The 54,156-nt window shown below is 34.9% G+C and overlaps 4 protein-coding genes across 5 annotated transcripts; 1 reads left to right on the forward strand and 3 right to left on the reverse strand.

The window, feature by feature from the left end:
* The first annotated feature begins 3,643 nt into the window (after positions 1–3,643).
* LOC128242504 (protein PIF-like) lies at positions 3,644–7,100 on the forward strand. Its single transcript, XM_052959673.1, is given in 2 exon segments — positions 3,644–3,866; positions 4,110–7,100. A coding segment is annotated over 1 exon segment (1,263 nt). The 5' UTR covers positions 3,644–3,866; positions 4,110–4,124; the 3' UTR covers positions 5,388–7,100.
* Positions 7,101–10,732: 3,632 nt separating this feature from the next.
* LOC128242493 (protein PIF-like) lies at positions 10,733–13,898 on the reverse strand. The gene is made up of 2 exons (XM_052959655.1): positions 13,738–13,898; positions 10,733–13,457 (listed from the first exon to the last, which is right to left on the reverse strand). The coding sequence occupies exon 2, from the start codon at positions 13,445–13,447 to the stop codon at positions 11,987–11,989; it is 1,461 nt and encodes a 486-aa protein (XP_052815615.1). The 5' UTR covers positions 13,448–13,457; positions 13,738–13,898; the 3' UTR covers positions 10,733–11,986.
* Positions 13,899–22,416: 8,518 nt separating this feature from the next.
* LOC128242725 (protein PIF-like) lies at positions 22,417–25,655 on the reverse strand. Its single transcript, XM_052959990.1, has 2 exons — positions 25,425–25,655; positions 22,417–25,145 (listed from the first exon to the last, which is right to left on the reverse strand). The coding sequence occupies exon 2, from the start codon at positions 25,133–25,135 to the stop codon at positions 23,675–23,677; it is 1,461 nt and encodes a 486-aa protein (XP_052815950.1). The 5' UTR covers positions 25,136–25,145; positions 25,425–25,655; the 3' UTR covers positions 22,417–23,674.
* A 9,146-nt stretch (positions 25,656–34,801) lies between these two features.
* Positions 34,802–36,894, reverse strand: LOC128242727 (protein PIF-like). 2 transcript variants are annotated; one of them, XM_052959993.1, is made up of 2 exons: positions 36,779–36,894; positions 34,802–36,330 (listed from the first exon to the last, which is right to left on the reverse strand). In XM_052959993.1, exon 2 carries the CDS (start codon positions 36,318–36,320, stop codon positions 35,058–35,060), a length of 1,263 nt encoding a protein of 420 aa, XP_052815953.1. In that variant the 5' UTR covers positions 36,321–36,330; positions 36,779–36,894; the 3' UTR covers positions 34,802–35,057. The 2 variants fall into 2 exon arrangements, with proteins under 2 accessions (XP_052815953.1, XP_052815952.1); XM_052959992.1 differs by lacking the exon at positions 36,779–36,894 and adding an exon at positions 36,578–36,772.
* Positions 36,895–54,156: the final 17,262 nt, after the last annotated feature.

A 54,156-nucleotide genomic window follows, 5' to 3' on the forward strand; every position in this document is an offset into this window, starting at 1 on the left:
TTAGTAAGTAGTTTGAGGTGTATCAGTCAAAATGTATGTTTGTTATATATGTGTATGTATTGATTTTGAATAAGAGGGCACTTCAACTGCAAATAGTCCTTAGAGTCAAAAATATAGAATAAAGATCGCATGAGAGGCCAACATTCATAAAGTTAAATAAATTGAACGCGTACTATAACACAATTAACCTATTTTTGAACGTATTTATTCATAATTAACCTTTTTGCATTGCATGGGGAATAGAGATAAAACGTTTGTACGAACATAATTGGGTTACTTGAAACACCTAACGGCCATGTACTAAACTTGTGACTAATTTTGATATGGAATGTGTTTCTTGCACTATGTTATATCAGAAGTGAACGAGTGCGAGTCAGTACCTAAAGGTTTTAACATGTGCGGATGTAATGAAATGTTTGCTGTGCATAGCGTGATAATAATTGTTTGTGCAAGGAATTTGATTCGATGGTGATCATAAAATTTACGATATGTCATCGGCGACTGTTTAATGGCGAACATGAACTAGGTCGTGAATAATATTATTTAGATTTCTAAAAACACACGCAATAACAGGCAGAAAAACCTAATAATAAGTATACATTTCGTAAATACGAGTTCATAGGGTGTAAAAACAAAACATTGTTTTCACGTATGAACGTATAATTTAAGTGCAATAGCGTATTAAAATGTGTGATATAAGGTCAAATGTTAGAATTGTGATGGGAAATATTTTCTATACATTTTTCTGAAATGCATTACTTTCAAGACAACCGGGCCACTCGTGAACTACAATAACATCTTAAACTGAAATCAACAAAACCTTTATATCTTTTTATTCTGTCACTGTATTATATTTCACTGTTTGTAAAACAAATGATGAGATAAAAAAATACTGATTGACTTTTCAGCGCGTCATACTCTGATGCAAATAGTGTACTTTGTTAAAAGCTATGCTTACGTGCAAATCCTTACGTAAGTAATTTGATAAATGAACAGAAAATAAGATTTGAGCGTGCATCAGTCAACAATACAAGGAACACCAGAATTAGAAATACAAAGCTCCAATGAAATAAACCCTGTCTCGACATTTCATATCCGGAATGCCAAATTCTTAGGAAAACGAGGGACGTTTTTAAAACTTTTATCAATTTTCTGAGTAACAACGCCTCTTAACTGTTGCTAATCGGCCAACTTTACATAATACCGAATCTAAGTCCAGGTCTGTGATTTGAATGCGTTGACTTGTCTGATCGGATACAGAAAGTGGCCGTTTTATATGTGTTTCATGCATTGTGGTTGACCTTGAAGGCTGGCATGGTCATCTATCCTGTTCCGAAATAGTATTGCTATGCAGAGGTAAGTGCGATGACTAGTACTTAAATGCTGGAACAATTTAGATTCAGTCGGATTACCATCTGGCAAGTGAGGATGGAAGAAATAGGCGGTGTTTATCTTTGTCAACGGTGGACGCCACATCAGGAGGACTACAATAACCAGCACTTGCATCTTTCGGAGGAAGTGCAGATGGGCCTAAGCAGAGCAGGCCAGTACCCTGATTATAGTCAAAGGGAAAGGATATTTTGAAAAAAGAAAAGCTGTTCTAGAGAGTAGTAAAAGATGACAAGACATGCTTAAATAAAGTTGGAAAGTTGGCTTTGGTAGAAAAATGCCAATGTTTAGACCCTGCCAGGCCTTTACCGCATCGCGCCACTTTGCCTTTATTTGGCCAATCAGGCCAAATTTGCAAGGCTGCATTAAGCATGTCGCATTGAACAGCAGACAGTGCAAAACCATGTCTCGACTTACAAAGAACTCGGACGCATCCGGTGACATATATGGTGCATGAGCGTTAACAAAAAAAATCTCAGGACGCTGTAAAGCTTGCTGGGTAAGATATTCGTCAAAGTGGATCGAAAACACTGAAGTAGTTAAGTATCCATCCAGCCATTTAAAGAATGACCAAAAATGCCCAAGGAAAGCCATCAAGGACAATCTCTCGGAATAACTGTCAATACAGTGATTTGTGTCTTATAATCCGACATGACCTGATAGAGGTGTTTAGCCCCTAACGGGAGATTACTGGTCTTCACTTATATATCTGAAATTCTTTGAGAACGCCAGTGCAGCCAGTTAAAATGCTATATTATATTTCACTATTACCCTGTGACATCTCGTAATTAATGAGATGATTTTTATCATTCAAGTTTAGGTTACTGATTTTGTGTAAATGGTTCATTTTAAGAAACATTTGTTTGACTAAAGCAATGTTGACTATGGGATGCCATTCCGAAAAAAATGCATACAGTTGGTACATCCATAGCTCCCTAACATTGTGCAAACTACCGCTGACGAGCAAATGCAGACGAACGACCCTCTAAAAATATAATCCCAGGTTCATACTCATAAAAGGTTGCCCTGGTTTATTGTTTTGAATGTTGATGCACGTCTTTCAAAGTATGAATCCTTTTGTTTCTACATTCGGAAACTCGTCGTGCGTCAATGGGTATCCTGCGAACATAAACACAATTGCATAGCACGCTAAAATCAATACCTCGTATAAGGGATCTGACACATGTTTTTGCTTGTCAACCCCATGCTATTTTGGTATCATTTGAAAGAGTTTCATGAGTAGAGACAACATATGATATAATGACACAAATATTGCTAACAATCATGTTCAGCCTTTAACTATTGCAAAAACGACAATTAGCGCCCAGTTTAGTTTAAATAAAAAACAAAATGGAAATTGTTATAACTTGATTTTAACTGGATATCATCTCAGTGTTCATTCAACTTTTGTCAAATTGGAATTTGTTTTTATAAATTGTCTCTTAATAAGGTATGGATCGAGCTTTTGCAATTTTTTAAAATTTATGTTCGACAAATTTCTTGACGAAAACAACGGCGCCGTTCATGTTCCTTTGAATGGCGCCTGTCGTTTAAGTACACAACAATGATTTAATGTTGATGAATACCGAAGTTTATATATACTCGAACTCGGGTGTTCCGATTAGATTGTCAGTCATACTTTGTTTATGGAACATATTGCACAGAAATTATGTAACCCTGGTTCTTTAGCGATCACCTGTCTGCGAGACCTCCATTAAACGTCCCTGCCGGAAGACGAACAGCAGTTTGTTGAATGGTGCGAGAAGGAAGCCAACCGACGACCTCTGGATTGACAGTCAAGTATATTACCACTAGACCACGAATCCGCCATTAGTATGGAAACATGAGGGTGAATTAAACGAAATAACAACACATGCGTGTAGCGTTTTAAATTAATCCATAAAATTGATTAAACACGCAAATAAAAACGTTTTATTTTATGACAGGTACTGTATATATATTGTTTGTGATCTGCAGTATATTGCACATTTAGTGTTCTTTTCGAGAAAAACATACGATCGATAACGTGGAAACGTTTCCAGGTATACGGAGTGTCTATCCTACTTACTTGATATGTGGTATCTTCTAACATCGATCACGTTTTTATTAATGACAAGCATTGGCGATTAAATAATGTAAACAAGCTAATGCACAATGCAATAAACATTTATTAAACACATCGCATTTGTATTATTCTCCGAAGTTATTAATCTGTTCGCTGAAGGTGTGTTGAAATGGTGTAAAACCAGTAGGCTAAATTGTCTTTACATTATGTTGTTGTTTTGATTAGATTTTAACGCCGAGGGCGTGTTATGTTTAAGGAACATTTACGCAATGTTTCGGACTATCTTCTAAAACTCCCCGTTTTTTTGTATATATAAGCCCTTGTATATATAAGCCCTTGATAAAGTATATCTATAAACAATCGAAACAGACGAGTTAACAAAGTAGAGCCATAAAGGACGACTCGAGATAAGGTACACTGACTTCTTTGTTCCATTATTGTCTTTTTTGTTTATTGGATGTACAATTTTAGCAACATTCACCCAAAACATTTAATGTTCATTTACACTTTAAAGATATACGTTTATGTACAGACAAGTGCAGTTGCTTTTTCCTACCCTTTTTGGTTGGAGTGCAAAGAGTTCATGCTACTCAGGTTTGAAAATCGTCTTTGTCATACGTGATATTAAACTAGTTTATCATTCGTTGTATTTCAGAATTGGGCAGCAAAAATGATAATAAACACGCTTTTGGTAATATGTTTGGCTGTATCAACGACGATTGGACAGGATGAATTTAACTATCTCTGTGGCGAGCGACAATTAGACAACGGTGCAGGGTTTAACAACCACCCGTACGATTGTACAAAGTATATACAATGTGAAAAAGACATTCACCACAATGTTATTGCTAGGGTGAGACCGTGTAGTTTTGGAACATTCTTTAGCAAGAGTATACTTAACTGTGCTAGTGCCGAACAAACAGTTTGCGAAAATGATCTTTGTGCTACAGATATGAATGGTAAACAAAGAAAAGCCGAGGGAAACTGCAGGGGATATTATGTATGTCTGAATGGAAAGTCTGTTGCGAAGTGCTGCCCCTCAGGTCAAAAGTATGATTCAATAAAAGGATGCGTTGCTAATGAAGACAAAGAGTGTACGGATGTTTGTTATAACAGCAAATATGTTACAGAAGCCCCTCTGCCAAGTAACGAAACAGAATCTAACTCTGATTCCGATGTAATAACCACGACAGAGGCTGCCCCTGCGGTTGAATGTGATAAGAGGCCAGTGTTCGGTCACCCAGAGATGTTTCACTGGATCCTGTATGGTGGAGCAATCGTTCAAACCATGAACTGCTCAGCTGGGACCGTCTTCCTGCCTCAGACCTGTAACTGTGGTCATATGGAGGGAACAAGCAATATTAAGGCACCGGAAGTGCTTCTCACATTTACCTAAGACCACAAAGACGTATCTGTCCACCATAATCATGTTGAAAATTACGGTGTTGTAGTCGAAAACGGTGTTGCTAAGTTCAATGGAAACAGCAGCCGTCTTATTATTCCGAGGTTTACCAACATGGATATCGCTAAAACCTTCATTATCAAAATGAAATACAAATCCAACCACCGTGTTATCCCAGCTGGCATGCAGCGAGCTTTGTTCTCAAATTTCGACTGTAAGGTTGAACCATCTTTAATTTCAACGGAGGACCGTCTATATGTACACGCAGCGGTTGGTACGAACGATAATTTTCGGCAAGCAACAAAGCTATACCAAGCGCCATTGAACGCCCGGCTGGAGAAAGAGTTAGTGTACAAGTTCCACAATGAAAAATTGCGCGTAAGTCTTGGAAAAGCTACGACAGAAATCCCAGCAAACGGTCATCTTAGAAACATCCAGTGCGCGCTCCATATCGGGTACGCTGACGGAAGCCTTAATTTTGAGGGTGAAATCAACGAACTTGCCATCTACCTTTGTAACCCTGATATTTAAACCTAACACTATCGTAATTTATTATTGAATTAATTTATTTATTTTTTTTGTTTTTCATTTTTATCAAACGGATTTATTTTAAGCTTAAAAGAGTTCGACTTGTGGAATATAAATACATGTATGTAATTGGTTTTATGCTGCATTGATATAAAAAAGGAAATATGTTTTGTACCTTAAGGTAAGTACATGTAGTATACTACAAAGTTGTTTAAAATGAATGTCTCCATTAAAGTTTCCTTCGTCACGGCATATTGTCTATGCATTACTGTTGGTATATAAAGAAACACATACACACGGCCTTAAAAGTAGAATATATATTTAATATTTTATTTTTAGAGCCATATGACTTTACTGCATTGCGAAGCAAAGTGTAAGAAATGACAAATTAATCATGCTGAAACGAATAAGAGGACTTTAATCTATATCTTGACTTTACAATATATCTGATAGCTAATTTCTCCACATTCTTACAGCTATACACTGAAATATGACTAGAAAAACATTTTTTCTGCGTTTTTAAAGTATCTCAGTGTATAATCACAGTATATTTAGCTACTGCAACCCTGTAAAATGATACTGCGAATGCGTCTTTGCTATCACCGACTTAAGGTTGACCATTGATTTAAAAGGATAAGAAAATACTTCTGCGCATGCGTACAATTTTAGTAACAATGGAAGCTCTAAGTCGATGTAGAAATGTTTCATGTTATCAATATTGAGGTGTTTCACATGTTTGTGGGTACAATTCTGTTTACACTGAAGGCTATACATGTGTTGAATGTTGCTGTATAAGGTATTGTATTAGATTTACAAATTGATTGTCAATTGAAATTGTTTGATAAATCTGTTGCAGAAATTGTGTAACTTGGTTGTGAAGTTTGGGGATTTGGAGAACATAGCACAATTGAAAACAAAACAAAACTGATATTATGAAAATAAGGCACACATCATGTTATGCTGTATGGCGACTTAGGTAGATTTCGACTTAGTACTACTTTTTAGAAACTTATTATAGGATTCAGGTATGAGCTTACTCACAACAACTTCAATTTATCGTCGGTATTGAATAAACTACTTTATAGTGAGTCAATTAGAAATTGTAGGCATTATCTGTGGTTAGTGATGTTAAGCATATTTTTATGAAAGTGGACTAAGTTTTATTTGTCAAAACCAAAAGATTTGTTTGTTATATCTTGTTGAAAATTCGCTAAAGGATCAATATAAGATCTCCTGGAATAGTACTGTAAATGAAGTCTCCAAAATGTTACCATTAAAGGATTTACAAAACAAATAATAAGATTGGATATTTTTATAATTTAATTCTGGAAATGTTCATCAGGCCGCTCATAAATTTAAGGCTTTGTAATAGTTATTCGCCCGCTGGTCGCTGGCATGGTATCTAAAGAAAATGTACTTGAATGACATTGGCGATGAATTGCACTATTTTTGAAATGCACCCACTTTGCAAATGAAAGAAGGAAAAAATTACCAGCTTTTCATAAAAATAATGTTACTATTATATACTACCAAATGATAACGTGTGAGAATGACTGTCAAAAGCTAATCGAAACAAGCAAATTCATAGCTGTTGTATTTAAAACACCAGGTTCATTAGTTGCTGTTTTGGTATTATAATTATATCCTATTATAATATGTAATGTCTACCTCTTTTCGCATGTACAATGTGTTGAGTGTAATAACAGAATGGAAGAATATATTTGTAATATCGTGTTAAATTACTTTTCTATCGCAAATGCGTTTTCTATAATTGAATGCGAATGTGTCAATTAATTTTGTCAATGCACCAAGTTGGAGAATCAAAGTTATTTTTAACACTAATACTAATGTGAAAAATAACAGAAACAAGCTCGATCAGTAGCAACAAGTTTAAACATTAACCCGGTTTAATGGCACTGGGTACACGCCAAAGACATAGAACATAAAAACAAAAAAAATCACAAACAAGAAACATGGATGAACAGCACAAAATACACAAACAGCACTATGCATACATACTATATATACAAAAATAAGTATGTTTATCAAGGATTGTTAGGTACCGCCTTGGCACGGTATAAGTGTATACCAACAGATGAAAAACGTTGTGTTTTCTCTTGTTCTCTTTGACTAGTAAGACTCTTCAAAAATCTTTATTTCTTCTACATCAACCCTTCTTAATCTGATGCACTCTTCTTGTTCTTCGTTAAGTTATGTTTTTATTTCAGTTTCCTTTACTTGAATTCATGTTTGTTGAATTGATGCTTGATTTTTACAAACGATTAAAATTTCCAATATAAGTCATCATTGTCGTCACTTAATAGTTTGTGAAATGTTCCGTTCATCATGAAATCAAAATCTTAATTAAATCAATTAAATGAACGTTGCTCATTTTTCTGATTAATTGCAGTTTTCATCATTTACATTATATTGTAAGATTGCCAAGAATGTCATTGAAAAAAGAGATCCGTAGTTATTATGTCCCACCCATTAAAATGATTGCAACCAATGACAACACTTGAATATTGAAGAAAAGTTCACGATTTCGATAATGAAATGCCATTGCACTTTATACAGAAATTGTTTGAAATTGATAAACAACAGCCATCGTTATAGAGTAAAGTGTTAATTGTAATATCAGGAAAATAGTGATTCCCGTTTTTCAAATATTTATTTTTGAAGCATAATTTTCGTACAAAATCAAAACATACGTAAACACATGCTCGAACATAAATAAGATGATATATCATCTGTTGAATTTAAATTAAACCAAATTAAACGTTCTAACTTTTTTATCCGAACTTCCCGTTCAATCTCTGAGAGTGCAGCTTTAACCCGGGTTTATGTTTAAACTTTTTGCTACTGAGCTTGTTTCTGTAGCGTTTCGCATAAATTTAGATGCCAAAACCCTTCAGCGTCTACAAGCCAATCATACTGATCTCTGACATTTGGAGGGATGAAATACCATGAAGATATTGAAAACTAATTTGGCCAACCCTTTTTAATTGACTATAAATCAAAATTTGTTTATTTACACTTTTGAATTATTGAATATTTTATTAAGTAAATGACGAATAATATAATTTGGTCACATCTATTTATATAAATTGGTGCGCTGTTTAATTTAGTTTGTTTTGTACATTGAATTTTATTATTTGGAAAATAAATGTGTTCATCAAAGCTTATGGGACAACAACACATATTTGATAATCTGGCGTAAGAACGACTGTCTACGTCATCGACGATCACAAATGTGTGTGAGGGGCATCGACGATCACAAGTGTGTGTGTGAGGGGCATCGACGATCACAAGTGTGTGTGAGGGGCATCGACGATCACAAGTGTGTGTGAGGGGCATCGACGATCACAAATGTGTGTGAGGGGCATCGACGATCACAAGTGTGTGTGAGGGGCATCGACGATCACAAATGTGTGTGAGGGGCATCGAACTGGAGCCGGTAGCAAAGAAGAAAGCAAAAAGGGTGTATTAATTAAAAGGTTCGTTATCTTAATTCATCTTAATTTATTTCACTCATCATAAATTTAAACCTGTGTTTTGGTCAAGGTAACCCCCACCCCTCTCCGAAACAAACAATTATAAAAGATGAAAAGTTTTTGGAATACCCTATTACTAACAATTTCCTTAATAAACTGATATATGACAGTCGCATAGAAGCTTTTGCCGAAAGATCCGCAGGTGACAATGCTCTTTCCTATATGAAAAACTCAAGTCAGGGTATCGAACTACCATAGCAACGTGTCCCGATCGTTTCATAATTAATACAACACAGGGTCCACCTAGTTCTCTGTCATCTTACTCTCGCTTGCGTTAGTGTACGAACGTAAATATTAAAAACATGAAAGTATGGACACTAAGAAGGTGACAAAACCATTTCAGAAATAATTTGATGCATGAAGAATGTCGAACACATGTGCGATTAAGTGATGATAATTATATTTGCTCGTAAAAATGCATCGAACGATTGCACGCACATGTACATAAACAATTTTACTCCTTTTTAAAGTAGAGTTTGAATTGGATACACACATACAAATATTTATTTTGGGTATGTTGAGCTGTGCTTTTTCATTAACCACTACAATGTTGTCATATTTTGTATCAGTAACGGAATTGCTTGTGATGCTATGTCGTGTCACGATTTTTGTATCTGTATATAAATAAACGCAGTAAAGGTGTTGAATTTTTGTTGGAATTGGTGTCTATCAGATTCAAGTTCAAGCAATATTTTCTATTTATCGTTTTCTCTTAGGCCTAGAATTTTTTTTGTTTGGTTAGGGTAATATCCTTTTCAAAAATAGGTAGGGTAGGTAGGCTTATATTTTTTTATCAGGTTTATATAAGAATGTCCTTTTTTATCCTAGCGAGATGTTGTTAAGGTTATCTTCTGTACAAGCATTTAAGGTTATACTTCATATTAAAAAATAAGTTATTTTTTTCTTTAGTTTAAAAAAAAAAAAATTCAAACTGACTATAAAAACGGTAGGGTCGGCGCCTATGCCGTAGGTAGGGTCGAGTTACCCGAACCAAATGTTTTTTTTATTGGGCCTTACTGAAAGAAGTACGTTGGACGTCGTCTATATGACTCTCAAATTGCATTGAAATGGAAAACCGTGTAACGTTGCCTTTACTATATAAATATTCACCTTTCATTCATCATCAAAGAATCACAGGTCTTAAACATTTTATTTGATTTAATTACAAACCTTTAATATATATTGTACGCCCCTTTCGTCAATGTGAACCGTGTTTAACAATCGTCATCTGTCAAACAGATACTTGCCAAATCATGCCTTGTATTCCCCCTTCAATATGCACGCGGCCACTGATGACGTCAATTAAATGGAAAAAAGTTAACCAGTTAACGAGCATTTATTTTGCGCTTCATTCATTCTGGTGTTTCATATATTAAACGTGTCTTTGCCTGCGGCACTTAATGTTTTGAAATCATTGCACAAAACAATATGTTAACCAACTCCTAATAAAACGCACTCTTCAGTAAGCAATAAATACCACAAGTACATATTTGGTTTGAATGTTGTCATTCGTGGTTAGAACAATGTTAAATACTTAACGGTTCACGGACCGCAAACGTTGATTTGTGGGCTGACAAATAAAATACAAATACTCTTAATGTCTAGCAGTTAATTGTTTGCTCGTTCTTGTTGTCACTTGTACAGGTCTGATTTGTCTACTTGTATATCCCGCAGTTAACTGTGTTAGTATTAATTATATCACCTCTGTTGTTGGAGGAGGAAATCGAGTCAATGTTATGGCCTTAGCGGAGTTGTCACCGGCTCAGTCAGCGTGTACAATCTTTACGCAAAAAGTCAGATATTCAAACGATTTATTTTTTTCAAAATATAATATGCACATATATAGCAATGCACAGAACACTGGCTTTTATAGTTTTGAAATTTGCCCCTTTTTACCTGAACAAACAAAAGAGCGCTAGTGTCTGTAGCGCTCGTGCTAGCACATCCATGCCAATAATCGGACTTGATGATACCGTCTAAGCTAGGTGTGGATTTGCAATTTTTAAAAATATCATACCTGCAAATCAGAGATAATGATGTAGGTGTCCGACTTAACTCAAGAGGCCGTGGGTTCGATCCAAACCAGTAGCACTTCTTCATGGCCTCCCAAAAAAGACAATAGTAAGTGGTTTCATCCGAGAAACGGACTCGAGGGAGATTCATATCAACTTTCAGACGTCCTTACAATTGAACTTACATGTAAATACATTAATTGAAACTAGCAGTGTACTTCAAAAGAAATCTGGAGGAGAGATTAAGTACACATACAGCAAACATGTGAAAACAGTAAGACTGACACGTGCAACACTCTCAAAGCGAAATGACGATACAGTATTATTCAATTTACTGCGATTATATACATTCAGAGAATCCAAAGGAACAAGAAATAAACAACACTAGGTCAGTGTGTACCATGTGATAAATTTCGTCATAAATGCTACGTCGGAAGGCACAATTTTGCTTGGAATGAAGACTTTAAACAAAGATAACTTCACTATTTCTTCACCATTTTAAATGAAACATAGCACAGTCTGCGCCGCCAACGGAAACTCCCCCGGGTCTTAAACCAGAGTTTGATTGAGAGATTAGTTTCTTAAAACACTTCAACAAACCTTTTCAAAATACGGCTGTCTGACGGAGCACTGTCACACATTATTTTGGAAACAGGTTTGTCGACGTGTTTGATGAAACTAAGCACCTTATCAAACTTCGGTAATAAAACGAAGGCGGTGTAGTAAAAGAAATGTTACCTTTGATTTAAGTCTTTATTTAAAGCTAAATGCTGCCTTCCGACATAACACATATGACGTAATTTATCACATGGTTTACACACACTGTAGGCTATTGGTTCACTCAGTCGGAAGATTAGATTTAAGATAAATTCAGAATTATCATTGGGGTTATTTTTAAAATTTTGGAAGTGACTGTCAAACATGAAACAAATATTTCTTCCACAAAAACGGCACAATCTATGTCCATGTACATAAACAGTTGCCGAGAAACTAGATCTAACGTCAAACAATCAATTTAGTCCACACTTAAAACGTTTTAGCACACATAAACAGTAAATTCGTCGATTTCTCCTTTAAACGGCGTTATATTTGCGCCATGACCAATTTTGAGTGGGCATGCTATCTTGTTGAAATTTCCTTCAGCAGGGACAGAATTGGATGTATCTCCATTCTTAAGAGTGAATTTCCTATCATGGAACATGTAAAAAACCTCTTTTGTGGATGTTTTCCCGCCTGGTGGAGGAGGACGTTGACGAACATGTGTGTATTTTGACTTGTTTGCATCTGTTTGTAAACCAACACCACTGAAAATGTATTGTACATTTTCGTACATGTAAATGCTTGGCGCTTCGTTGCATCCATAATTCGAGAATATTGACATCAACTGATTCTTGGGGATCGACTCATGGTCCGAACTGTAAATTACCTTTATCACTAAACTCGTTGTTATATCCACGCTTGAAAAGTTTGAAATAGTAAGAAAGTTTTCGTATCCGTGGAAAATGGCCTTACCATTTCGTACTGTTACATTGTGATTGATAATTTCATACGCGTTACCGGACTGATCTTTGTGGTCTAGCGTAAACGGTAGGTGGATTATCGGCGAACACATCGTTGTTTGGGTCTTATTGTTAACACTCCGAGTTAGTGCAAGTATTTCAGTTAAATCCACGATGTTAAGGCAATTGCAGACAGCTTGTACAAACATTGTTCCTGCCGGACAACTTCGTTCCATAATCCAGTCTCCGCCATAAAGCGTTTGTTTATATATGCCAGGGTTATTAGGTACGGCGCTTTTATCACAGACCGATCCTGCAGCTTGACTAGGGTTAACTCTGCTTACAATAGGCTTTACTTTGAGGCCGCCTGTATCTGAATTGACATCGCCTTTTACTAGTTGGTCTGCAGGTGTTTTTTGATTAATATCCGAAATAACTGAAACACCTGTAAGCATTGTTTCCGTTTGGCTATGAAACGGTAGACTCACTGAATCTCCCACAAAATCATCAATTTGTTCATTTGTTTGATTGAACACAATGGTGTCCATACAACGTTGATTACATTTGATGTCAACCGTAGTATTCACACATTCAAGACTTTCATGAAAATACTGCCCAAAAGGACAACACATTGGTATGGACGAACTTCCTCGGCACTCATAGAAACCTCTACAATTTCCAAGTCCATTTCTTCTCTTTCCATCTGGTTGTTGATAACACAAATCATGTTTGCAGACAGTGTCTGTTGCTAAGATACAGGTCAGAACAGTTGGGTTCCAATATGTTCCATAACCACAATCTCTCACAAAGCCAACATACTGACCCTCTTTGTTTTGCATGCACTGGATATATTTGCTACAGTCTGTCGGGTGTTCCTTATACCCTACTCGAAGTTTCATGGTCTCTTCGTCACATACAGCGGTGTACTCTTGACCGGGAGTCACTCTTGCCATCCAAAGTACACACAGGATGTGCACAACAAATGATGGAGCCATCATCTTATAGAAACTAAAAAAAATTATATATAAGTTTTACAAAAATGATTGTTCGGTTTCTTCGAGTATTAACTGGTATTGTAAACGGTTTGATTTACATAAATTCAATATTGGTATACAAGAATGCAGAATTAAAAAATACATACATTAAAAAAATAAAAAAAAATATATTGATTACTTCAAAAGGAATACATCTGTGCTAGGGTCAACAATAAAGTATATGATTTGTTAAATTAGAAACTAGGATACGATATCATTGAATAATAATTACTTTAAAAACTAAAGTTACTTACTCGAATATCGATGTTCCAATGATTTTCGAAAATAACTCACGTTTATATGAGTATTGTTTACTATGTTTAAAAATGAAAATATATAGTTTCTTTAGTTGCAAAGTTTCACTCCTTCTTATGAAGTGTCTAGATACCGCCCATTTCAATGATCATATGTGTTGTTTTTTTAAATATATTTTTCTTCAACCAAAATCATTTAAATCCTTAAATAAACATTCATTTTTTTATGTAAACCTCATATGTAAGTGAAATAATTCGTTTAAAATCAAATCAGCAATTTCATCACACATCTAATTAATCTCAATACAAAAATGGTTAATGTTGAAATGCATGCGTTAATGCGTGGTATTTACAATGATTGATATCTATATTTTTGAATTGTTTCGATGAAATTATTTTCTTAAATATGTTTTTTTAATTGTATAGAACTCGATAACTATTGATAAAAATGTCAAGATTAAGACACATTGTCATCGAATTTATGGAGTTGAATGTATGTTTGTCTAATTCAGTCATAAAACCATTCTTGTGGTTAATGTATTTACCATCGCCAAAACCAACTTACACCACATGCAAAGAGATTGAATAGATGTGATCAGCGATCATTAATTCGACATTCAAGCATCAAATTGGAAAAAAGAAAAATTGTTTGAAGTCTGAATGCATAAATAAACTCCCAAACTAAAAAGCATCTATCAAAATTATGTCGTCAACCATCAGTTGTGTTTCTGAAGACCTTAGATGATTAGTTCGTTAATTTCCGAAATATATTCCAAGCTCATTAAATGTAACAACACAAAACTATAGTATGCAGGTGCTGTGCTACTTGTTAAATTGTTAGGGCTTTTAAATCAATATTCTAAACGCAAAATTCGTTTAATCTTCATTCATAGTCAAATACAAAATAATAAAAGTTTTCAGCTCTGCGTTTTAATGATCTAAAGAAGTAGCAGCAGTAACGAGATCATTTAAGTTCTTCATGCTGATTTTGATGATGGGAAAAAATTTTAGGCTTGAGTTTTGTGGTGTTTCAAGTTTCTTGTTTGTGATTTTTGTTTTTGTGTTCTATGTCCTTGGCGTTTACACTGTGCCATTAAACGGTGTTTATGTTTAAACTTTTGGCTACTGAGCTTGTTTCTGTAGTTTTTCAAATACGGTTTGGGAAAATCAATTCATTCTGGATGGTCTCTGGGAGTGGGGTGTCAAGTTTTCAATATATAACACATGTAGTCGTTTTTCATACGTTTGTTGTTAATTACACTCGTAATAATAAAATCGCACGTTATAATGCATTGTAATGGATAATGAAGGGTCATTGTTCTGTGAAACGTATGAAACCGTCTTTGCTCAACAAATCATGCGATCCTTAACAAAGAGTTAAAAACCATAAGTTTACAAAAGTTACTTCCATGTTCTTCAATAAGCATAATGATTTGATTCATTAATATAAATGAAATTTTTAATCCCTGATATCTAAAGGTATTTCCCAATATGTTTTTATGGTCCAAAAATGGTAAAAAGAAGAAAAAAAGTGGATACTAACGAGTGGAGTTCTTGACCTTGTAACTATTTTGGTATTTGTGTCACTTGTTTTCTGGTAGTTTGGCGCTCATGATCCGAATTCCGTCTGATGCTGGACTTTAAAGCTTAAATATTTAATGTGTATATTTCAATAGATGTAGGTGAACGTTTGACAATGAATCCTCGTGAAAATTGAATTTCTATGTTATTTAATTTGCCGGTCCTAAGCGGTACCTCAATTGTGCATAGACGTGTTTTTTCATTAGTTTTCCATTGATTTTTTCCCCTGATCTGCCAAGGCGGTTAGCTCGACGTTTAATTACAACGATGAGTTGGTATTGATGTAAAACACCCGACCCTTTCTCGTGTCCTTAGAAGTGTGGTTGTACAAAATGTGTGTGCTGTGGGGTAGGGGGGGTGGGGGTGCGTGTGCGTGTGCGTGTGTGTGTGTGTGTAATATGTACGCTTAAGGGCATTCCATAGTACAAAAGTGGGTGGGGAAGGCAACAAATTAAAATGTTTAAAAGTTTATATTTTATTTATTTTTGAGGATCATTTTTTTTTGTAGTAAAACATACATTCTTCGCGACATGTTTTGCGTTAAGAAGATGTTGACCGACTTTAACGAAAAATATTTAATCAGATTTTGGATCAAAAAGCATTTGCATAATTTCGACAATAAAGGTTTATTTTTGTCAAAAATGCTCCAGTCTACCCAATAAACAAAGTCGTAGGGTATCTTGATGATATATTTTCAAATTAGAAAGAAAATCAATAAAATATTGAAAAACAGGGAATAAAAAATCATTTCCAGGTTATAAACATGAACATGTCTTTCTTAAATTACCTGTTATCACCACAAAGCTACAAGCATTTTTAAAGTTAGTGTTGACTATTTTTAAACGAAAAAACTTTTGCAAATGCTTTTTATTGGAACTCTGATAAAAACTTTTTTTCGTAAAATTTGATTAACTCCTTATTACACCTACACATGTAAGAAGGGATTTATGTTTTATGCTTGCTTAATATTGATTAAAACTAAATAAAAATGATTTGTTTTTATATTTTGGTCCTTCAAACAACTTTTGCACAGAGGAAGGCCCTAAGTTAAAAAAAACAACACTTTTTCATTCCAACGCACTCAAATATCAAAGATATAAACCTGTTTTGAAACCTCATTTGAAATAAAGCATGTCAATAATAATGATCTCTCCTGCCACTAGCCACTGATGTGTGTTTAATTTAATATTGATTTAACTGTCAGTAAACTAATTGTGCATACACTTTTAACTGGCATATTGGCAAGTCCGTTCCTGCTCATTGGCAGCGAATTAGTTTCGGTCAAAACTAAATTTGAATGATATATCTCGGTATAAAATATTACAGAATTACGACGGTTACATCAGGTGTAAGTTAATTCGTTTTAAGTTAATGCATACTTTGATAAGATTTACCTTTTGCGTTTTATCTTTATTAAGAATTGTTGGGATAAGAGTGAGGTTTGTGCACATAAACTGGTTTAAACCCACAGTAAATTTACATTTTACTGACCGTTCCAAGGCGGTACCTAACAATTCTTGATAAACATACCAATTATTTATTAACGCTTGCGTTAGTGTACGAACGTAAATATTAAAAACATGAAAGTATGGACACTAAGAAGGTGACAAAACCATTTTAGAAATAATTTGATGTATGAAGAATGTCGAACACATGTGCGATTAAGTGGTGATAATTATATTTGCTCGTAAAAATGTATCGAACGATTGCACGCACATGTACATAAACTATTTTACTCCTTTTTAAAGTAGAGTTTGAATTGGATACACACATACAAATATTTATTTTGGGTTTGTTGAGCTGTGCTTTTTCATTAACCACTACAATGTTGTCATATTTTGTATCAATAACGGAATTGCTTGTAATGCTATTTCGTGTCACGATTTTTGTATCTGTATATAAATAAACGCAGTAAAGGTGTTGAATTTTTGTTGGAATTGGTGTCTATCAGATTCAAGTTCAAGCAATATTTTCTATTTATCGTTTTCTCTTAGGCCTAGAATTTTTTTTGTTTGGTTAGGGTAACATCCTTTTCAAAAATAGGTAGGGTAGGTAGGCTTATATTTTTTTATTAGGTTTATATAAGAATGCCCTATTTTATCCTAGCGAGATGTTGTTAAGGTTATCTTCTGTACAAGCATTTAAGGTTATACTTCATATTAAAAAAGAATTATTTTTTTCTTTAGTTTTTCAAAAAAAAATTCAAACTGACTATAAAAACGGTAGGGTCGGCGCCTATACCGTAGGTAGGGTCGGGTTACCCGAACCAAATGTTTTTTTTATTAGGCCTTACTGAAAGAAGTACGTTGGACGTCGTCTATATGACTCTCAAATTGCATTAAAATGGAAAAACGAAATGAGCATGACGATGGTAAAACACTATCAAATAACTCCGATACAGAATGCTAACTATTCGATTTTAAATACAGTAAGGATGGTAACATGCTACTATTATTTATTTTCTATATTTTGGGGGCCTCAAAATTGCATTGTCTTAACTACATACATTAACATTCAAATATTGTACATTAATTCGATAGAAAAACCGTGTAACGTTGCCTTTACTATATAAATATTCACCTTTCATTCATCATCAAAGAATCACAGGTCTTAAACATTTTATTTGATTTAATTACAAACCTTTAATATATTGTACGCCCCTTTCGTCAATGTGAACAGTGTTTAACAATCGTCATCTGTCAAACAGATACTTGCCAAATCATGCCTTGTATTCCCCCTTCAATATGCACGCGGCCACTGATGACGTCAATTAAATGGAAAAAAGTTAACCAGTTAACGAGCATTTATTTTGCGCTTCATTTATTCTGGTGTTTCAGATATTAAACGTGTTTTTGCTTGCGGCACTTAATGTTTTGAAATCATTGCACAAAACAATATGTTAACCAACTCCTAATAAAACCTATTCTGCAGTAAACAATAAATACCACAAGTACATATTTGGTTTGAATGTTGTCATTCGTGGTTAGAACAATGTTAAGTACTGAACGGTTCACGGACCGCAAACGTTGATTTGTGGGCTGACAAATAAAATACAAATACTCTTAATGTCTAGCAGTTAATTGTTTGCTCGTTCTTGTTGTCACTTGTACAGGTCTGATTTGTCTACTTGTATATCCCGCAGTTAAAGCGACAGTCCGCAAATCGGGCAAATTAGCCATGAAAAAAAAATAAAATTCATCTATGTGTTGATAAGCATTCCTGACTGACGAATCCAAAATTTTTTTGGTTCAAATCGACCTAGAAATGAGTTTTTCGTGTCATTTTCAATATCTCTTCTTAACTATCGGCCCCCGAGAGTTAACGGTTATATAAATAGAAAAAACAGTGGGATTCCAAAGTTCTTGCGCATGCGCAGGGCGATACTATTTCCCGGTCTCTCCTCGTAAAATCCGGTCTCATCCGGTCTCATAATTCCCGGTTCATAACTTATGGCCCCAGGCAACGGATTGTGTTGCTGATGTTTATAACACGATTTTGACAATCTTATTTGTTTTTATATGTAACAAAATGGTATAAAATATATAAACATTCTGTCTTAATTTATGCAATTTGTTATAGGTATACACTATTTATGCAATTCGTGTTAAAGGTGTAGAGAAAGATGCGATGCAGTACAAATGCTCATGTGTTTTGCATAAAAGATTGAGGACGGCTAGAGTATGAAGTAACTTAGAATTGCACCTTTTAAATTATGTTATGTTATGTTATTGTTCTTCCTTTTATGTTTACCCCCCCCCCCCCGACATAAAAATTTTTAAGCATAAATGATTACAATTGAAAAATTCCATGTTTGCATATCCGACTCATATCGATACGATACGATATGTTTATTGCGTAAAACATTATACAATGTTCATCGCATGTAAACAAGTAAATCAATGAATGGAGAAAAAGTACACAAACACATTTTCTGGAGCTAAAAGTTGCAATGTTATAACATCCTATTATAGTAATTATGCGTGTGCTTAGACATTAAAGCTACTAGATGAAGAGTGTTTCTTTGAAGTTGCGCCATTCTGAAGTAATCAACACATTATGTCTCCATTTTTCGTTTATAATTTTGTGCTATTCGCTAATGCTAGGTTTATATTAGGCCACGATTACCACGATGTCCCCGATTCCAGAGCATCGTGGCGAACGTAACAGAGCGTGGAGTCGAATCGGGGTGATCGTGGGGGAGCGTAACGGAACGTGGTTGAATCGGGGACATCTTGGGCATCGGGACAGATTTTAAATCAAACTTAAATTTCACCACGATTGCCCCGATTCATTTTCTAATCGTGACATAGCGTGGCCTTCGTAACAAAACGTAACGGAACGTAACGAAGCGTAACAGAACGTGGAGTACAATCGCAACAGATCGGGACCAGCGTGGACACATTTTTTCATCCCGCTTCGCTGCGACGTCTCACGATAGCTCCACGCTCTGCTACGATCTACCACGATCTGTTACGATATACACTTTTCTACCATTTATTGCTCCACGTTGCGTCACGCTCTCCTACGGTATCCCCGATTGTCGTTCACGTTCTGATACGCTCTGACACGCTCCAACACGTTTCCTCACGATAGCCACGATTTCCACGCAAGCTGCATATACATAACAGCTTTATCTACTGGTACTCTATCGTTTAATCATGCCAGCGAAACGAAAAGGTTCCAAAACTTCAAGAACTGTTGTGGTTGATGTTCATCCGCCACCACCCCCTCCCCCACCTCCACAACCGGAAGAAATTGAAGATGCTCCGACATCCCGACACCGGAGTTCGGCGTTTAATAGTTGTGTGTAATGTCCATATTGAAGCCTACTTTCAACACTTAACCATGGCTTAACCCAGCATGACCTAGGCTTTCTATTTCTTCTTCTGACTTCTAATCCGATATTTATATCACGTGTATGCTGTGACCTTTTCTTTCGTTCAACAATATATGCGTAAATTAAAACAGCCAATTCAGGATCGTCTATATCCAGCTGGTTCATTGTTGCGAATAATAAGCCTAAAGTGAATTATTTCTTGCTTAAATTTCAAATCGTGACGTAAAACGTGGGCATTTGTCTCAAATCGTAGGTCAAATCGCAGGAGATCGCAACAAAGCGGCTTTGTCGTGGGAGATCTTAACAGGACGTAACGGAACGTGGTGGAGCGTGGAAGCCAATCGTGTTGATCGCAACAAAGCGTAACAGAACGTGATGCAAATCGTGGGCTCGATCGTAGCAAAGCGCAGCAGAGTGCAACAAAACGTGCTGATTTCGTAAGGAAGCGTAACTGAACGTGGAGTAGACCATTTAATCGTAGAGCTCCCCGATTTTTTTAGCCTCTGGATAATCGGGGAGATCGTGGCCAGATGTAAACCTAGCATAACATTGAATACATTTGAATACCTTCGTCATTATTACACAACTTTAGCCGAATATATTTTATTTGTCAACTTGAAGTTTGCAATAAAACTCTAGCTGTTTAAGAAATCTGATGCTGATTATTTTATTTATTTTTGAATTTGGTTATATGTTATCATCGTATTATTTCTAATTAAGATTATTAGAGCCTTTGCATAACAATCATTTATTCTATAAAATTGCCTTTATAATAAACAACAATATTTTTAGGGTATGAACCGAACAGTAGCCGTGCGTGTGTTATAAAAAACACTAATCCGTTTATCATGCCCTTATCGAGGGACATTCGCTAATCTCTGACACGCGTTGCATAACGCATTTACACCTTTCATGATATGACATTATTGTGTATTGTCATAAACCTGTTATGAAGAGTTCCTTGACAAAATAAAATGATAATAAATAAACTTCTGAAATATTCGGAAGGCTATTTTACAAATGAAATATAACTTACAACATACAAGAATCTTTATTTAAAGTCGTCATGATCGGTGGAACTACGATGCTCCTAATTTATAAAAAGTAACAAATCTCAGCTTATAAAAGTTCCACGACTTCTATAACAACCAAATGTACATGCCTGTGGTGTCTTTGCAACTGCTAATGCTGTGGATTTTTGTTTTAAGAATGGCTATGTAAATACAAACGTCAATTTCGTTGTAAGTGAAATGAGGGAACATCTAGTCAGCTGTCTAGAAAATAAAAAAAAAATCCGTTTTATAGAGAAAATGAAAAGTCGCGATCCCTATGAATTTCAAATTAAAAACATTCTGTTCATGTGAAATGCCAGAATTCGTCGATAGTTTAGTTATTTGCGAAAATAGAACATGCAGGAAAAGATTCCACATGAAATGCGTCGGCATAAAAATTAAAATTAGACGATCAGTTGGCAGAAATACATAAGGCAACTGGTCGTGGAAGCGCATCTGCTGCAACAAAATCAATAGTTAAACAAAAGAAGGATAATAGAATTCCTGAAGTACTGAGATAACTTACAAATTTGATTTACATGTAGTCAAGCATTGTTATTTTTTGTATTACTATTATCAATAGTATACTTATAACTGGATTTAATATGAAAAAAACACACACTCAATGTGTTTGTTATTCATGACATTAATTTCAGTACATGTGCATATTTCATGTTTTTATCTTTGCCTAAATTTATTTTATGTTTTATTGATATAAAATTTGAAATAAATAGTGACATAATTATCATCAAATATCTAATGTTTTAATCAACTGTAATCTTTTGTAATCCTATTACCCCCCGCGGTCATTAACACCTTTTTGATAACGCCCGATAGCTACTATAAAACAGAGACCGGAGGAGACCGGGACCGGGAAATAGTATCGCCCCCAAGAGTAGTCGGAAAAACCGTAGACCTACTTTCTCTTTTGCCGTCTAAAAATAGCAACTTTCGGCAATTTTCAATTTGTTAAATCTAAGTTATTAAAGCGATTTTTTAAAAAATAATTGCGGTTCAGTCGGTCTGAAACAATGTGGAACTTATTAAAAACTTTTGAAATACGGTTACTTTTCCGGACTGTCGCTTTAACTGTGTTAGTATTAATTATATCACCTCTGTTGTTGGAGGAGGAAATCGAGTCAATGTTATGGCCTTAGCGGAGTTGTCACCGGCTCAATCAGCGTGTACAATCTTTACGCAAAGAAGTCAGATATTCAAACGATTTATTTTTTTCAAAATATGATATGCACATATATAGCAATCACAGAACACTGGCTTTTATAGTTTTGAAATTTGCCCCTTTTCAACTGAACAAACAAAAGAGCGCTAGTGTCTGTAGCGCTCGTGCTAGCACATCCATGCCAATAAACGGACTTGATGATACCATCTAAGCTAAGTGTGGATTTGCAATTTTTAAAAATATCATACCTGCAAATCAGAGATAATGATGTAGGTGTCCGACTTAACTCAAGAGGCCTTGGGTTCGATCCAAACCAGTAGCACTTCTTCATGGCCTCCCAAAAAAGACAATAGTAAGTGGTTTCATCCGAGAAACGGACACGAGGGAGATTCATATCAACTTTCAGACGTCCTTACGATTGAACTTACATGTAAATACATTATTTGAAACTAGCAGTGTACTTCAAAAGAAATCTGGAGAAGAGATTAAGTACACATACAACAAACATGTGAAAACAGTTTCAGTAAGATTGACACGTGCAACACTCTCAAAGCGAAATGACGATACAGTATTATTCAATTTACTACGATTATATACATTCAGAGAATCCAAAGGAACAAGAAATAAACAACACTAGGTCAGTGTGTACCATGTGATAAATTTCGTCATAGATGCTACGTCGGAAGGCACAATTTTACTTGGAATGAAGACTTTAAACAAAGATAACTTCACTATTTCTTCACCATTTTAAATGAAACATAGCACAGTCTGCGCCGCCAACGGAAACTCCCCCGGGTCTTAAACCAGAGTTTGATTGAGAGATTAGTTTCTTAAAACACTTCAACAAACCTTTTCACAATACGGCTGTCTGACGGAGCACTGTCACAACATTATTTTGGAAACAGGTTTGTCGACGTGTTTGATGAAACTAAGCACCTTATCAAACTTCGGTAATAAAACGAAGGCTGTGTAGTAAAAGAAATGTTACCTTTGATTTAAGTCTTTATTTAAAGCTAAATGCTGCCTTCCGACGTAACACATATGACGTAATTTATCACGTGGTTTACACACACTGTAGGCTATTGGTTCACTCAATCGGAAGATTAGATTTAAGATAATTTCAGAATTATCCTTGGGGTTATTTTTACAATTTTGGAAGTGACTGTCAAACATGAAACATAACTATTTCTTCCACAAAACGGCACAATCTATGTCCATGTACATAAACAGTTGCCGAGAAACTAGATCTAACGTCAAACAATCAATTTAGTCCACACTCAAAACGTTTTAGCACACATAAACAGTAAATTCGTCGATTTCTCCTTTAAACGGCGTTATATTTGCGCCATGACCAATTTTGAGTGGGCATGCTATCTTGTTGAAATTTCCTTCAGCAGGGACAGAATTGGATGTATCTCCATTCTTAAGAGTGAATTTCCTATCATTGAACATGTAAAAAACCTCTTTTGTGGGTGTTTGCCCGCCTGGTGGAGGAGGACGTTGACGAACATATGTGTATTTTAACTTGTTTGCATCTGTTTGTAAACCAACACCACTGAAAATGTATTGTACATTTTCGTACATGTAAATGCTTGACGCTTCGTTGCATCCATAATTCGAGAATATTGACATCAACTGATTCTTGGGGATCGACTCATGGTCCGAACTGTAAATTACCTTTATCACTAAACTCGTTGTTATATTCACGCTTGAAAAGTTTGAAATTGTAAGAAAGTTTTCGTATCCGTGGAAAATGGCCTTACCATTTCGTACTGTTACATTGTGATTGATAATTTCATACGCGTTACCGGACTGATCTTTGTGGTCTAGCGTAAACGGTAGATGGATTATCGGCGAACACATCGTTGTTTGGGTCTTATTGTTAACACTCCGAGTTAGTGCAAGTATTTCAGTTTGATCCACGATGTTAATGCAATTGCAGACAGCTTGTACAAACATTGTTCCTGCCGGACAACTTCGTTCCATAATCCAGTCTCCGCCATAAAGCGTTTGTTTATATAAGTCAGGGTTATTAGGTACGGCGCTTTTATCACAGACCGATCCTGCAGCTTGACTAGGGTTAACTCTGCTTACAATAGGCTTTACTTTGAGGCCGCCTGTATCTGAATTGACATCGCCTTTTACTAGTTGGTCTGCAGGTGTTTTTTGATTAATATCCGAAATCACTGAAACACCTGTAAGCATTGTTTCCATTTGGCTATGAAACGGTAGACTCACCGAATCTCCCACAAAATCATTAATTTGTTCATTTGTTTGATTGAACACAATGGTGTCCATACAACGTTGATTACATTTGATGTCAACCGTAGTATTCACACATTCAAGACTTTCATGAAAATACTGCCCAAAAGGACAACACATTGGTATGGACGAACTTCCTCGGCACTCATAGAAACCTCTACAATTTCCAAGTCCATTTCTTCTCTTTCCATCTGGTTGTTGATAACACAAATCATGTTTGCAGACAGTGTCTGTTGCTAAGATACAGGTCAGAACAGTTGGGTTCCAATATGTTCCATAACCACAATCTCTCACAAAGCCAACATACTGACCCTCTTTGTTTTGCATGCACTGGATATATTTGCTACAGTCTGTCGGGTGTTCCTTATACCCTACTCGAAGTTTCATGGTCTCTTCGTCACATACAGCGGTGTACTCTTGACCGGGAGTCACTCTTGCCATCCAAAGTACACACAGGATGTGCACAACAAATGATGGAGCCATCATCTTATAGAAACTGAAAAATTATATATAAGTTTTACGAAAATGATTGTTCGGTTTCTTCGACTATTAACTGGTATTGTAAACGGTTTGATTTACATAAATTCAATATTGGTATACAAGAATGCAGAATTAAAAAAATACATACATTAAAAAAATAAAAAAAAATATATTTATTACTTCAAAAGGAATACATCTGTGCTAGGGTCAACAATAAAGTATATGATTTGTTAAATTAGAAACTAGGATACGATATCATTGAATAATAATTACTTTAAAAACTAAAGTTACTTACTCAAATATCGATGTTCCAATGATTTTCGAAAATAATCCACGCTTATATGAGTATTGTTTACTATGTTTAAAAATGAAAATATATAGTTTCTTTAGTTGCAAAGTTTCACTCCTTCTTATGAAGTGTCTAGATACCGCCCATTTCAATGATCATATGTGTTGTTGTTTTAAATATATTTTCCTTCAACGAAAATCATTTAAATCCTTAAATAAACATTCATTTTTTTATGTAAACCTCATATGTAAGTAAAATAATTCGTTTAAAATCAAATCAGCAATTTCATCACACATCTTATTAATTTTATACAAAAATTGTTAATGTTGAAATGCATGCGTTAATGCGTGGTATTTACAATGATTGATATCTATATTTTTGAATTGTTTCGATGAAATTATTTTCTTAAATATGTTTTTTTTAATTGTATAGAACTCGATAACTATTTATAAAAATGTCAAGATTAAGACACATTGTCATCGAATTTATGGAGTTGAATGTATGTTTGTCTAATTCAGTCATAAAACCATTCTTGTGGTTAATGTATTTACCATCGCCAAAACCAACTTACACCACATGCAAAGAGATTGAATAGATGTGATCAGCGATCATTAATTCGACATTCAAGCATCAAATTGGAAAAAAAAAATTGAAGTCTGAATGCATAAATAAACTCACAAACTAAAAAGCATCTATCAAAATTAAGCTGATTAAATGTAACAACACAAAACTATAGTATGCAGGTGCTGTGCTACTTAAAATTGTTAGGGCTTTTAAATCAATATTCTTAACGCAAAATTCGTTTAATCTTCATTCATAGTCAAATACAAAATAATAAAAGTTTTCAGCTCTGCGTTTTAATGATCTAAAGAAGTAGCAGCAGTAACGAGATCATTTAAGTTCTTCATGCTGATTTTGATGATGGGAAAGAAATTTAGGCTTGAGTTTTGTGGTGTTTCAAGTTTCTTGTTTGTGATTTTTGTTTTTGTGTTCTATGTCCTTGGCGTTTACACTGTGCCATTAAACGGTGTTTATGTTTAAACTTTTGGCTACTGAGCTTGTTTCTGTAGTTTTTCAAATACGGTTTGGGAAAATCAATTCATTCTGGATGGTCTCTGGGAGTGGGGTGTCAAGTTTTCAATATATAACACATGTAGTCGTTTTTCATACGTTTGTTGTTAATTACACTCGTAATAATAAAATCGCACGTTATAATGCATTGTAATGGATAATGAAGGGTCATTGTTCTGTGAAACGTATGAAACCGTCTTTGCTCAACAAATCATGCGATCCTTAACAAAGAGTTAAAAACCATAAGTTTACAAAAGTTACTTCCATGTTCTTCAATAAGCATAATGATTTGATTCATTAATATAAATGAAATTTTTAATCCCTGATAGCTAAAGGTATTTCCCAATATGTTTTTATGGTCCAAAAATGGTAAAAAGAAGAAAAAAAGTGGATACTAACGAGTGGAGTTCTTGACCTTGTAACTATTTTGGTATTTGTGTCACTTGTTTTCTGGTAGTTTGGCGCTCATGATCCGAATTCCGTCTGATGCTGGACTTTAAAGCTTAAATATTTCATGTGTATATTTCAATAGATGTAGGTGAACGTTTGATATTGAATCCTCGTGAAAATTGAATTTCTATGTTATTTAATTTGCCGGTCCTAAGCGGTACCTCAATTGTGCATAATCGTGTTTTTTCATTAGTTTTCCATTTTTTCCCCTGATCTGCCAAGGCGGTTAGCTCGACGTTTAATTACAACGATGAGTTGTTATAAATGTAAAACAACCGACCCTTTCTCGTGTCCTTAGAAGTGTGGTTGTACAAAATGTGTGTGCTGTGGGGGGGGGGGGGTGCGTGTATGTGTGTGTGTGTGCGTGTGTGTAATATGTACGCTTAAGGGCCTTCCATAGTTCAAAAGTGGGTGGGGAAGGCAACATATTAAAATGTTTAAAAGTTTATATTTTATTTATTTTGAGGATCATTTTTTTCTGTAGTAAAACATACATTCTTCGCGACATGTTTTGCGTTAAGAAGATGTTGACCGACTTAAACGAAAAATATTTAATCAGATTTTGGATCAAAAAGCATTTGCATAATTTCGAAAAAGTCTTCCGACAATAAAGGTTTATTTTTGTCAAAATGCTCCAGTTTACCCAATAAACAAGTTCATAAATGACATTGTTGTTAATATTGGTAGTAATATTAGGTTATTCGCAGACGATACCAGTCTATACATTCTGGTTGATGAGCCCCTGAGGGCCACTGAAATAATCCAGAGGGATATTCATAGCATAAGTACTTGGGCTGATAAATGGTTAGTAACCTTTAACCCTCAATTTTGTTTTCCCGAAAACGACAACCTCGTTTCTACCCCGAGTTAACTATGTATGGTCAACAAATTTCAGAAACTAACTCGCACAAACATCTTGGTTTGGTCCTCTCCAGTGACTGTACATGGCACGAGCACTTTGAGTACATTAGAAGTAAGGCCCTCAAACGCATATGCATCATGCGAAAGCTAAAATTCCGTTTGGACAGAAAATGTCTAGAAATTATCTATTTTTCATACATTCGCCCAATTCTTGAATATGCTGATACAGTGTGGGATAATTGTACAGACTACGAAAAAAATGAACTTCAAAAGATTCAAAATGAGGCCGGTAGAATCGTCTGTGGGGCTACAAAGCTAGTATCTATTTCCGTTCTTCACAAGGAACTGAGCTGGCCTACTCTTTCAGAAAGACGACTCAATCACAAACTATGTCTCTTCTATAAAATGGACAACGGCCTTGTACCTGAGTATTTATCATCCCTTACACCCCAAACTGTTGGTTCTCATAATTATCCACTACGCAATGCATCTAATACAAGAACGGTTATGTCACGTACTAGTTCTTACTTTTCCTCTTTCCTTCCTTCTTCTGTACGTGCATGGAATGAACTTTCTCGGGATGTGCGGGACAGCCCTTCTATTGCTTCTTTCAAGAGATCTATTTCAAATCAATCTTCAGTCTGCCCTCCATACTATTACAACGGTAGCCGTCGCTTGCAGGTACTCCACGCTCGACTGCGTACTAGTTGTAGTGCCCTTAACTATCACCTCTTTTGCAAAAACATAATAATTTCTGCTCTATGCGAATGTGGTGAAGTTGAAAGTAGCACTCACTTCTTCCTGCATTGTCCCTTGTATACGGATATTCGACAAACCTTAATTCGTGATATGTCTAGAATCACACGTGTTGACATTGATATCATTCTCAACGGTGATCCTACCCTTAACAACGAGAGCAACTCAAAAATCTTCAGTTTTGTTCATAGCTTCTTACAAAACTCGAAACGCTTCTGATTATGCTATATTCCCAGACTTGACCCTTTCTACCAAACGGTACAGGTACCCAACTATCATCAATCTAACTATCATCAAACTTACATATACTCTCGCTCTGTCTACTTTTTTTTCATCCATCCATCTTTTTTTTGTTACCCAAATCATCATTTTTATACACTATTTCAAACGCTTTCTTTCGTTCTCTTAAGATAATATTCTGCATGTTTTCATTAACAACATATATACATATATATACATGTAATTAAAATTGTCTAACCTTCTCATTACTCTGCATAACGTGTAACTTAATTCTCACGGAGAGAAACTTTATAAGCTATGCTTTCGTTTCAATCCGATTCAATATATTAATGCAAATACTTAAATTATATTTAACGTGTATTATATGTATATAGAGATATGTTGAATAAAATATGTTTAAACCAAACAAAGTCGTAGGGTATCTTGATGATATATTTTCAAATTAGAAAGAAAATCAATAAAATATTGAAAAACAGGGAATAAAAAATCATTTCCAGGTTATAAACATGAACATGTCTTTCTTAAATTACCTGTTAACACCACATAGCCACAAGCATTTTTAAAGTTAGTGTTGACTATTTTTAAACGAAAACACTTTTGCAAATGCTTTTTATTGGAACTCTGATAAAAACTTTTTTTCGTAAAATTTGATTAACTCCTTATTACACCTACACATGTAGCAAGGGATTTATGTTTTATGCTTGCTTAATATTGATTAAAACTAAATAAAAATGATTTGTTTTTATATTTTGGTCCTTCAAACAACTTTTGCACAGAGGAAGGCCCTAAGTTAAAAAAACAACACTTTTTGAAAATAGAACTGACATTCGTTTTCAAAACATTCCAACGCACTCAAATATCAAAGATATTAACCTCTTTGGAAACCTCATTTGAAATAAAGCATGTCAATAATAATGATCTCTCCTGCCACTAGAGCGGCACTTGATGTATTGCTAAGTGATGTGTGTTTAATTTAATATTGATTTAACTGTCAGTAAACTAATTGTGCGTAAGCTGTGTGAAGTTAGCTAAACATACGACATTGGACATTGGACATTCAAAATCGAATGTTGTGCTGGCACGACATTGGACATTGGACATTCAAAATCGAATGTTGTGCTGGCACGACATTGGACATTGAATGTCTACTACTACTACTACTATTACTACTACTACTACTACTACTACTACTACTACTACTATTATTACTACTACTGCTACTACTACTACTACTACTGCTGCTGCTGCTGCTTTTGCTACTACTACTACTACTACTACTACTACTACTACTACTACTACTACTACTACTACCGCGGGAAATAGGGCCATGAACTCGAGAGAAACTTCCTCTCCCGTCGCATTGCCGATACCATCAGTGCGTGCAACTAATTAATTAATTAATTAATTGGCAGTGATAAGACGCCTAACCCAACATGAACAGAAATATATTGTATTTTGAAATTGGTGCAATCTTTGTTTTCTCGTGACGTTGCGTGTCTCTCATTATTGTTTGTTTTTACCTTGACCTTTATCCTTATGCATTTAATCAGGATCTTGGTTCAACTGTAGACTACTAGGTTTGTCCCTGTAGCTTTATTGATTAATTAGGCTGGTTGAGACTCTCCTTTGCTAAGAACAGCTTCCCTAATCCAATTATAACTTTGTCGTTTTTTCTTTAGTTTATAAACGTCAGCCCGCATCCATCTTGACCCGCCGTGTATCCCACCACGATTTGTATCTCAATAAACGGACAGGAGTTTTGGCTGATTTCCTGTCACAATAGACTGCTCCAAAATAAAATTGAATATTAAGATATATACTACTTGAGATGATTTAATTCAAAATGTAGTCGTACATAACACAGTTGTCTAATGCAAGTAAGGGTCCATATATTCAGTCGAACGATTTATGATGTTCATTTCCCAATTGTTTTGAATCTATTGACATAAAAGTTATTCAATAAACTACTACCCATATATTGTACAGTCCTATTTATGACCAAGAACGTGAGTAACACAGTATCACGCATAATGTTTCCATTTGTCTCTATAAATCTATGAATTCAATTTCTCTTTTTTTCAATTCATTTTATTTAAGTTAACAAAGGCCATCGGCCCAAAATACACAAAATGTATACAAAACATAGTATAGTAGTTGAAACATAAGATTTACATATTTATCATGTCTAACAGATGGTATACTTAGATTTTATCTTCAATATTGTTTTATCATTTTCAGTAGACATTAAAACGTAGAAATCATTTAAACTATTACCAGATGAATACCAATTAAAATATATTGTCTACGAATAATATCGAATTTAGGAATTGAAAGAATGCATGATATTCACCATCAACAACTGTCAAATTTTGACAATATATACAAATTCTCTCATCTTGTGGAGTATTTATTTATTTTCTAAGTTCCGTGTTTAGTTTATGGTTTGAACAGCGAAACCTAGCAAAAGCAATCTATATTTTAATGGAATTTCCAGGTACCTTTCTGTATTTAATAATGTGTTATAATGTTTATAATGAGTGATGAGCTGTGTTGCGTGTCTACGTAATCTGAAAAAAGATAAATTGACAAACAAACAAACTGGATGCTTAGTCTATTTAAGATGAAATATGACATCCATTAAGGAGGCGATGTTTTGCCCACAATCTGAAACAGGGAGATGACAATTGTCTGGTAAAGGAAATGTTCATTGAAACATAAAACCGATCTATGAATGGGATGGCTATTTCTTGGTTTAAGAGATGTCATGGTTTATTCTACTGTCAAACAAATTTTGTTGAGAGTTATTTCTATGATACATGTAGTTTTCATATATAATATCATTGTATAATCAATTGACGAGGTAATTAATTTGTTATTTGAATGGTAAAATTCAGATATTTCAGAGAAAATCAGTTCGATCACAATCCGAATCACACATCTGACCAATCATTATTTTTAGATAACATCACAACATTAATATTTATTTGGAAATTATGCAAGATGTGTATTTTCCAATGGTTGACAATATAAAAAGCTGGTCACCATTGCCAACATTGACATTCTGTGATAAATGAAAAGACAGTTATCTGTTTAAAACATTTTTTTATTTATGCAGAGGAAAGCACCATATAAAAGTAAAAGCAGTACGATTTTACAATTTTGAGAACATTACGGCTTAATACTGCACTATCGGCGATTATTACGAGACACTGTTCAGTTAAAACATTAAAAAATACTTTTCATTTACACCAAACATAAATGCACCATTGCTATTTGTTGCCTTGACAATGTTGCATTTATCCTCGTTTACATTATAGCATCTTTGATCTCGTGTTGGCTTAAGCGGTATCAAATTTTCAAGAATTGATCACTTTTAATAATTTCGAAGGACCAGACAATAATTCATCTCTGCTTTCCGTTTGTGCATGCAATCTTAATTTGACGTATGGACATCTTTCTTTCTGCGAAACAAATTTCTCTTCGCTCAAGTGTTATAGGACATCAAGTATTTTGATGTGCTAGGTAAAAAGCAAATATATTCAAGTTTATGCACCTTTTATATAGCATGGCGTTTTCTTTCCATTTTGGAAAAAAAATAATACATATTTGGCATTTGGAATGGGTCAGATATGGGTCAGATATTCTGACCCTTGAGATGGGCAGAAAGGGCGTTTATGATGCAAATCAACTGTTTCTTTTCCAAATTTCAACGGCAATACCTTGAGGGTTGATGAATATAGTCTTTTGAAAATGTGAAGAATAATGAGCACATTGCAGGATAACACACATGATCTATAAAATGCTGTGTAACTAGTATTGAACGTGTTTAAGTTGTTTAAGATGCCTGTTAAATCTTTGCGAGACATTATTCATGCAGCGGGTCGATTCGACCTTTAAGCTAAGAATGTGTCAACGACGAACATTTAATGGTGAGGATACATAATTTAGCGAAAATTATGTTTTATGCAGGCAACCGCGCCACAGGAACAAAAATGTGAAACAATGAAACAGATAACGGCCTTACACTGAACTCATCAACATCCTTTTATATATTTATTTTAATTGCCCCAACATTTAACGAAAAAATTATAAAACATATGACTATCTTAACATAACGTATTGACTTTAAAGCGCCTTATGCTCTGATGCATATAGTGTACAAAATCTATATTTACGTGCAAGACTTTACGCATGTAAGTTGGTAAATTGATACTAGATAAGATTTCAACGTGCATCGTTAAACTAAACAAGAAACGCAAAGCTTCAATGAGATTTATCCTGTCTCGACATGTCATATCCGGAATGCAAAAGTTCTAAAGCAGACGACATCTTCTTCATAACTTGTATCCATTTTTTTATGAAATCACGTCTCTACACTAATGTTGTCAGCCAAAGCCAAATAAACATATTAATGAGCCTCAAGTTGAGTCTGTGATTTTTAAGGACTGTCATTGAGAAAATATGAATCTAATTTGTAAAAGTTTGTCATTTTTTGTAAGGATCGACAAGAACTTTTAAATCTGACTACATTAGTTTCAAAACGATCAGGGACGTAGCTAAGCCTAATAAAACTTGCGTAGACTTTAGGTAACACCGTAAAGCTCTACAAAACGTTTCCTAATAGTCAGCCCGGTTACATACAACTTAGTGACAAATCGCTGCCACAACACTCTCCCCAACTTATGTAAATAAAAAACTGGGTACAATAGGGAGAGTTGACCTGCCTTAATGTAACCTCCTTTTTTAACTTTTGCCGACATGTTGCACATTTGGCAAAAATTGGACTGAAGCTTAGGCTAACCACCTTAACATTAACAAGCCATAACCTTGTGATGACCCCTTAATTCATAAGTACATGTTGTGACCCCTTAAATGATGTTTTAAGATGTTGTGACCCCTTAAATATTGCTTAATAATGTAGTAATTGGAAATGAGAATGGCAAGAGATGAATTCCTGTATTGGTAAGCCTTCAGCTTCAGCATTAGTATTAAGCAGTAAAAAATACAACTATTGTTCAAGTTATGGTAAGAAAAAACTTTTCTTGGAGATAATGGAATGGAACATTTTTCAAGACTTTTTGATTAATTTTGATTGATCTTACTTTTTGTTTGTATTCCAATTCTATAATGGAAAAAAAATACCATGAATTAAAGAGAATAGGTAAAAAAATACCAATTTTCTCTTTTTATTTTTAATTGAGTGGCTTTTTGTTTGTTTTCTATTAAAGAGAACTGGTAAAAACTACCATTCTTTCTTTTCCTCCTTTAATTTTTTAATTGAATTGATTTTTTGCTATGTTTGTTTCCAATAACAGGAAACTGGTAAAAATACCATTTTCCTCTTGCCCTTTTTATTATTAATCGAGTAATGCGTCTTTATCAGCTTTGATCCATTTGTCCATACTCCTCATCGCTACTTTCCCTAGCAAAACAGCCTCCGACCATTTCCACCGTAGCTTGAAGAAGATCTACTGTCGGCATTCCATATATCTTGCTCACGATATGCGCTGTCCTGCGCGGATATCCGTTCTCCCTTCGGTGGAAAATACGGTGCATCCGTTTCCAGCAGCATGGAACTGAGGTGGACCTTCTTCTGTTCTTGCTTCTGGTCTGCAATGAAGCTCTATGTCAGAGCCGTGAACCCACAATGAAGACGGCTAGATACTTGTTGCCAATTGTCAAGGGCATAGCTGTCTCCAGTAAAGCTGTGGAGATACACTGGTTGGTCCTTCTTCAGGTACTTCCAGGCATAGTGCAACAAAACCAGATAATCCTCCGTCCCATCGTCATTGCTCATCCCTCAGCAGTGACTGTATGTTTCTCGTGCACTAGGGACAAAACCACGTCCAGCAGCTCTAGTTGATGGTGCCAATGATGTGGCCTTTCCTAGAGGTCCACAACAATCGCCCCAAGCGCTACAACCCTTTCCTGGCGCAGAAGTACTTCCAATCGTTTGATGTTGGAAGACTCTGTTGTAAAGAGGTAACAAGCACAGGAGTCGAAAGTTTAAACATCAATCCCGTTTAATGACAAAGACATAAAACACAATAACAAGCAATCACAAACCAGAAAAATTGCACAACAACACAAAACTGCACAATTTCAACATTTTACTATCTACAGGAATACTCAAGATCAAGCCCTCTCAAAAGAACATGAATTAAACAACAATGTTGTTGGTACATTTTAAAAGAACGACACAATCTCTATCCAAGCACTTAAGCGTTTGTCGAGAAAACTAACAATCAAACAATGCAGCAATTAAACATCTTGGCACATATAAACAGTAAATTCGTCTATTTCTCCTTTAAAAGGCAGTATATCGGCACCGTAACCAATCCTCAGAGGACATGCTATTTTGTTGAGATTTCCTTTCGCAGTAATAAATTGGGACCTATTTCCATTTATAAGAGTGAATTCCCCATCATGGAATATGTACATGACGTCTTTGGTCGAACTCTGCTGGCCTGTAGGGTGATTACGTTGTTGAACTTGTGTGTCTTCCGACATGTCTGCATCTGGTTGTGTACCGACACCACCGAAAATGTATTGCAAATTCTCATACATGTAAACGCTTGGCACTTCGTTGCATCCGTCATTGGAGAATATTGTCCTCAAACGATTCCTGGGGATCGATTCATGGTCGGAACTGTAGATAACCTTTATCGCTAAACTAGTTGTTATATTTAAGCTTGGGAATATCGGAATGCTAAGAAAGTTATCTTTTCCATTGAAAATGGCCTTACCATTTTGAACTATTACATTGTGATTGATAATTTGATACGCGTTGCCGGACTGATCTTTGTCGTCAAGCGTAAATGGCAGGTGGATTATCGGCGTACAAATTGATGTCTGAACTTGGTTCGTTTTAACACTGCTGACAATAGGTTTAACATTAAGGTCGCCTGTATCTGAATTGGCATCGCTTTTAACCGTACGGTCTACTGGTGTTTGCCTATTGATACCCGAATTCTCACGCCAACCTGTTTCGCCTTGGCTAGGAGACGGTTGAGTCAGTGGACCTCCGATAGATTCACCAAATGGATCATTTGTATGTGTGTACAGAACGTTCTCTGAGCAACGTTGATTACACGCGATATCTACCGTATTGTTTATACATACGAGACTGTCATGAAAATATTGTCCAAGAGGACAACATCTTGGTTTAGACGAATTTCCCTGGCACTCGTAGAAACCTCTACAATTACCATGCAGTTTTCTTCGGTTTCCGTCCGGCTGTTGATAACATACATCATGTTTGCAGACAGTGTCTTTTGCTAAGATACATGTCAAAAATGTTTGGTTCCAATATGTCCCATATCCACATGCTCTCACTTTGCCAGCATATTGGCCCTCTTCGTTAAGAAGGCACCGGATATATTTGCTACAGTCTGTCGGGTGCTCTTTATATCCGGCTCGTAATTTAACAGTATTTTCGTCACAATCGGCGTTGTATATTTGACCGGGAACCACTCTTGCAACCGCAAGCACAAACAAAATGTGCACACTATTTGATGACGTCATCTTATCATAACTGAAAAATAATATAACATTTTTACGAATGTGGTTATCGAGCAATCACGATATATGGTATTAAAACGGTTTGATTTCATCATACTGAATTGCATACTATTAAACATGTATGCAGATATAATAAAAAAAACATGCAGAAAATGAATACATGCTATATTCAGTGAACTGATTAATCATAAAGTGCTTAGTCTAATAAGAAACCAGGAAAGAATATTATATATATTTATTTAGAAAAAATCGTTACTCACTCGAATTCCGATGCTAATTTCTTGTTCTTCCAATGATTTTCGAAAATAGCTCTCTATTATATTAATATTGATTAGTATGTTCAACACATAAGATAAAAGTGTGTCTAGTTCGACACTTTTAGTTCTTCTGTTGATGTGTCCATACAATACAATAATTTCCATTTATCTTGTTTAATGAATTTGTATTTAAAAATCATTTACCATAACTCTTTCGTCCCAAACGGCTTATATTTAACCACTAACGTTTATCAAAAGTTCATTTGCATCAGCTTATTCCACATGAAATAACTCGTTTCAATGATTAAAGACAGTTTTACAGATAAATTAATTGTAGTACAAACAATAGGTAAATTTTTAGATGCATGCATAAATGTGTAGAAAAAACAATGATTGATATTTCTATTTTTGAAATGTTTTGTTCACTTACTTTTCTAAAGTAGTGGTTTAAGATTAATACAGCACGATACATTATGCTTTTATATAAAAAATATATCAAAATAATTAAGACGCATTGTCCCCATATGTTATAAATCAATGTTTGTATTTTTCCGTCATCATTCATGATGACGAATTAATGTAAGAATTGAATCTGTGACTTGTGAAGAGAAGAAAACTACATCATGTCTTAAAAGTTTTAATCATGACGTATCAGTTTTGGGAAAAAAATAAAGAAATTGAAAAATATTCATGAGCTTAGTATTTAAACGATTAACATAAACAATGACTATACGCTTCGTGAAAATGAGACACATTTATTTCCATCTAATCATTGCCTTTATAGCCGGAAAAAATCAAACGAATACACTCATTTGAAGGCCTATGTATGTTTGTTAGTAGTCTTTCAAGATGTTGAGAGATTGTATAGAGCTTTCTCGTGTTTGATGTAATTTACCATCGCAAAAAAGGCTCATACTAAATGCCAAGTGATTTTATAGATGTGATTAGCGATCATTTATTCGACATGCAAACATCAAATTTGAGAAAGGACATAGTTGAAGTCACGGAATATATTTCTTATTCTTTTTGAGTCTGAACGAAATAATGTTCCTAAATTCAAAGCATCAATCGGAACCATGTCGTTAACCGTCAGTGGTGTATTCAGGTCAATGCCCTTGAACACTTTCAATGATATTTTTTGTTGAACACATTCAAATCTATGAATTTATTTCTTCCCGAAACAATTTCAGTTCCTTTATTCCTTTTTCAATTATTTTGAAATATTGTACCTTACACAAATGTATTCCTTTTTGGGTATATAAAGTTGATCGATCCGTATATCAATGTATTTTAATAAAAATCTAGTTTTTATGACGTCAGCGGTCCATATCATGTTTTTGGCTGGTCCGGTCCATATACACCTTCTAGGGCTGACTGACCGGTCCTTTAATGCCATAAGACCCTCAGTGGCGTGTCATATTTCTTAAAGAGAAAGCATTGATTTACACTTGGTATTATGTTTCATACTTATATACTAGATTTGTTAAAAGTTTCATGCATTTACATGTGGTTTCTCTAACTGGCCGATGAGTAGTTATTTGATAAGTCTTTCGCTTGAAACTTTGTTGTCTTGTAGTTGATGGCTTATACCTTATATTCTTAACCTTTGAGACGTGAGGTTGAGTATTTGTAGACCGACTGGAACCTTCTTCCAGTTCACTCCGTATTCCTACTTAGCGCTACAAGACGGTGTATCATATATACTAATTTTAACAAAAACTTCCTACGAAAGCTTCGTACGTAATAACTCTTCAAAGGGAGGAACAGACGAAAATGTAAACAAACCGTAAATGTGAGTATACTAAAAAAAAATATCGTTTTTGTGGGTTGATCTGCTTCGCTATTCGAAAAATCATAGTAGATAATTACTATTTATTTTAATAAATATCATGGGTGGTAACCTTTCGACAAATACAGTTGCTACGGCACGGTATGACCCATTTTTATTTTATTTCATCCGCCCCACGTACATGTGAACGATACTTTTTCTTGTATACCGAAAATGTTCGGTAAAAGTTTCGACGGTGTAAATGGTGTTTTTAGGTATTCCACTTAATTGCGCTATCAAAGTTGTTTTTGACGCAAACGTCATAACGCGCAGTATTTGAAGTGAACTTCATATAGTTCCCGATTGACGTCGCCAGTTTGGTGTTTTCATTTAATTTTGTATTAATATTTTTGTTGATGTAAATTGTTCAGACTCTGCTCTTCTAAACCGTTCTATTTTTAATTTAGTACCAATATCCATAAAAATATCATTCTGAAACGGCGCGTAGATGCACGTGAGTCCTCTGGCCCTGGGTGAGTCAGACTTAAATTTCCAGGCCCAATAAAAACCCCAAAACGCATGTCCGTAATGCAAGAAACCCTTTTTCTGCCTGTACATCGTCAACGTTCATCGTTAACTTCATTGTTTAATTTGAGACTGCAAGGCCAATCCCTGTAAAAGAACATTTCGTACTTATTTACTCTTATGTTAGAAATGCACACAGTCAAACTGAGAAGGATCCTCTCTAAAAACTACTCACGTATGTTATCTTCGATAAGTTGTAATTTGGAACAATATTCATTAAACGACAGAGTTAAAAATTATAGTCACAAACAAATGTTCTTTCGATAGAACGGTACTGCAAACGCAATTTCTCGAAAGCATCGTGAGAAAACAACAACTTTATATTTAAATATATGATGGGCACAAAATTTTCTCTTGAATCATTTGTCTGTAACGGCGTCTCGAGGTTGCATCTAGACTCATTGTTAGATACCGTGTATACAGTTTTAACATTAACCATTGATCACGAAACAATATGTAATAAAATATAAATCTCGATGATTAACAAGAGTAAAGTACCTTTCGTCAGTATTTATATACATTACAATTTCAAATCATTTCAGAAACAACATCTGCCCGAAAGAATAGACACTTATGGAGCCACAAACAAAACAAGAGCAAAAACACGAAAAAGACGCATTTTATTGTTTCAAAATCGATATTATGCATTATGACATCCTAACCAAGAATTTAAATACCACAACTTAATAATAACACCGTCCAACATTCTCAAAAAGGATAACGACCTTCTCTCTAAGTATGAATATAATCCAAAATCCCACATACTTGCAGGTATTTCACAATTTGTTGTTTATGCACATTCCTTAAATAAAGAGACAGACTAACAGATCGGTTTGATTGCCTTGTAATCTTTGCTTTGGTATTTGATTAATGTTTGTTGGCTCGCAGCTTTGTGTCTCTTCTTTTTTGTTAGCTTGGCACTGATCCGTGTGTCTGTAAGATGTTTGATCCTTTGAAGGTAATGTGTTCAATGAGCACGTTTTGATAGATGTTGAGGGACGTTTGAGCTTAAACGCTCGTAAACATTGAATGCATTTTTTATGTTTTTGCATTAGAATATCAGTGATCTTTTGTTTATTGACGTCCTGTTCTACACCCGTCTGATCCAAACACATCGTTGATACATGAGAGGCTAAATGTGACGTGGAGCGTTCACAAAATTATTAAAATACCTTATTGTTGCTTTTAAGTTTTCACCGACCGTGCCAAGGCGGTTTCACGAACATTTACTAACAACGATGTGTTGATATTTATGTCATTTACCGTTTGGTTTTGAAATATGGTGCCTTTGATCGTGCACTTTATTATAGTCCAGGATCTGGGGTTGTGTACTTTTATTGTTTTGTTTTTGAATGTTTGCATTTTGTAGAAATTGTTTGTTTTTTTCAATCACGAATATATTTTCGGGATATTGTGTTTGTGTATTTGGATAAATAAAGCGGTTTTTATGCTTGAGATTAACTTGTTTCGTGTGGAAAAGTTAATAGATCATGCACGTTGGTTTGAGAAACGTCTGCATTTAAAATGACAGGGTAGTGGTGTTACCCCTCTTTTGTACCACACAGACATCTTTATTTTTCCATTTGCCAATATGGGCCCAAACAACGGATCTGGATCGCATCACGCGATTATAAACAACCAAACCCCATTTCGCATGTTACACACAGTCAATTTTCGTACCCATGTAAAGATTCACGGAATAGAACATTATTTAAGATAATACTGTATAGTAATGCAAGTCGATCAGACAAAAACGCGGTGTGCTGTTTGGATGATATACGATGTTCCACACGAAATAAGCCCGTTTCTATTCATGTGTCCTTAGAAGTGCGTTTGTATAAAACTGTTTGGATTTGTGTTTTTGTGTTATTCCTTTTCTGTCACTCTCATTTTCTCATAATTAAATGTGTTGCGTCTTTGACGTAAAGTTAATGTAACTGTCATTTCACTAATTTTGCATACAATTTCAACTGACATATTGACACATATTGTTCCTGCTCATTGGCAGCGAATTAGTTTCTGTTAAAAGTTTAATTTGATTGATAACACTTTCTCCCGATAAAAAAGCATATTAGAATTATTAAAAACATACGTATGAAAACAAAAACAAAAACCAACACCAACATGTTAACTGTTATATAAGGCTTATAACGATTGGTAAACCCTTTTCAGGGTTTAAATAAGTTAAAATTGAATAAGCAGATGTTTTCCACGTAAAATGTTATCATTATAGTAGATGTTACTAAAAACAGTCAACTATTCGATAAATTTCCAGCGATACCGACGTAATTTCACTTTCAAACTAACGGCAGTACCTATAATCCATAATCGGCCCACCAGCTTGCTCTGGTAACACCAACGCGACGTTGTCAGAAATGGTACAAAATGGTATGCAACACAGAGATTCATTTCCTGAAAAAAAGGTTCGTTAAGAAACTGTGCTAACAGAGTTGGTTAACGGTATGATCATATGTACGCTATGTTATCGATGTGTAGGAACTTTAAAATTTACTTTCAAAATTAGGCGCCAAGACTAAGTTGAAACCAATTTTTGTTTGAAGCATGACAGACAAAAAATGAATCAATTCCATGAACAGTAGTTATTTAAAAAAAAGCATTATAATGATACACACAGTTAAAGCATAGTAAATGGTTTTCTAAGATAGTACATTTTCAATACCATCTTATGTTATAATGCTTTTTTCCATCTTCAGTCACGATTATTAACATCTCAAATCAGCATGACCATTACATACACAATTGAAAATGTTCAATCAATATTATCAAATAAATGCCTAAATTGCAGGATTTTTATCCAGGACTTTTGTACCCATATATATATAACACCAATATTTTGCAAGCAAAAGGTTTAAACAACTTCAATTCCCTCTAATTATTTACTTACCATGCTCCAATGTGTTGTGCAGATGTTCAATCTTGTTTTGGTAACATACATTTTTGTTTGTCCCTCCCTCCTACCTCTGTGAACATATTAAAATGGTTAACTATTAGTGTCTAATCGAAATGAAGCAATGAAATAAGAAAAACCTTACATGCGGTAACGTCATGACGTCTAGAACGTTTCCGTGTGGTTGTTTTTCTCAAATATGTACATAAACATTTTTTTAACCTAATAAGGTGCACATGAGTTATAGCTGAATAATTACAACTTTGAGCAGGTGCGAGTAAATAGTTAAATTACATTGGATAAAACAGCCAATGTGACATTCATTCATTTCTCCATGAAACATTTATGTATGCAAATCAGCTTATTAATATTCATAACAGGACGACTTTCGTTTTATAACCTATGACGTCACGGCATAGTAGGAAATTTTTGTACATTAGTTAGCGCATTTAATATGTGTATTTTCCTTCTTAAAAAAAATGAGTTAAATTAAAGCAACAACTGAAGAATAAACCTTTTAAAAAATTGATCTGGTTTTATGTTTTATTATTTATGATAATAAATTGATTGCGGAGAACTGGACGCTGAATGTTCGTGTGCAGCACAGAGTTAATATGGCGGATGATCTGTCCGATTTTGACTATTTTAAAGATCTTTTTGGCAGTATTGAGTTGTTATTGTCGGAATTGATTGAGGAAACTGCTGCTGCTGCTGAGATTTCTTTTGAAATTGAAGAACTGCTGAACACTTCTTTTGCTGATTTGCCTAAGTCTTAAATAAAAATGAAATTAAAAATGAAAGTTTAGATCTAGGTCAACAACTTATTGAAAGTAATGACATGCCAACTATTCATGAGTATAACCAGCAGGGCACTAGGTTTAATGGTAAACATATTGTCTTAGGCAAGGAATAATGGAAAATACATTCCAGAGTTTAAAAAAATCGCCTTTACATAATTATCTTACTTGAAAAGTGCTGTAAGTCCGTTACGAAAAGGGAGAAAATGCGGAGTCGGCAGCCATTACTGGTCTCATTAATACTAAATTTAGCTTCACGTGCCTCCTAGACGACGATATATTCATACGCATGGGAAGGCTACATGCTACTTGGAAATATCGAGTAATGAATTGCGGGTCTTGGATAAAAGCAAAATAAAAATGATCTTTTATTTTCTTATTTATAGTTGTAATAATAAGTATTGGATATTATTTTTCTGCGGTTCATTGATGTATTTTCAATTCTTAATGAACTGTTTTAGAATTACGGTTTTATCTTCCTTTATATACGTGGCAATTATAAGCGCATTTGTAAAATCCTGTATATTTCTTTAATTTTAAGATTTACATTTAGAATGGTAACGATTCAAGCACGAGCACATACATTTATATAATATTCAAATTAATTTGCACACGAAAGAATGTACATATTTTTTTTTTCAAAAATATATAATTCGGACTTTGCCATTTCACCAAAATGTCATTCTCTTACATTTAACCTTTATCTACGAAAAATTTAGTAATGAAAACGTCATTCATTCAATGTTGTAGTAGTAAATTTTGTTAGCAATTTAGTCAAAGTTTAAAAGATTACATTGTCAATTCCATTAGCTATGTCCATGTCTATGAATAGTTATAAATGAAGCTTCTTCATTATATTCATTAGCATTTGTAAATAAATTAAGATTCTAAGATCTACTAGGTCAAATATTAGCTTTCGAAATGATGTTGTGTTCCAAATGAATTTTAGTATTATATTTAGCTATTTTCATTTTTCCATTCGTGAGAAATAAAGGTACAATGTATCTGCGTTCATCAAGTATACCGACCTGGAAAGGACTCATTCCATGGAGCAGCCTTAACCAAGCTCTTAATTTTATTTGGTTTCTGCACCTTTCCGCATAATAACTTATTTCTTTTTATTTTATTTTGAACTTCTAAATAAAAGAAAAAAGTTGTTGTGGCTACGACAGCCAGTTCAAGGAAATATTGTTGTTTTTCCATCAGAAAATCTGAGGTATGAACATCCTTAAACTGTTGGAGCTGAATTTTAAACCAGGGGTGGTATTCAATATTGATCTTAACTATATATAGGAACGGTGTAGCTAATCGGATTACTCAATATAGATAACGGGCATATACAGTGAATGGATTCCAGTCAATGATGTTTGACCATAAGATAGACTTAGGTCGCATATTGAATACCACCTCAGACATATATCATATACTGTCTGAGTAGACTCATAATCGTTTTAAAACCTGTGAGATTTAAATGATTCTTCACTGGCCATGCCAAGACGTTTACCGCAACATTTACTTATAACGATATTTTTATTACATGTTTAAAGGCGACTAAGTTTGTCCCTTTTTGTAGTTTTTATTGTATCATTAGACTGTCCTAGGCCACTTTTTCGTTTGCTTTTAAAGTTATCAAAATGTACAACTGCGTCACTAGTCACATTATGGATGTCCCATGTCGATCTAAAGTGTACTTAAATGCCAACAGGAACATGAGATATAAGTGACTACAATTTCCAGTCACATAACGACTACCCAATGATCAATAAGAACATTAAGGCATACGCCACTGGAGATAATTCAACTCAAAATATGGTTCCACCATTTAAGCTGTCAAATGCAAGCTAGTATCCATATATTAAGGCCAGCAATTTATGATGTCAATTTCCCACTTGGTTTGATGCATTTTACATGAAAAAATACTATACTACGGATTTTTTGCCCACTCCTATTTATTTGAGCGGTACAATGTCACATATAATGTTTCCATTTGTACTTTTAAAATCTGTCGGCAATGATATCTCTGGGTTGCGTGTCTAACACATCTAAAAAAGTCGAAGATAAATTTTCATATAAACGAACAAAGCAACTGGATGGTTTCTCGAATTCAGATGAAATATGACAATCTTTAAGGAAGCGCCATGTTTGTGGACAATCTTGAACAGGACGATAGCATTTGCCCGAGAGCGGAAATGTTCTTTGGCAAAAAACTTTCTATAAATAAACCGCCATTGTCTTGTTGTTAAAAATGGTCATGGTTTGTCATACTGGCTAAAAAATCGTTATTTCTTTGATATATGTAGTTTGCATATATAAAAGTTTCCTTCGAATGGTAGAATTTCAATATTTCTGAGATAAACCGTTTGCTCACCATCCGAATCACATTTCTGCGGGATATATTTCGTGTGTTTTTTCAGAGTACATTACAACATGAATAATAACATGGAAATCATACACGACGTAAATGGAGGAAACCATAGTCTTATTGCTGATAACAGACACTGGCTAGTCACAACTGCTTACAATTACAATCTGTGAAATATATATAATTTCAATTTAACGACAGATATCATTTGAACACATTGTTATGCAGATCATATCACGATGCAAATGTAAAAGCAGGATGTTTTACAATTTTGAAAACATTTTAGCTGAGCTGTCGGCGTTTTCCACAAGATGCAGTTAAGTTAAAACATTTTGAAAACAATATCCTAGTTGACAATGTTGTTTTTATTCTCGTTTACAATGTTGCATAACATCCCTGTTGACAATGTTTCTTTCATCCACATTGTAAATGGTGCATAAATTCTTGTTGACAATGTAAAAAAATGCCCTTTTATAATGTAACATCTATACACGTTGAAAATGTTGTATTTATCCCTGTTGACATTGTTGCATATATATCCTCGTTGACAATGTTGCATATACACCCGTTGACAATGTTACACATATCCCCGTTGACAATATTACGTATATCCCCGTTGCCAATATGCATTTATCCCTGTTGACAATTTTGCATTTATTGCCGTTGACAATGTTGCATATATCCCCGTTGACAATGTTGCATTTATTCTTGTTGAAAATGTTAAAAATTTGCCCGTTTACAATGATGCATTTATCCCCGTTAACAATGTGACATTTATTCCTATTTACAATGTTTCATCTATCACTTTTGACAATGTTGCATCTATCACTGTTGACAATGTTGCATTTATCCCCGTTGACAAAGTTGCATTTATCCCCGTTAACAATGTTACATATATCCCCGTTGACAATGTTTCATATTTCCCCTTTGACAATGTTACATATATCCCCGTTGACAATGTTAAAAATATCCCTGTTTATAATGATGCATCTATCCCCGTTGACAATGTTGAATTTATCCCTGTTGACAATTTTGCATTTATCACTGTTGACAATATTGCATATATCCCCGTTGCAAATGTTGCATTTATCTCTGTTGACAATGTTGCATATATCCCCGTTTACAATGTTGCATATATCCCCGTTTACAATGATGTATTTATCCCCGTTGACAATGTTGCAATCCCCAGTTTACAATGTTACATATATCTCCATTTACAATGTTGCATTTATCCCCGTTAACAATGTTGCTTTATTTCCTTTGACAATGTTGCATTTATCCCGTTGACAATGTTGCATTTGTCCTCGTTGACAATGTTGCATTTATCTTCGGTTAGGATTTACTCCCTGCTTTTTTCCTTTTTCAAGAATTAAAACTCACATTTGATAAACCGTAAAGACCAGAAAATAATTAGATTAATTTGTGGTAACTACGGTGAGACGTTTGCAGCAGCCACACAACAAGTGAAATGTGGTTTCATGCCGCAAAATTCCCAACAATGATCTCGATTTGATTATAATAACTGCTCCAAGACACTAATGACAACACCGCAAACCTCTCCTAGCAGGCATTCCTTTTTCAAAAATCCTAAACATATTCAATGATCACGTATTTTCAATATTGTCACGAATTTTAGGTCAAACCGTCATTTTCACAAATACGAGTGTCGCCTTGGTTTGGTCAAAGTTTACCCATTATTTTCCATTTGGCCAAAAGATAACGTATGTACAACATAGCTATGGTTCATACACTTAATTGGCTGCAGGTTCCTGCTAAACACCCGACGTTGAAACGACATTGGACTTTGATGACATCGGCGCCTTCCATAATTCAAATTCGGGCTAAAGTCGGAGCCTCGACGTTGTACGGACCAATAATATCTGACATGTGCTTCCGGTCAACATAGAAAATTCAGACGCGAGGGCACATACGATGTCATGTAACGAGGCTTTCCGAGTTACCGGCTATTCAGCGTGCCTGAGGTTTGGAATTTTCTATGTTCTATCACACTAAACCCTTGCGCTATCAATGGTACCTTACTGAACGATGAGCTTGGTCTAAGCTTTAAAGCCCGTATGCAATGTTGTAGAGTTTCAATTAGTAACATTAACCAGTGTTCAAGAATGAAGGTGGGACAGATATATTAAGGCTAATTTTTACTTAAAGGCCAACACCTGTTTGAAACGAATATTACAGAAATAAGACTCCTTCTTGATTTCATTCTTCGTTATTCATTGGTTAATATAAAAATCGTTATATAGACTGCTGGTAGAGTTTGAAGGCAGATACTGTTAGCAAAATGATCAAACTTGATCGAAATTTGTACAGTATGTCAAAGTAAATAATATCAACTCACTGGTGTTGATTATGCGATATTGCATATTGAATACTTATGTATGATTACATTAAACTGGTTTCAGTTCTAAGTATAACGTTTCATTACAATATCTTATATCAAGAGACCGGATAAGCGATTTCGCAGACTAGGACGTCGACGCCGGACAATATGACCCGCTCGTGTCTGCAATGATACGACTACGTCAATCACATATGCTATTAATTTTAAATGGTGAATCAGGAATAAAAATAGCCACACCATTTAGAACAGGTTTCCGTGAATGTCAAATTATAAAAATAGACTGCCTTATCACTAAACGGAACTTCCGGTTTAGAAAAATAGGTGATGCTGCATCTCAATACGGAGCTCTTCCGGTCTGATACCATGGTTTCTGCATAGTCCCTGTATGAAACTTCCGGTTTGGTATCAAGAATGAGGCTGCAAATCAATACGGATCTTCCGGTCCAGATATGCAATGTTTGTTTGATAGTTATACTCAGCTTTGGGTCTGGTATCACGATTAGTTCTATAGCTCAATACGAAGGTTCCGGTCTTGTCGCGTGGTGTCTGCTTGATAACTAAACATATTGTCTGGTCTGGTAGTGTAACGTGAGTGCCACTATCTCACTTGGTTAAAAATGCATGGTGCGCTGGATCATGATGCGCAGTTTCCGGTCTGGTGTCAATGGTTCTGCTGGATCACAACACTCGGCGTCCGGTTTGGAATCGTGTATTCTGATGATTTTCAACGCCTAATGTCTGGACATGTGTTTCGAATTCTCTTAAAAAATTGCTTGCAACTTCTTGTTTTTTGTAGCGGTAAAATTGCTCCACACTTCTTAATAGAAGGTAATGGATTCTGAGCGTCACAACATATCCTTTGATATGTTAGAAGTTTGGTCATTCAAAGGACATCTTTTGCGAAGAATTCCAAGATTGCCTATGCGTTAATTAGATTCTGCACACTTTCGGTCAATGTTTGTTTCGTTCACCAGGACAAATGTAGAAGTTTCCAGTGTCAGGGTACTTATCAGCCACTTAATACATGCATCTTATGTTTGATTCAGGTTATGTTTTAACATGCATAAAAAGTTCAACTAAATGCGTGCTTGAATTGTTGTTTTCATCAGTACTGTTGAACCAAATTAGGGAACGTAAATCTAGCGATATCAATGATATCTTGCTTAACAATGATCTTGGTCTAAGTTTAAAAGCCCGTATAAAATGTTCCAGAGTTTCAATAAGTAGCATTGAGAAGTGTTCAAGAATGAAGGTGGGACAGAACTATTAAGGATCATATTAACTTAAAAGGTCAAAACCTCTGAGGTTTTGATATAAATATTTCTGAAATTAAACTAATCCTTCATTTCATTCTTCGAAATAATTATAGCTACATGCGATGTGTTATATGGACAGCTGGCTAAGTACTTATATCAACTCATTACATGCACTACTGTTGATAATGCAATATTGCTTAAGTAAGATATTGAATACTTATGTTTGATTATTTTAAATTGGCTGTTGTGCTTAGTGTACGTTACATTACATTATCTTATATAAAGAGATATGCGAGTTCGCAAACGACGCCTGACAATATGACCAGCTTGTAAGGCCACGCCAGTCAAATATGATAGCATGAATACTTATGTTTGATTATTTTAAATTGGCTGTAGTGCTTAGTGAACGTTACATTACATTATCTTATATAAAGAGATATGCGAGTTCGCAAACGACGCCTGACAATATGACCAGCTTGTAAGGCCACGCCAGTCAAATATGATAGCAATGTTAAATGGTGAATCTGGTACAAAAATATACATACTATTGAAAACACGTGTCTGTGACTGTCAAATGCAAAATATAGACAAATCATGACATAACAATGTAGTGTTAATCACAATCATAATTCATATAATATTGTTGAACTTCTGTTCATGTTACGGATCGTCTGCTTTATCACACTATGGAGCTTCCGGTTTGTTAATATAGGTGATGCTGCATTTAACTACGGAGCTTCCGCTCTTATATCATGGTTTCTGTTAAATTCCTGTACGGAACTTCCGGTTTGGTATCACGGATGAGGCTGCATCTCAGTACGGAGCTTCCGGTCCGGCTTTGCGATGTTTGTTTAATAGTTATACGAAGCTTCGGGTCTGGTATTACGGTGGGTTCTCAGCTAAATACCGGTCTTGTCACGCGGTCTCTGCTTGATAAAATATGCACATGATGCTCAACTTCCGGTCTTGTGTCACGGGTTCTGCTTGATCACAATTCGCAACGTCCGGTTTTGTATCGTGTATTCTGATGATAAACAACGACTACTGTCCGGCATGGTGTCTCGGGTTCTATAAAAAATTTGCACGAAACTTCCGGTCTAGTGTCGCGGTTGTTGATGGCTCCCAACACAGCATCACCTAAAATAGAATCAATAGTTTCGGTTGATGGCAGTTAATTAATCATTATTTGATAGAAGTTTGAATAATATAATAGGAATGTATAGGATCCATTTCACCATCGCAAATTTGTAGTTCAGTTATTAGGTCAAGAGTAACGGAATGGTGCTGCACCCTGTCCTCTTTTGGTAGCTCCCATCTGCCTCAAGGAGAGCAGTTCGGGAACCCTTCTGTCTTCATATAATCAAACGCTTTATACTGTCAAATATCTTATTTGTTTTGATTAAAACTCATAATAAGCTTATAGATACGTACACACTTTACATAGTTGGCAGTTGAAACCGAATATTACTTCGAATAAACACAAATCTTAATATTTTCTGTCAATATCATATTGTTTTCCCACCATAGTCCGCTTCAATGTATCCCTTTCTTCTGAAGTAGCCAGTTCTGTTTAAAACCCTAAGTTATATTCTAACAAAACAGAACAGTTGCATAATCAGCCCGATGCATTGTTGTAACATTCAAATTTATCGACGGTAACTTTTGCATGTTCAAACGGTTTGGGTGGTCTTCTAGTATGTGTCCGTCCAACAGGGGGACTCTATGGTCTAGACTGTCTGTAGAGACACATATGGTGCCAATATTCCGTGAATAATTGTAAACGAATAAAATGTAAACAAAGGTAATTTTTATTTGCTCTATTGACGATGTTTTTGTGATATGACCCCCCCCCCCCCAAAAAAAAAAAAAAAAAACAAAACAAAAAAAAACAAGCAAAAACAACAACAACAACACAAAAACAACAACAACAAAACACCATCATTAGTTAATCAAAGGACATCACCATTTTCGAGAGATAAATATACACCTTGACTAGTTATTATATTTACTTTTTATTGATTTTATGTTTTATGAAGTCTTCTGTGAATATCTCAAACTGTTAATACACATGAACGACGCTAACGATTTTTTCACTGTCTTGCTAAGACTTTAAGGTTCAAGTTTCAAGGACTAGAAGAATCATAATATCCCCATTCTCCGGGAAATAGCCTATATATAATTTACAATCATTTTGATATTTGTATCAGTATTTGGTCTAACATATAACCTTGATTGTGTTACTGCAGGTTAATGAACTGTTGACCTCATGACCTACATTGGTTGACCCAGACATGACCCATAATCAACCTCGACCTATATATGAAAAAGTAACATAACTTAACCAACGCTTGTGTCATCTGGATTGTAAACAAAAGTTGTTCAGCATTAGGATATTGAACCTTGTTGTTTATACTAAACTTTAATACTTTTTATCCGTGTCTGATTGTTTTTTTTATAACTTGCAGCATTATTGGTATTAGGAGATTGATTTGTTCCCTAAAGGGCTCGATAACATATTACAATTTGACGTGTGACTTCCATTTCAACTTAAAATGCCCACAAAAATCAAACAGATTTACTAAGCTTCGCGCAAGACAGAGAAAGAAAAAATCAAGTGTTCAAGTACTTTCTTAGAATGACCCAGTAATAAACGTTTTATTGCAAGAGCTAGAATTGAAACGCACGCATTTTTAATAAGTTCTATGTGGCATTGTTAGAGTGTTATAAAAGGAAAATCGACAAATTGGCAAAATAAAATCAGGCGCGTAGCTAGGGCCAATTTGGGATTACGCAGGTCGATGCATAACCCCTTCACCCCTACCCCCTATCAAAATTTCATTACGCAACTGCGTATTTGCGTACAGTCAGCTACGCGCCTGCAAGTTAGTCCATATTTGACCATATAATGATACTTTTACTGATGGACGTACTTGTAATTTCAAAGCGCCGTCAATGAACGATCATACTAAAGTTGAAAAGAAATAATTTAGATTTTAATCACGATTTTCGAAGAAACGGCCAAAAACGACATGGAAATAAGGTTACATGAAAATAAGGATGGAAATGAGGAAACATGGAAATAAGGTGACGGAATATTGAACTTGACGATAACCGAAAACCGATGAACAACGCCCAATCGATCAAAGCTAACCAAGAACACTTTAACTGCGCTTTATGATAAGCTCAGACAAGAAAGCCATTTTAATATGCTGCAGATCCTTATCAAATATCCGTCAACATAAACTGTGAGCTACTTAAGGCTCAATACACTTACCCTTAACAAATAAACGTTCTGTGGATTCCAGTGAAGTTGTTATTTATCCCGGCCAAAATGTAGTCTATTCCTGGCTTCCCCGTTATAAAAAGATACTCTGCCCCGCCTAAGTCGCAACCATCTCCGTACCTGGATACAGGGATCTGAAATGAAAGAGTACTAACCCTCGAGTAATATCCATACAGCACACATATCTAGGCTTATGATGACGTCATGTTCAATATGTTCTTGGTTTATTAGTGGTAAGGGTGCTTGCATCATATGAAACCGTCTTTGATTCGATTCCGGGTTGGCCGGCTTGATAAACAAGTCAAATTGTAGAGGGCAAGTTCGAAAACGCATTTAACATTTATAGAAAAAAATAAGCATATATTTACACGTTTAGTCTCCATTCTACAGATATTTTTTGCTAATGTTTCTCTTTGAGAAATGTTTCCGCTTCCATCAAGTAATATAACAGTATTCTAACACAGATCCTGCATTTGATGATATAATAACTAGTAGTAATGAGAAGATGGACATTTCCTGTAATGCGATAATTATGAAAACGCTATTAAAATGACAAGGCGGGGGACGAAAAAACAACTGTAAACTAATGCAGTATTAGCCAAAGTTTGACTAATTGATTCATCGTTAAAGCCTTGTTTAATGAGCATATAAACGCTTCTATTTATTGACAATACCTTTAAGTAAATGCAAAAACGTAAGCTTAAAATGCTACAATAATAACATGGCGAAAATGCAGCTGCCAACTAATGTTGCACTAAACCAAAGTTGGATTATCTGAAATTTTGCCTCATTTTTATATACTCTACCACGACAGAATAGTGATCTAGATCTGATAAGCGCTTGCAGAGGCAGTCCCGCTCATGAAAGTCTCTCTAAGCCACCTTGGTCCCTGTCGCTACCTGCACATAGAGTTCTGGAGAATATTCGGCTCAGATTTCTAGAAGGCGTCGAGCGCGTGTCCACCAAGGTTAAGCATCAGAGGTATTACACTTACAAGAAAACCCGAACAAGCGCTACCAAATCTAGACAACCGAACCATCGTTATAGTTGACATGAAAGTGATGTTATTTAACTCATAATTGTGTTAAGAAAATTGCAAGTACATATTACTATTTAGTTTACATGAAAAGTCCACCGATATCTCGTGTTTGCTTTGCATTCGCGTGTTTTATTATGATTTTTATTGAAAAGAGCCAACAAATACTTTATAAACTGGTTTTTAATATGAATTGATAACTTTTGCAACTTAATTTTACTTTTAAGCATATGGCTCCAAAAAGGGTAGCACTAGCACTTTAAAAGCTTACAAAAAAACACAACAGTATTGTTACAATGCATATTATAAATCATATAACTTAGCTTCCACAATTTCTGCTCTATCCAAGTAATATGCCAACACTGCTGGTACTAAACATTTTTAAAGTATGTGTATTGTAAATGAATAATGGTAAAGGTTGCAATAAACTTAACTGGAGGCTAACCCTCAAGTTATGTAATACACTAACGAAATTGAAAGGAGAATTGATTGATTCGCACATTGGTTAAGATCGCTCACTAATGGGGTATTTGTAGTGATAATTGCTTAACTGCTTAACAGTGCGTCACATTGCTCCAAACAGTGGGAAATAACGCCTTTTCGTTACTTTTCTACCCCCCCCCCCCCCCGGCAATTTTCATAACTTAATAAATTTTAATCAAAACCGTTAATTCCCTTGAAGAGAGTCTAGGCTATGATTACAAACAATATTATGTCTAAGTTAAAACTCAAGAGACCATACTGAAAAAACTTTTAAACATTTTATTGTAACTAATTTCAGTTGAATATCGATGATAAAAGAAGCTAACCATTTGGCATAATATCATTCTATACGTTTCATTTGCCATGTTTAGTCTCAAATTGTGAAAATATTTTGAAGTATTTTGAAGAAGTCATTAATGCCGAAACGTCAATAAAGACAGTAATAAAGTATTTTACATTGAACAAATTTATTTTCGTATAACGTATAGAATTAAGATGATTCTTTAAATTATACGAAGGGAACTTTACTGAGTCTGAGTCTAGACTAGGACTTCAGGCTGTTCATAATCATAAGCCTAGATTTCGTTTCATTGAATTATAAAAATGCATAGAAAAATAATGTTTATATAGTACCAATATGTGTAGGTTCATCCTTTGTAACCAGGGGTCCAACTTTATTTATTTTTGTGGAAATTTAAGTAAGGGAAATGTAAGATGCGGAACAATGTGGCGGTTTGTAAAATTA

Source organism: Mya arenaria, chromosome 8 (assembly GCF_026914265.1).
Source record: "Mya arenaria isolate MELC-2E11 chromosome 8, ASM2691426v1".
NCBI classification, from domain to species: Eukaryota; Metazoa; Mollusca; class Bivalvia; order Myida; family Myidae; genus Mya; species Mya arenaria.

Bases quoted from the DNA above. Each gene is read 5' to 3' on its own strand.
- LOC128242493 (XM_052959655.1), bottom strand. From the start codon at position 13,447: ATGATGGCTCCATCATTTGTTGTGCACATCCTGTGTGTACTTTGGATG.
- LOC128242725 (XM_052959990.1), bottom strand. From the start codon at position 25,135: ATGATGGCTCCATCATTTGTTGTGCACATCCTGTGTGTACTTTGGATG.
- LOC128242727 (XM_052959993.1), bottom strand. From the start codon at position 36,320: ATGACGTCATCAAATAGTGTGCACATTTTGTTTGTGCTTGCGGTTGCA.